Genomic DNA, 52,033 nt, shown 5'->3' on the forward strand with positions numbered 1-52,033 from the left:
AAAACAATTATTTGCAACTTTGTGGAGCTAAAAGGAAATAGTAATGAACAAAAAAATAAATGCAACATGCGACAATTTCAGTTCATAGATTAAAAAAAGTACATTGAAATAAATTAATTAGGCCCCACTCTATTTATTTCACATGACCGGGCAGGGGCTTGGCTTCCCCCACTGGGGAGGCAAGCCCAGCCAATCAGAATAGGTTTTCCCCCAAAAAAGGTCTTTATTACTGACAGAAATACTCCTCAGTTTCATCAGCTGTCCAGGTGGCTGGTCTCAGACGATCCTGCAGGTGAAGAAGCCAGATGTGGAGGTCCTGGGCTGGCGTGGTTACACGTGGTCTGTGGTTGTGAGGCCAGTTGGACGTACTGCCAAATTCTCTATGGCAGAGAAATTAACATTAAATTCACTAGCAACAGCTCTGGTGGAAATTCCTTCAGTCAGCCTGCCAATTGCATGCTCCATCAAAACTTGAGATATCTGTGGCATTGTGTTACGTGACAAAACTGCACATTTTAGAGTGGCCTTTTATATTGCCCAGCACAAGGTGCACCTGTGTAATGATCATGCTGTTTAATCAGCTTCTTGATATGCCACACCTGTCAGGTGGATGGATTATCTTGGCAAATGAGATATGCTCACTAACAAGGATGTAAACAAATTTGGCCACAAAATTTGAGAGAAAAAAGCTTTGTGTGTATGGAACATTTCTGGGATCTTTTATTTCAGCTCACAAAACATGGGACCAACACTTTACATGTTACATTCATATTTTTGTTCAATATCGATGGGCCTGTTCAAAAAGACCATCTACATAATATTGTAGGTGGTCAAAAATGTAGTTAATTGATATATTTCTAGATTCAAGGAATGTACAGATTTGATTTTGGAAACAAAAATTACTCATTTGTCCAAATGTCCTCTCCATAAACGCACGGATATGGCCAACCCTGTAGGGGGTAATTAAATGGCAGTGTCGTTATTCTTTGACTTATTAAGACAGGTTTCAGATTTCAAGTGTCTCCCCTTACACATCTGAGTTGCCACATTCATCTTCATGTCGGTTAAGTTTTATTGCGGCCGCTAGAGGTGGATGCAAAAACTTGTTCCTGGATGGGATGGACTCATTGGATAGACAACAAGCTTCAACACATTTTCCCCAAAACTTTACGCGCGGTGGCAACTAGCGGCAACGGGTGCTATTACTCTATATAGTCTACTGATTTCCAGTTAAAGGGGCTTTTATGTTCCTATTCAATGAAAGCGTTGGGCTTTTATGGGCGTACCTGCATGTTATTGTGTAGGTGCGAGGGAAAGTCACAATTCCACATGTGATGCGCCTATTTTGAAACATGTGACAGTGGGACATTGGATTTAAGCGGAGCACTGGAAAGAACTTCAACAAAAACGTGTTGATTTTTGCCGAAGAGAAGAGACAGCTCCACAGCATACGTTGATGTGAGACTTATAAGAACATCATTGCAGCCATACGTTCTCCTTAAAAGTGTTGTAACATAATAACCTTTATGTTATGCTGGATGTAAAAAAAAAAACATTCAGAAATTGTGATACTTGCATTGAAATGGAGATCATCTTTATACATTAGTAACAACTGTATACTTGTGTAACATCATCATCAAAAACATAATTGTGCAAGATGAGAGCTTTCATTTCTTTGAACCGGGCAACGTTTGGACTTTTCTGGAGCTGCTTGAGTTTTCTATACTGCGCTCATTGTGGTTTAGGCGACAACCATGTGCATTCTAGTTTTATTTACAGGAGATTGCGTAACCATGAACGGAGAGAGATTCAGAGAGAGATTCTCTCTATTTTGGGTTTACCACATCGTCCAAGGCCCTTTTCTCCAGGAAAACAAGCATCTTCAGCACCCCTGTTCATGCTTGACCTGTACAATGCCATGACTACTGAGGAAGAAGAAGGGTTGAGAACACAAGAGGTTACAGGGAAAGGATTCAGCGGGAAGGCTCATGGAAACTCGCGTAAAGGGTACCACGGCTCTCCGCAGGGACACTCTCGTGTTTCGCAACCTTACCGCGCGGCTCCTCTGACGAGCCAAAGCCCTCCACTCACTACATCTTACGACACCAACTTTCTAAACGATGCTGATATGGTTATGAGCTTTGTCAACTTAGGTAAGCGAATTGAATTGAGAAAGGTTTCAAGCTTGCTGATTTGTGCCGTGCGCTCCAACACCCAAAAATGGCAAATATTGCGTTGCATATTGCGGTAATTGATTAACCACAGTATTTTTTAAGCCTTAGAACAATGTCACATGGCCTTCTCACTAATAATCTTTTAATATTTAGATTTGTTTATATATAATAGGCTTATTCTTTTTCTTATATTGTCCATATGTCCTTCAATGCTGGAAACATACTCTTTAAACCATGTTTTTATTTTACATTTAAAAAAAATACCACATAGATTCATACAAATTCTAACTTAAGAACATTGATAAAAATTAACATGAATCTGTGTTTATTTTTCTTGAATTTGATTGAATTCATTAGACGAAAATTATAACCCTAAACCTGTTAAACAAATGTTCCTCCCACAGCAGCATATCCATGGCTATTCATTTTGTTGCAGAAAATGATGATATTCAATTAGATTTCCAATGAATAGAAGTTATAGGCTATTCCTGAATTAGCAGGCACCCATTTCCCCTTTGTCACCTATAGCAGGAGAAGTGTTCCCAAGTTCTCTTCAAGGTCACTGTGCTGTTTGTCATAATGCTGTACTTTTCATCATACTGTTGATGTTTCAAGTCCATTTCGATTTCAATATCAGTTTCTATTTCAGACTTTGAGATGCCTGATATTAATGTCAGACCATATTCACAAGGTAAAACAGTGGTAAAAGCACGAACAACCCATATTTTAAAGACCTTATCCATGCTCTTTGAATAAGGTTTGATCAAACAAGCTGTTTGTATGGACATTCTTCAAATTCTCATCTCTATGGAGATCTTGAAATATTCAACTGCAATTTCATACTAAGTCTTGCTTCCCCTAAAATTCATGACTTTTCTCTTAAACCTTCATATTTGAATAACCTAGGACAATGGTTATTTGACAAGGGGACATCAAAAGCATGCAGCACATGTTAGATATCCAGCACATACATTTTTAATGAATAGATGCTTATCAAAGTACTTCATAAGGCCCACATTGGAGTACTTATATTTTTTGAAATTGTCAAAACGCATTGTAGCCTAAGGAAAGGCGTTCTGGTAAATATGATTAACACTGTTTCTTCAGTAGCGCTGACCTTTATACTCGTAGTTCATACAAACTTATCAGATGACTGTCTGGCCTTGGTTAAATTGGCCTTAATTACGTCCTGTTGTTAAAGAAAGGAAAGCGATCGAATGAGGGCTGCACATTTTCGCCACTTATTCATCGTGGCAGTGGATTTGGGAAGTAAGATGTGAAAGCAGTAGCATTGTTAATTCGTCTTTGTGTCATTTTTCATTAAACATTACATCCCAAAGGAGAGTGAAATGTAATGTATATCGCATTTAATAAGGAATAGTACAACAGCGGCAAAAATAAATAAATAAATACAAAAATACAATAAAGCTTTAGATCCGTTGTTAAGCAGCTAGTGAAATGTTATACTTGTTCACATGTGCCACTATAATAAAACACAAACTACACTTACAGATGTAGGATCTTAATTAAATCACTATTTTGTTGCTGAGAATTTTCCTGCACTGCAGGAAATACAGAGAAGCTTTGTGATTTACAGAAATTCACTGAAAACCCACACTAACACAGGTTATATTAACTGTACTGCACTTTTCATGTAGCCTACTTTTGGCCAGATAATAGCCTAACCACTGATTAAGCAACATTATGGACTAAACAGTTCAAATCCTGTTGCTGCAGGATTGTTTTTGCTGTGACAATATAGGTCAAATGAAGATCCTACAACTATACAGACACATCTACCAACAACTACAGTTACAGAGAACACATTTAACAACAAAGAGGCTTATACGAGATATAGCTCTTATAAGTGCTGTATAGCGAAAGCATGTAAAAGGTATTTGTGTGAATGCTGTTGATGTAAAATCCCTCACCTTGGCCAGTCCCATCTGTTTGCACTTAGAGCTGTATGGCATGTTCACTGTCAGCCTTTTAATGCTCTGTGCTCTCATTCATGGGCCAGTCAGTGGTAAAGTGTTCAATGAGACTATATTACTAGTACAGCTATAGTGGATTTAACTACACTAATGCTACTACTAACGACTATTATAATACTACTACTATGAAAGATTATTAGGCCATTTACGTGAGGTTTTCACAAAATTGCATATTCACTCTTGTCAACATTCATTTTATCTTACTAGGCAAGTCATTAAGAACAAATTCTTATGTACAATGACAGCCTACCCCGGACGACACTGGGCCAATTGTGCGCTGCCCTGTGGAACTCCCAATCACAGGCGGATGTGACGTAGCCTGGATTCGAACCAGGGACTGCAGTGACGCCTAATGCACTGAGATGCAGTGCCTTAGACCACTGCGCCACTCGGGAGACATTATGAAGAGCAATTGTACAAAATCTGTATAATTTGCCTAGTTCCTCTTCCAAATTGTCATCAAAGTTTATTCACTGAAACTGCTACATGTCAAGTAGCCTAAGTGGCCGACCCTATTTAGTGAGTCAAACCACCCTCTGAATTAATCTGCAGCTATCTGACGCTTGAAATACTATATACTCAACCTCACTTCTGCTTCCGATTACTGACAAAAGCTAATCATGGAGCAAGTCCAATCTGTAACAGGACGGCCTGACCCCTGGCCTGTTTGTGTTAAGTAACCACAGACTTTCACTGTAGATAAACTATCAGTGAAATGGACTCACTGGCTGTATGATTTCGCTTGCTGTGCCAGAACACTAACACACCTCAACATCAATGCTTTTCTGCTGCTATTTAGCAAGTGTTGGATGGTTAGCTGTCACTTTGTGTCTTCTTGACTGCATTATGGCATGCCTTTGATTGCAGACAGGGTTCAAAATGAGGTCTGCTCGGTACAGGAAAATTATCAGCAACAAAAGATTGATAATATTAAGATTGTACATTTGTACTATAGTATATGACTGAGAGTTACACTTTTTGTTTGTCAAGTGTAACTCTCAGTCATATACTATAGTACAAATGTACAATCTTAATATTATCAATCTTTTGTTGCTGATAATTTTCCTGTACCGCAGGAAATGCAGATGAGCTTCGTGATTTACATAAATTCGCTATTGCACTTTTCGTGTAGCTTACATATGGCCAGCTAATAGCCTAACCACTGATAAAGCAACATTATGGACTAAATGTTCAAATCATGTTGCTGCAGGATTATTTTGCTGTGACTATCAGTGGAGGCTCCTCAGAGGAGGAAGGGGAGGACCATCCTACTCAGTTTTGCATTGAAGGTCTACAGTAACCTTAACAGAACCCTCTACTGTAACCGGAGGACAGCTATTTTTCTTCTTCCTCTGGGTACATTGACTTCAATATAAAACATAGGAGGCTCATGGTTCTTACCCGCTTTCATAGACTTACACAGTAATTATGATGACTTCATAATTACCTACCAGTGCTCTTGCAGTATGAACTGACATGTTGGCCAACCAATCAAAGAATCAGATCATTTGTCTAGTAGCCTACTGAAAGCATAAACTATAGCTAGCTAGCACTACAGTGCATACAATGTGGTGAGTAGTTAACTCAAAGAGAGAGAAGGTCAATAGTTGAACAGTTTTGAACAAATTCATTTCTTCAAAAACTGAAAGAGAAGCAGCAGAGAGAGAGAGAGAGAGAGAGAGAGAGAGATTTCATGGTATTGTTTTTGTTATTATTTTACCTTTCACTTACTTAGGTAATGCAGCGAATTTAGCCTGCTCAACAACCTGACTCCAACATTGAGGAATGCTAGATAGCTATTTACTGTATGTTAGCTAGCTGGCTAAAGTGTAAATCATAGTCCACATATGCTGAGACGTGATAGTCTGGCGTCCCATTGTGACATAGCTACGCGGCTCCGATATGCGTCCTCTATTCATTTCAACGTATTGACAGTTGGAGAAATAGCTTGAGCTGAGAATGAGAAAAGTATGAAAGCCAAAGGTCCAATATTCTATAACACTGCTGTGAGGCTATGAAACACTGCAACTCTTCCAAGTCAAGGTAAACTTTCAGTTTTATAAATGTATTGCCACCAGGGCCCACTGGTGTAACTGCTAAACTGCTCACTGCGTGATTATATAAATGGATTAGATTGTGGGTTTACTAACGCGTTAGTTCTAGTTTGTTGACTATAATGTTAATATGGTGACAACGATGTAAGCTGTGTAGTGATTAGCGGTTATGGTATGAAGGTTTGGCATTGAGAGTTTTTTGCCCTTGGTCACAGCTATTGTGTTGTGCACTGAAGTCCACAAGCAAATAGAAAAGGTGAGAGGAGGAGAAACATTTTGAAACTATTTGGACTAATGGTTACACCCCAGATGAGCTAGATGCAGGCAAGAGTGTGCAAGGCAGTATTGAATGTGTCACTGTCTGCCATCTTGATTACTCCAATTTGTCTCTCGACCTGTGCACCAATGTTATAAACTTTAATTTGCATGCTAAGTTGTAACAACCTCATGATGGGTATAGGGCAAATTAGAGTATCATCCAATATGCTGTAATAGAAATAAGGCCATGTTCATAAAAAAATAATTGCCCTCCCTAATCTTAAAGGCACGACCACCAGTGGTGACAATATTAGTTAAATGAAGATGCTACACCTGCATTTATAATTTTTGTAAATTGGTAATGTGCACATTTTATATTGTCCTCCTATGAAACACGTTTAAACAAATATATTACACAAAGATAACTTAATATGGGTTTCTTGTATCAAACATAGCCAATATGTTATATAGGAACTACAGGAGATCAATATTAGGTTGGTAAATGAGGTCAAAGCAGTCACTCAATCATGTAAAAAAAAAAAGGCTGTCTGATCTCTTTTTCTCACGCGGAGGGGCAGACGAAAGTAACTTTCAATTATTGAAATCACCCTGTTTTTCATAACTGACAGCCCATTCATCATCGGCAGAGAATGTTGTGCGGCACACAGTGGAGGGCCTGTCTGGAAACTTCTACTTCTACTCAGTTGACTGATTGAATGGACTGGAGAGTGCTTTTGTTGGGAGTCAAAATGTTTGGATTGGCTTTTGGAATGTGAAAAGTTTTGATAAATTCCTTTTTTTTCAGTTAGGTAGGTTACTGCTGTTACCACATTCTGTCGCTTTGCAACACATTTTGGATCTATTGTGTATCAGGGAGGAAGATATCAGTAATAATAATCATTGATCTGCATAAGGTTTATACATTGCCTCTCAGCATGTTATGCAGTTATGCGAGTCCTCTATTTAATCCTCATGGACCATACTGTCTTCTTTTTCAGTGGAGAAAGACCAAGATTTCTCCCATCAGCGAAGACACTACAAGGAGTTCCGTTTTGACTTGACTCAGATCCCGGAGGGGGAGGCGGTGACTGCTGCTGAGTTTCGGATCTACAAAGATGGCAGTCCTCCCCGCTATGAGAACATTACCCTGAAGGTCACCATCCACCAGGTCATCAAGGAATATCAAAACAAGTAAGCTCCAGCTGCTCTTCATTTTAACACCCCAAATCATCCCAATTAAATATGAAGTATATCATTACCTTTTAAATTCCTGTAAAATGGTATATAAATTCAGTTATGGACATTTAAAAACCCAGAAACAGAAACAGATTATATTGACTGCTACCTATGGAATAGGGTGACCTGTATATTTATGATTCTAAAATATTCTTTTTCTAAAACAGTACTATACACTGTGGAGTATCCTTGACATCCAGTTTTATACCTCTTTAGATGGTCACTGTACATTTTGTCTTAATCAAACTATGTTATGAATTGAATTGGCTATTGCATGTAATTGATCATTCTATGGCTTAGAGTGGTGGATTCCTCAATCAAACGCCTATAAGAAAGGAAGTGAAAGCACATCTTATTCTGTTTAACTGAGAGGAACCAGTCATCTAAAATGTCCCCTATTATTGTTTATAGGCATCCTGAATCACTGTACATAAAAGGTGCAGCCATGTGAGTTTACAAACCAGTTGGCCTTGTTCTGCCTTGGCCTTTTTGCCAGTTGGAGAGCCATGATGGTTGCTGATTTGGGTTTTATATTGGATATTTTGAGAATGGAAGAACTGTCTTTATCATATGTCAGATGTAATATCTCAGTGACATGGTTGTAAATGTATTTTCAAATGAATTCATTGATAAATCCAATCAATTAACCATTCAATCAATAATTCAATCAACCTACCAATCAACCAATAAATCAACCAACCAATCGTCTAATCTACCAATGAAGCAATCTTCAAATCTATCAATCATCCAATCTATCAATCAACCAAACTTCCAAACAGATCAATCAATATTTCAGTCTTCCAATCTACCAATCAATCAATCAACCAATCAATCAACCCACCAATCTTCCAATCCACCAAACAACCAATCAAACAATCTTCCAATCTACTAATCTACCAATGAAGCAATCTTCAAATCTATCAATCATCCACTCTATCAATCAACCAAACTTCCAAACAGATCAATCAATATTTCAGTCTTCCAATCTACCAATCAATCAACCAATCAATCAACCCACCAATCTTCCAATCCACCAAACAACCAATCAAACAATCTTCCAATCTACTAATCTACCAATCAACCAGTCAATCAATTAACCAATCTTCCAATCAACCAATCTACTAAACAACCTATAAACCAATCTACCAATCTACCAATCAACCAATCTACCTGTCACGCAATCTTCTAATCGACCAATCACCCCATCTACCAATCACCCAATCTTCCATGGTCTTAGAGTGAACCTAACATTTTATGAAATTGAACACAGCTTAAATTAGCTTTGAATTAGCTTTGAATCTGATACTGGTGCGAAAGGGGATGGCTGCCGTTTTACGGGGTCCTTACCAATTGTGCTATTTTGTGTGTTTTTTCGCATTGTTTGTAACTTTTTTGTACATAATGTTGATGCTACCGTCTCTTATGACCGAAAAGAGCTTCTGGAGTTGAGAAGAGCGATTACTCACCTTGAACTGGACGAAGATTCTTTCTTTAATGAATCTGACGCGAAAGATATAATGTTGCTCCCGGACAAATCCCAAATCCCCGAAATATAGGGGGCGCAGATTAGGGTGCCTTGTGAGAATTCGTCAGCGAGTGGGTAAGCCCCCTCTACTATCTGTTCTATTAGCCAATGTGCAATCACTGGAGAATAAACTGGATGAGCTCCGTTCGAGACTATCCTACCAACGGACATTAAAAACTGTAATATCTTAGGTTTCACCGAGTCGTGGCTGAACGACGACACAGATAAAATACAGTTGGCTGGGTTTTCCATGCATCGGCAGGACAGAACAGCTACGTCCGGTAAAATGAGGGGTGGGGGTGTGTGTCTACTTGTCAATAACAGCTAGTGTGCAATGTCTAATATTAAGATAGTCTTGAGGTATTGCTCGCCTGAGGTAGAGTACCTCATGATAAGCTGTAGACAACACTATCTACCAAGAGAGTTTTCATCTATATTTTTCATAGCCATCTATTTACCACCACAAACCGACGCTGGCACAAAGACTGCACTCAACAAGCTGTATAAGGCCATAAGAAAACAAGAAAATGCTCATCCAAAAGTGGCGCTCCTAGTGTTCGGGACTTTAATACAGACAAACTTAAATCTGTTGTATCTCATTTCTACCAGCATGTCATATGCAACCAGAGGGAAACAAACTCTAGACCACCTTTACTCCACACACAGAGACACGTTCAAAGCTCTCCCTCAACCTCCATTTGGCAAATTTGACCATAATTATACAAGTACCAGTGACTCGATCGATACGGAATTGGTCAGATGACGCAGATGCTATGCAACAGGACTGTTTTGCTGCACAGACTAGAATATGTTCTGGAATTCATCCAATGGCATTGAGGAGTATACCACCTCAGTAAATCAGCTTCATCAATAAGTGTATTGACGACATCATCCCCACAGTGACATATCGTTCATATCCCAACCAGAAGCCATGGATAACCGGCAACATCAGCACCGAGCTAAAGGCTAGAGCTGCCGCTTTGAAGGAGCGGGAGACTAATCTTATAAGAAATCCCGCTATGCCCTCAGATGAACCATCAAACAGGCAAAGTGTCAATACAGGACTAAGATGGAATCCTAGTACACCGGCTCTGATGCTCGTCGGATGTGGCAGGGCTTGCAAACTATTACGGACTACAAAGGGAAACCCAGCCTCGAGCTGCCCAGTGACGGTCTAAATGCCTTTTATGGTCTCTTCGAGGCAAGCAACACTGAAGCATGTATGAGAGCACCAGCTATTCCAGACACTGAGTGATCATACTCTCCATAGCCGGTGTGACGAAGACCTTTAAACAGGTCAACATTCACAAGACCGCGGGGCCAGACGGATTACCAGGACGTGTACTCAGAGCATACGCTGACCAACTGGCAAGTGTCTTCACTGACATTTTCAACTTCTCCCTGACCAAATCTATAATACCTACATGTTTCAAGCAGACCACCATTGTCCCTGTGCCCAAGGAAGCGAAGGTAACCTGCCTAAATGACTACCGCCCTGTAGCACTCAGGTCGGTAGCTATGAAGTGCTTTGAAAGGCTAGTCATGGCTCACATCAACACCATCGTCCCGGAAACCCTAGACCCACTCCAAATCGCATACCGACCCAACAGATCCACAGATGACACAATCTCAATCGCACACAACACTGCCCTTTTCCACCTGGACAAAAGGAACACCTACAGTATGTGAGAATGCTGTTCATTGACTGCAGCTCAGTGTTCAACACCATCATGCCCACAAAGCTCATCACTAAGCTAAGAACCCTGGTACTAAACACCTACCTCTGCAATTGGATCCTGGACTTCCTGATGAGTCGTCCCCAGGTGGTAAGGGTAGGCAAGAACACATCTGCTGACCCTCAACATGGGGACCCCTCAGGGGTGCATGCTTAGTCCCCTCCTGTACTAGCTGTTCACTCACGACTGCACGGCCAAGCACGACTCCAACACCATCATTAAGTTTGCTGACGACACAACAGTGATAGGTAGACCTGATCACCGACAACAATAAGTCAGCCTATAGGGAGGAGGTCAGAGACCTGGCAGTGTGGTGCCATGACAACAAACTGTCCCTCAACGGGAGCAAGACAAAGGAGATAATCATGTACCCCCACACATTGACTCGGTACCGGTACCCCCTGTATATAGCCTCATTGTTGTTATTTCATTGTGTTTATTTTTACATTTTTTACTTTAGTTTATTTAGTAAATATTTTCTTAACTCTATTTTCTTAAAATGGCATTGTTGGTTAAGGGCTTGCAAGTAAGCATTTCACAGTAAGGTTTACACCTGTTGTATTCGACGCATGTGAAAAACAACATTTGATTTGATTTGGATGAATTTGAAAGTTTGGAATTTTTGGCGTGGATGTCTTTAGATCATTATCTAAAGCTGAGCGTCCACCTTTGGGGACATGCTTGTGTCAGCTTACTCCAAGGGAGGCTTTTAAATGACCCTTTAAAACCTGCACGGTTCTGTGAAACACTTGTGTCAGGCAATCAGGCATAAAATAAAGGACATCCTGTTTACACTAGCACATCGCTGAAGTTTAGAGGGTATTTTTTCTTGATTAATCAGCTTGTTCCGAGTAGCTTCAAGAAGGCAATTTGTCTCCTTTGAAATATCAAATCATGACCAGCTGCTTTTCAATTTGACTCCGTAAATCATCCATCCTATAAAAATGTTTTTATATGAAGTATATTATTACCTTGTAAATTCTTGTGAAATGGAATATACATTCAGTCATGGGCATTTAAAAGTCCCTCCACAGAAACAGATTATATTGAATGCCACCTTTGGAATAAGCTGAACTGTATATTTATGATTCATAAATTCCACAATATTATTTTTCTAAAACAGTACTATACACTGTGGAGTATCCTTGACATCCAGTTTTATACCTCTTTAGATGGTCACTGTACATTTTGTCTTAATCAAACTATGTTATGAATTGAATTGGCTATTGCATGTAATTGATCATTCTATGGCTTAGAGTGGTGGATTCCTCAATCAAACGCCTATAAGAAAGGAAGTGAAAGCACATCTTATTCTGTTTAACTGAGAGGAACCAGTCATCTAAAATGTCCCCTATTATTGTTTATAGGCATCCTGAATCACTGTACATAAAAGGTGCAGCCATGTGAGTTTACAAACCAGTTGGCCTTGTTCTGCCTTGGCCTTTTTGCCAGTTGGAGAGCCATGATGGTTGCTGATTTGGGTTTTATATTGGATATTTTGAGAATGGAAGAACTGTCTTTATCATATGTCAGATGTAATATCTCAGTGACATGGTTGTAAATGTATTTTCAAATGAATGGATGAATGAATAAATGCATTAATGAATTAACTAATTAATTAATCAATAAATCCAATCAATCACATTTTTTACTTTTTCTTAACCTTTATTTTAACAGGGTGTCATATTGAGACCAAGTCTCTTTTTCCAAATGAGCCCTGCACAATACAAACACACACATCAATACAAAACACAATACAAATACTAAATTACAAGACATAATCATAAAAAACAAACACAATCTTCCGTTAGAGCATCCCCCACTAATGCTGTACATTCCCTAAAGGACACGAGGCATTCAAGCCTGAGCTTGCCTTGCAACATATTCCACATCTGTAGAGCATAACATCTATGAGCGGCTCTCCCTAAAAGGCAATGCATGGTCAATCTGACGTCTGCAATGGCTTTACAGTGTTTACTGTGATGCGGCTTCCGCAGAAGTCAGAGCATTCATACGTATTGTGCTTTATGAAGCAGAGTTGTTGTGAAGGAAGTTGTTAAGTAAGTGAGTTTGTGTTGATATAGGACCTCCCGCCCCTACCATTCGTCAACCAATCATGTCAATGCGGAGCTATACGGAGCTATACAGAGCCCTCCACATTGTTGCAAAATTTGGGAGGCGCACGGCAATGCGGTACGGAGCTCAATGGCCTCTGCATGCCTCCAGCGGCTCCACAATTGTCTCACACCCTCCATATGGAACCTCCGACCGCATTTGGAGATCAAGCATAAATTGGCCTTAAATCGGAAGCCACCCTTGGAACCTCTAGCACTATCCAATCTTGCGCTCTTAAATCAGTCAATCAATCAACTCCAAGGGAGGCTTTCTCCAAGGGAGGCTTTCAAATGTCCCTTTAAAACCTGCACGATACTGTGAAACACTTGTGTCAGGCAATCAGACAGAAAATAAAGGACATGTTTACACTAGCCCATCTCTAAAGTTTAGAGGGTATTTTCCTTGATTAATCAGCTTGTTTTGAGTATCTTCAAACATTTTATTTGTCTCCTTTGAAATATCAAATCATGGCCTGATACACACATTTAGGCAATAGATGTATATTGCAGAGCATTAAGTGGCACAAAGTAATAAGAAATGCCATGACATGAAGCTTGTCACAAATATATTATCATTAGGAGCTTGACTATACTTTTGTTTTATCTTAACTTTGATTCCAAATGGGGGACACAATCTAGAAGTCTCTGGGAGGATCTAGATGAAGGTTATTTTCTTTTATTAACTAGAAACATCCATATTATACGTCTTCCATGGAAAGAGAGTTTTAGCTGTGGTAAATGCAATCAGTAGCCTACACAGCGTGGTGTGTCATGAAACAATCCAATGAAGATGAAACAAACAACAAAGGAGGCAATAAGGCTGGGTTGACACAGGCAGCCCAATTCTGATCTTTTACCCAATTATGGGCAAAATATCTGATTGTTAAAATGACCAATTATTGGCAAAAGATCTGATTGGACTGCTTGTGTAAACGCAGCTTAATGGACATGGTTACACATACATTCTGGCCCAATCAGGTTTTTCTTTTCATTAATTAAGACGAAACATACATTTTGACTTTATTTGTATTTGGACATGAAAAATATGTTTCAATAAGTTACTGAAACTTTAGAACAAACATACATTTACATTTGCATGTTATGTAAATATGTCAATGTTATGTATGAATTCTACAGTTGACCTTTGCCTGGTCTAAAAGTGTTCTATATTGCTCTCCTTTCAGCTGACTGACTCGATACAGTTTGTGAACCTCATCCTTGTATCTCCAACCCTGTTCTGTCTCATGCTCACCACACCAGGGGCTCACAAATATAGTTATTGGATAAAGCTTTTCCATTAGCAAGTTCACCACTTGTGAAGCCTCAGAAATCCATCAGTTATCAGTCCTCCTGCTCTATGTGTTAACTGTCAGGCGACTTGTTGCATTCCCGTTCAGTTGAAGACATATTTGCTCAATAGGGGATGCCTAGGGGGTTCCCATGGTAACCCTTATGCCTACCTGCTTCTCTTAAAAATGTTCTGGAAGTGGGAAGCAGTGACATAGCTGAACACACAGGGGTCTACTTAAAGCAGGGCCCACATTCACTGGCCAAATATGTGTGCGGGTGATTGAAGGGGAGATATGGCCCTCTTGGGCTTTTCTGGAGGTCCTAGTCAATAAACTCTCCCATCTGAAGCCCTGGGCCCCAGTCATCACGGTCACCTTTATAGCTCACCCAGGTCTGGAGCCATCACACACCACACATTTAGCTTCTCAGCTCCTAACTGTTATTTTTCTGCTGGATAAACTTATTCAGAGTTTCACAGTTCAGCACCTCCTTTCTCTGCTCCTCCCCCAAGAAGCACTCATAAAGATGGCGTTAAACTGCTCAACAGCTCAGACACATAGGACTTTAAATGTGTGGTAGAACAAAGGCACATTTGTTACTTTAATGGTTTTTTTCACTACTTGGAAATTATGGCCTTGAGTATGTGACTGGTTGACTAATATCCTGCTTGTCCATATTTTGTGCGGTTGTGAAAACAGATTAGAGACAATCTGGCCAAAGAGTCATTAGGCATGAATCGGAATTTACAGAATGGTTACATGGAGGAAAATGGAGAGGGTCATGCTTTTTCAATTTCAGTAGGTAGGTTACTTTCTAAATGTAATCGGTTACAGTTGCAAGTTATCTGTCCAATATTGTAATCAGTAACGTAACTTTTAGTATTTTTTAAATATAGTCAGAGGAGGGTTTAGTCTTTTTTAAGTCAGGAGAGGGTTTAGTCTTTTTTAGATCTAGTCAGAGGGTCATGTAATTTGTAATTGATTAAAACATTTTTTTTTTTTACAATTAGTTGCTGATTAGGTTATATATTGATGTGTGCCCGATGCCACCCCTCATCTATGATTCTCTGCTGGGCGTGCAATATTAATTGTGCCTATAGGCTATGTACTGTGGTCTCAATCAGATTGTCCATCTAGGCTGTAGTCTACGAAGTGCACGCTCGGAGAATCACAGAGCAAAGTTACATTTCGAAAATAGCTGCTGTGACGGTGTAATTAAACTAGGCTGCATTACACACTGCAATGGATATTCCAACCCTGTGCCCCGGCATGCTCTGCTCTTTCTGATTAAAAACGTGTTTATGTGCTGCCTAGCCAGTGGCTGTGCTGTGTAGGCTAACGGTGGCAGTTCAGAAGGAGAGTCAAAGGCTTCTTCCGATTTTTGGGGGAGGATTAGGCCTAGTCCAAAAAACACACTTATTGAGCATGGACTAGCCTATAGCCTATGTTCTCATCAGTTTAAGGAGAGTGTGAAGATTAGGAGGAACGGAGATGAACTTTGATAGCTTGCTACTAAAATAGTTGATTTTATAAAAAACAGTATGTTTCCTGCCCATGATGTACACTACTGTTCAAAAGTTTGGGGTCACTTAGAAATGTCCTTGTTTTTTAAAGAAAAAAAAACATTTCTTGTCCATTAAAATAACATCAAATTGATCAGAAATACAGTGTAGACATTGTTAATGTTGTAAGTGACTACTGTACGCGGTGTGCTGCTCCCTTCACAGAACAGCGCAAACTGGCTCTAACCAGAATAGAAAGAGGAGTGGGAGGACCGGGTGCACAACTGAGCAAGAGGCCAAGTACATTAGAGTGTCTAGTTTGAGAAGCAGATGCCTCACAAGTCCTCAACTGGCAGCTTCATTAAATAGTACCTGCAATACACCAGTCTCACCATCAACAGGGAAGAGGCGACTCCGGGATGCTGTGTTCTTTTGCCCATCTTAATCTTTTATTTTTATTGGCCAGTCTGAGATATGGCTTTTTCTTTGCACCTCTGCCTAGAAGGCCAGCATCCCGGGGTCGCCTCTTCACTGTTGACGTTGAGACTGATGTTTTGCGGGTACTATTTAATGAAGCTACCAGTTGAGGACTTGTGAGGCGACTGATTCTCATGTGTCTAATTCTCAGCTAGACATCTTCAAATTAATGGATTTGGCTATTTCAGCCACACCTGTTGCTGACAGGTGTATAAATTCGAGCACACAAGCATGCAATCTCCATAGACAAACATTGGCAGTAGAATGGTCTTACTGAAGAGCTCAGTGACTTTCAACGTGGCACCGCCGTCGGATGCCACCTTTCCAACAAGTCAGTTTGTCAAATTTCTGCCCTGCTAGAGCTGCCCCAGTCAACCGTAAGTGCTGTTACTGTGAAGTGGAAATGTCTAGGAGCAACAAAGGCTCAGCCGCAAAGTGGTAGGCCACACACTCACAGAATGGGGCCGCAGAAAGCTGAATCAAGTAACTCGTAAAAATCGTCTGTCCTCGGTTGCAACAGTCACTACCAAGTTCCAAACTGCCTTTGGAACCAAAGTCAGCACAAGACCTGTTCATTGGAGCTTCATGAATTGGCTTTCAATGCACACAAGCCTAAGATCGCCATGCGTAATGTCAAGTGTGTAAGGGTTGACGCCTCATTAAAATGCAAATCAATTTATAACATTTTTGACATGCGTTTTTCTGGATATTTTTGTTGTTATTCTGTCTCTCACTGTTCAAATAAACCTACCATTAAAATTATAGACTGATCCTTTCTTTATCAGTGGGCAAACATACAAAATCAGCAGGGGATCAAAAACTTTTTCCCCCAACTGTATATCAAAATCAAAAATTGATAACCAAGAAAAGAGATTGAAGTGATGGTGGAGGAAATTGCAGCCAGGAAAAGGTTGCTATTGGTGAGACTTGATAACTGTGTGGTCACTGCAGAGACCAAAATGAAAGAATGGGCGAGAGTGGCCGAGTCTGTCTCTGCCGTCAGGGGTAGGGCAAGGGACAGTGACGCCATAAAAAAGAAGTGGTCCGACATCAAGTTGGCTGCTAAGAAGAAGGGAGCTGAGAGACCATTCATGTGGACCAGCTGGAGGAGAAGGTGTTGTCCATCATAGAGATGGTGGTAGAGGGACTGCGCAACCGGTAAATTAGTTAGCTACATTAGCTAGTTAACGTGTAAAGACATTATAGCCATCATAGCTAACAACGTTAACGTTAGCTAAGTTAGCCATGTTCTTCTTTGCAAATTGGCGAGATAGCACTAGCTATTTAACACTTCTAGAATATTGTATTATATTGTTAATTACTAGCTAGCTAGATAATGTGTGTTTAATTTGTATTCTTGCTGTATTTAAATATCCGTTAGCCAACTGTGTCTGTGGCGCAAGAAAACGTTCGTGGTTACAAAAATATCCATTCATCTCAAGACAAGGGTTTAGCTGTCCTAAAGTTATGTACACTTCCAAGAAGAAATCCCAAAGCATTAATTTCAAGAATCCCATTTCTTCTTAACTTCTTTCTTAGGAAGAAATGTAGGAAAAACCCTAAGAACATTTCCAATAACTTTATTGAGGAGTAGCAATTTTTCTTAACTTTATTCTTATGTCTATAGTTAAGGAAGAAAATGGCTGTTAACTGTTTGGGCTAGGGGGCAGTATTGAGAATTTTGGAAAAAATATGTGCCCATTTTTAACTGCCTCCTACACCAACTCAGAAGCTAGAATATGCATATTATTGTTCAGGTTTGGATAGAAAACACTCTGAATTTTCTAAAACTGTTTGAATGGTGTCTGTGAGTATAACAGAACTCCTATGGCAGGCAAAAACCTGACAAGGTTTCATGCAGGAAGTACCCTGTCTGACAAGGAGTCGTGCGTCTTGCATCTGTTTATTGAAAAGTAAGGATCTTAGCTGTAACGTGACAATTCCCAGGGCTCCGATAGGCTCTCAGAACCCGGGAAATACCTGAAGGTTGACGAGGCAGCCTCAGGCTGAAACACATTATCGCCTTTGGTAAGTGGCCGATCAGAGGACCTTTGAATGAGGCGCGTGCACGATTCGCTCCTGAGGAGAAATTTAATTCGGCTGTTTAGGCTCAATGCATATTCCCGGTCGGAATATTATCGCTTTTCTACGAGATAAATGGCATAAAAATTGGTTTTAAACAGCGGTTGACATGCTTCGAAGTACGGTAATGGAATATTTAGACATTTTTTGTCACGCCAATGCGCCATGCGCGAGACCGTGATGTAGCATTCTGATAGTGTCTAGAACTCACGAACAAAACGTCACTGTTTGGATATAACGATGGATTATTTGGGACCAAACCAACATTTGTTATTGAAGTAGAAGTCCTGGCAGTGTATTCTGACGAAGAACAAGCAAGGTAAGAACATTTTTCTTATAGGAAATGTGATTTTGGTGGAGGCTGACCTGGGTGGGTGTCTAAATAGCTAGCCCTGTGATGCCGGGCTATGTACTTAGATTATTGCAAAATGTGCTTCATCCGAAAAGCTATTTTAAAATCGGACATATCGAGTGCATAGAGGAGTAATGTATCTATAATTCTTAAAATAATTGTTATGCTTTTTGTGAACGTTTATCGTGAGTAATTTAGCAAACTGTTAGTAAATTCCCCGGAAGTTTGCGGGGGTTATGCTTTTTCTGAACGTCACATGCTAATGTAAAAAGCTGTTTTTTGATATAAATATGAACTTGATTGAACAGACATGCATGTATTGTATAACACAATGTCCTAGGTGTGTCATCTGATGAAGATCATAAAAGGTTAGTGCTGCATTTAGCTGTGGTTTGGGTTTATGTGACATGATATGCTAGCTTGAAAAATGGGTGTCTGATTATTTCTGGCTGGGTACTCTGCTGACATAATCTAATGTTTTGCTTTCGCTGTAAAGCCTTTTTGAAATCGGACAGTGTGGTTAGATTAACGAGATTCTTGTCTTTAAATAGCTGTAAAATAGTCATATGTTTGAGAAATTGAAGTAAAAGTATTTCTAACGATTCAAAAATCGCGCCACTGGATTTCAGTGGCTGTTACGTAGGTGGGACGAGTTCGTCCCACATGCGCCAGAGAGGTTAAGAAGAAATGTCTTCTTAAGAGGGTTTTGTGAATCCTGCCCCGTTTTGTTGACCCATCCAGAACACTTTACAATGCCATGTGGCGTGGACGCAAATCCGTAGACGAAATGGCCAAAAGTTCCATTACCGTTTGTAGAAACACGTCAAACGATGTTTACAATCAATCCTTTTGTAACGGCCGTCGTCAGAATTAGACCAAGGTGCAGCAGAGGATGTGTTCATCATTAGAATTTTAATTAAAAAAGAGAACACTTTACAAAAACGAAACAAAAACGACCAGAAACAGTCCTGTCAGGAAACACACTGAACAGAACAACTAGAAACTACATACAACATACAACTCTGCCACGTCCTGACCAAATACTAAACAACTACTCCCTCTGCTGGTCAGGACGTGACACCTTTAGGGTATTTTTTTACGTAAAATTGCGATAATTTTATAACCGGGCTATAGGTATTCGTCATACAAGAAAAATAAAACCACATTTAAGTCACGTGGATGCGCGTCATAAGACACCTGTTCTCAGACTGGCCAGGGATTGAACGAGCCAGAATTTTCTGCCTGGTTACAGATGACGGATGAAAGCAGTTCCTAAAGATTGTTGACAGCCAATGGAAGAGTTAGGAGGTGCAACGTAAATCCTATGTCATTGTAGTTTTTCAAGGGATTCAAAAGAAAACTACATTTCGAATTTCTCCCACTTCCTGACTCAAATTTTCTCAGGTTTTTTGCCTGCCATATGAGTTCTGTTATACTCACAGACACCATTCAAACAGTTTTAGAAACTTCAGAGTGTTTTCTATCCAAATCTACTAATAATATGCATATTATATTTTCTGGGCCAGAGTAGTAACCTGTTTAAATTGGGTACGTTTGTCATCCGGCCGTGAAAATAATGCCCCCTAGCCCCAACAGGTTAAAGGTAGGCCCAAAAATACTGTACATACAAGCAACTGCTGTTATATTGTTATAATAGGGACCTCATATCGCAATCTGACAGACAGCTAGAGGCTAGAGCTGACCTGGCTATGGTAGCTACTAGCTAGTGCAGCTAATTCATTCACCTCAGTCGAGAGAGGATGAAACTTTAGCAAATGTTATATGTCAGTCGCACTAGCTAATAGCTCAGCACTGCGAATAAACACTAGTTTAGCTTTTTTTCTGTTAAGTTAAACAGCAGTTACCTTAACAGCTACATCAGTCAACTAAAGAGTAGCCAGTTTCTGCTCTGCTTGCTTTTACAACTTGGGAAAAAAGTGTAACACACTGACAGCAGCTGCCTCTGTTCAACTCTCTGGTGTTGGTCCAACCAGCTTTCCAGTACCTTTGCCTTTTACACAGCCTGTCCGCCCACTCTGTGGTGTCCGGATGGTCCTAAATCCAGCCTGCTGAACACTCCAAACAGCCTGGCGGACCGCTCTGAGGCGTCCACGTCGTCCTAAAGCACATCGTTGCCGCTTTTGTTATCGTATTGCAATGATAAAACTGGGGGGGAGAGAAATGTAATTTCAGAATGTTAATTATTCCATTAGGTATTATTGTGGAATTGTTAGATATTACTTGTTAGATATTGCTGCACGGTCAGTACTAGAAGCACAAGCATTTCGCTACACTTGCAATAACATCTGCTAAACACATGATTGTGACCAATAAACTTTGATTAGATTTTATTTGAGTTTGAAATGCAATTTCAGAATGTCGGGACGACATGACCCCCCGTCCCCAGTGAAAGTTGCGTGACTGTATTTCAGAAGAATTTTCTTCAAAATATGGGGCTCAAAGGACAGAGCAAATGGATCAATAAATTGAACTAGTAAGATACATGTTTGTCAAATTATGTTTTTGGCTCAGATCTGAGAGAAAAAGATGGAATAAATTGCATCCAGTAGGGATTATTCAATGGTACTTTGTTTCTATAATAATTTCCAATACGGTATGTTAGGGCCTCCTTAACTGTTCTTCTGCTTCCAAGTCTAAACGACACAGAGGAAGCATATTCTCTCTTTGTGTGGCCCCGTGCAAGTTTTAACAACATTAACGTGGATAAACAGGAATTTCATGATTAGTTCCAGAGCTTAAAGAGGAGAGGAAGGCCCATCAATTATATCACCCCTGTGCTAAATCTTTTTTATTCAATAAATCAAACTATTAAACATAATAATGGATGTGCATTGCTTTGCGTGTCAAGTGATCACATGCATACACCTGTTCTTTTTTTAATTGATTTTTCTATGTATTTTTTCCTCAACAGGGATGCAGAGACGTTCTTGTTGGATTCCAAAAAGATCAAGGCCTCTGATGGGGGCTGGCTGGTCTTTGATATCACAGCTACCAGTAACCACTGGGTGCTGAACCCACTGCAGAACATGGGTCTGCAGCTCTCTGTTGAAACTATGGATGGTAATGGAAGCATTACTTTTCTTCAGCCTTTGTTGTTGCTGGGAATTACATATAGAAAAGCAAATGGCAGATAAACTTTGTAGTTACCCCAAAACTGGTCTTCCAAAGTCACACCCAAGTTCTTTGCCATCTTGTAGGTAGACACAGCTGTCCATAGAGGAGAGTTTAGGTCTTTATTGTCAGGGTTTGAGGTTGCGATGTTGATGTTTACCATGAAGAGATACATACTGTACCATATCATAACCTGTATGTCAGATGAGAGAAGGACAGACAGAGCTGTTCGCTTTCTGCATAGCAAAGGTAGGATAAGCCCTGTGAAGAGAAAACAGAGCCCTGTGACTTGTTCGTGGTCTACAGAGAGAACAACAGGGGAGGAGAACTGAGCCCTGGGGAAAGGGGAAAGGGGGATACCTAGTCAGTTGTACAACTGAATACCTTTAACTGAAATGTGTCTTCTGCATTTAACCCAACACCTGTTGCTTGGCTTCATGGGCTCCCAAGTGGCACAGCGGTCTAAGGCACTGCATCTCAGTGCAAGAGGCATAATTGCAGTCCCTGGTTAAAATCCAGGTTGCATCACATCCGGCTGTGATTGGGAGTCCCATGGGGTGGTGCACAATTGGCCCAGTGTAATCTGTGTTTGCCTGGGCAGTCATTGTAAATAAGAATTAGTTCTTAACTGACTTGCCTAGTTAAAATAAAAAGAAATAAATAGTAAGGATAGATCCTCTTCATGTGTTTGTGGTGATCATCCTGAGATGCCCATTCCTCATAGAGGTGGGCTTCAGAGCAGGATCTGATGTTTCAAGTGTCAAATGCAACCGACAGGAACAAGAGGATGACAGCTTATAAAATCGCAGTTTTAGTAGTGAAGAATTTAAGTATGTTCATTTGGGATTTTTTTTCAGAAACAATGTTAATGTTAAAAATATATATATTTTAGTATTATATGCACACTAGAGTAAATTGAGCCATAATCCTTGCATCTATTATTATGCTATTTATATTACATTAACTGATGACATATGTCCATAAATCAATAATAAAGCCTCTTTGTGGTTTGAGATTAATGCAGTCAAGCCAAGTGTAACGGACCTTGCATATGCTCATATCAACAATGCAAGCTTACATGATGCAAGGATTTTTACCCACTTTTGGTTGGTGCAATTAAAGAGTTTCATTCCAAAAAGCTTTATATCCCTTTTCAGAAATGTTCGTAAATTAGCTTTTATTGTTGAAATAAATTATGAAAGATATTGATATGTTTTTCAATATCTAATCAATGACAGACATATATTTGTTTAAAATCTATCACTTGATAGATGTTTTTTTGCTAAATGCTATATATCTGCCTCACTCTCAGGGAAATAAGTTGTACTCCTAGGTTTTAAACACATTTTTTGTACACAAATTTACAAATGATACATTTGTGACATCAACATAATTTAAGAATACATATTCTGTACAGTAATGAGATATGTATGCAGATGCTCTTATCCACAGCAACTTACAGTTAGTGCATTCATCTTAAAATAGCTAGGTAAGACAGCCACATATCACAGTCAAATGTGACCCATTTCAGGAAACTAGGCATATGTTGCGGGTCACTACTTCACAGGAGAGCCGTTTCAACATAAACGTTTTTATCAAAATGCGTTCTTGGCAGAAATGCCTTCTCGAACATGTGAGCTTTCATGTGCCTTAATAACAAACGTGTATGCCATCTGTAAATACAAATACAATTGTTAAATTACGAGCCTAGTTGGTTGAGCCACAGAAAAAGTCAGCAAACTTCCCACTAGCCATGATTGGCTGAGATAATGAGTGGGCTGGACATGCCGAGAGATGAGTTGGGATTGTTCTGCCATATGAACTCAGCAAGAAAAGAAACGTCCTCTCACCTTCAACATAATTTATTTTCAGCAAACTTAACATGTGTAAATATTTGTATGAACATAACAAGATTCAACAACTGAGACATGAACTGAACAAGTTCCACAGACATGTGACTAACAGAAATTGAATAATGTGTCCCTGAACAAAGGCGGGGTCAAACTCAAAAGTAACAGTCAGTATCTGGTGTGACCACCAGCTGCATTAAGTACTGCAGTGCATCTACTCCTCATGGACTGCAACAGATTTGCCAGGTCTTGCTGTGAGATGTTACCCCACTCTTCCACCAAGGAAACTGCAAGTTCCCAGACATTTCTGGGGGGAATGGCCATAGCCCTTACCCTCCGATCCAACAGGTCCCAGACGTGCTCAATGGGATTGAGATCCGGGCTCTTTGCTGGCCATGCAGAACACATTCCTGTCTTGCAGGAAATCACACACAGAACGAGCAGTATGGCTGGTGGCATTGTCATGCTGGAGGGTCATGTCAGGATGAGCTTGCAGGAAGGGTACCACATGAGGGAGGAGGATGTCTTCCCTGTAATGCACAGCGTTGAGATTGCCTGCAATGACAACAAGCTCAGTCCGATGATGCTGTGACACATCGCCCCAGACCATGACGGACCCTCCACCTCCAAATCGATTCCGCTCCAGAGTACAGGCTTCCGTGTAGCACTCATTCCTTCGACGATAAACGTGAATCCGACCATCACCCCAGGTGAGACAAAACCGTGGCTCGTCAGTGAAGAGCACTTTTAGCCAGTCTTGTCTTGTTCAGCGACGGTGGGTTTGTGCCCATAGGCGACGTTGTTGCCGGTGATGTCTGGTGAGGAGCTGCCTTACAACAGGCCTACAAGTCCTCAGTCCAGCCTCACTCAGCCTACTGCGGACAGTCTGAGCACTGATGGAGGGATTGTGCGTTCCTGGTGTAACTCAGGCAGTTGTTGTTGCCATCCTATACCTGTCCCGCAGGTGTGATATTCGGATGTACCGATCCTGTGCAGGTGTTGTTACACGTGATCTGCCACTGCGAGGATGATCAGCTGTCCGTCCTGTCTCCCTGTAGAGCTGTCTTAGGCATCTCACAGTACGGACATTGCAATTTATTGCCCTGGCCACATCTGCAGTCCTCATGCCTCCTTGCAGCATGCCTAAGGCATGTTCACGCAGATGAGCAAGGACCCTGGGCATCTTTCCTTTTTTTTTTTTTTAGAGTCAGTAGAAAGGCCTCTTTAGTGTTCTAAGTTTTCATAACTGTGACCTTAATAGCCTACCGTCTGTAAGCTGTTAGTGTCTTAAAGACTGTTCCACAGCTGCGTGTTCATTAATTGCTTATGGTTCATTGAACAAGCATGGGAAACAATGTTTAAACCCTTTATAATGAAGATCTGTGAAGTTTTTGGATTTTTACAAATTATCTTTGAAAGACAGGGTCCTGAAAAAGGGACGTTTATTTTTTTGCTGAGTTTAGCGCGCTTCTGTCTATTTGAGCTGGTCAATATGTCTAAGTAATGGCTTTTTTAAAGTGTATCGTGTATAAAATCTGCATAAGTGTTGCTCTCCACTTTCTGGAGGACTGAGTTTTGAAATCAGTGGAATATAATAGCTAAGGAGATTGAGAAAACACCTGTCTCCGGATTACACCCTCAAACTAAGGGCAACCATGGCATCCGACAGGAGACGCTTACAACCATGAATAATGTATACGGGTAAGATATTCTAGCTAGCAACATTTTCAGATATTACACATTTTTAATTTTGACAGAAAGAGCCATCAGAATGTTCGGATCAACCCTTTTAATTGGCCAAAGCATCCGGTGTGCACTCTGAAAGCGAAATGCTCTGAATTTACTAACGGACAGTCTGACAACACAGTTGCAGTCACCAATGCTCTGGATAACATAACAGCCTAACCAGCTCTGCTAGGGTGAGTAATGTTCCGTGAGCTGTTCTCTCTCACTTAAGTAGCTAACAAGTTAGCTTGGGTGCTTGACTGCTGCTATTAGTACATTCAGAACAACCCTTAAGAGCTGGGTGGGTCTAAAGCTGAAGAGGGTGTGAACGATGCTGAATGGGTGTAGACAATGAAGGGCTCTCCAATAGTAGAACCAAAACATTTAAAGGCTATTGTCTCAATAGAGAGTTGATCAACTTTCAAAGCAAAATTACTTTCCCATTGTTACTCAACTGTAGTGTATGATGTACCATTTTGTAGAGTCTCTACTTTTATCCAATGTAAAAACCGCAATCTTAAATGTTGCTACATAAGACTGATTTAAGCTGGTCGGTCACAAATATACATGATATGAATATACCATTGTGCTAAGGAGTATTGGTGTCTCTGAGAGGTCTTTGTCCTGGTTTGCTAACTACCTCTCTCAAAGAGTGCAGTGTATAAAATCAGAATATCTGCTGTCTCAACCACTGCCTGTCACCAAGGTATACCCCAAGGCTCGATCCTAGGCCCCATGCTCTTCTCAATTTACATCAACAACATAGCTCAGGTAGTAGGAAGCTCTCTCATCCAATTATATGTAGATGATACAGTCTTATACTCAGCTGGCCCCTCCCCGGATTTTGTGTTAAATGCTCTACAACAAAGCTTTCTTAGTGTCCAAAAAGCGTTATCTGCCCTTGAAACAAAGGTCATGTGGTTTGGTAAAAAGAAAGCCCCTCTCCCCACAGGTGTGATTATTACCTCTGAGGGTTTAGAGCTTGAAGTAGTCACCTCATACAAGTACTTGGGAGTATGGCTAGATGGTACACTGTCCTTTTCTCAGCACATATCAAAACTGCAGGCTAAAGTTAAATCTAGACTTGGTCTCCTCTATCGTAATTGCTCCTCTTTCACCTCTGCTGCCAAACTAACCCTGATTCAGATGACCATCCTACCCATGCTAGATTACTGAGATGTAATTTATAGATCGGCAGGTAAGGGTGCTCTCGAGCGGCTGGATGTTCTTTACCATTCGGCCATCAGATTTGCCACCAATGCTGCTTGTAGGACACATCACTCTGTATACCCGTCGCAAGACCCACTGGTTGATGCTTATTTATAAAACCCTCTTAGGCCTCACTCCCCCCATCTGAGATATCTACTGCAGCCCTCATCCTCCACTTACAACACCCGTTCTGCCAGTCACATTCTGTTAAAGGTCCCCAAAGCACACACATCCCTGGGTCGCTTGTCTTTTCAGTTCGCTGCAGCTAGCGACTGGAACAAGCTGCAACAAACACTCAAGCTGGACAGTTTTATCTCAATCTCTTCATTCAAATATTCAATCATGGACACTCTTACTGACAGTTGTGGCTGCTTTGTGTGATGTATTGTTGTCTCTACCTTCTTTCCCTTTGTGCTGTTGTCTGTGCCCAATAATGTTTGTACCCTATTTTGTGCTGCTACCATGTTGTGCTGCTGCCATGTTGTGCTGCAACCATATTGTTGTCATGTTGTGTTGCTACCATGCTGTGCTGTTATGTGTTGCTGCCATGCTATGTTGTTGTCTTAGGTCTCTCTTTATGTAGTGTTGTGTTGTCTCTCGTCATGTTGTGTGTTTTGTCCTATATTTTTGTTTAATATATGTTTATTTTTAATTCCAGCCCCCATCCCCGCAGGAGGCCTTTTGCCTTTTGGTAGGCCGTCATTGTAAATAAGAATTTGTTCTTAACTGACTTGCCTAGTTAATTAAATGTAAAATAAAAAATTACAGCTAAACAACGTATACGTTTTGTAGCGTTTTACAAAAAAAATATACAGTTGAAGTCAGAAGTTTACATGCACTTAGGTTGGAGTCATTAAAACTCGTTTCTCAACCTCTCCACAAATTTCTTGTTAACAAACTATAGTTTTGGCAAGTCGGTTAGGACATCTACTTTGTGCATGACTGTAAGGCTTGGGTGTCGTGCTGGCGAGGAATCAAATGCAGGAAGCAGCGATACAGGGTAGTGGCTTTAATGAGCACAACGGCTAGAACACACGCCACCCCAAACTGCGATCAAAGCGCACACAAAAACAAAGTGCCCCAAACACAGGGGACAAAACACTGTTGGCGCAAACACAAGCACTAAATGCAAAAATACAAAATCAGCGTGTCACCAAGCACAGCATACAGAGAAACAATCCCGCACAAAGAGCAGGCGGGTCTACTAGCTAATATAGCCCCACTAATCACCCCAACACAGAACAGGTGCAAACAATAACGGAAAAGGGGGAAAACAAAGGGAATCAGTGGCAGCTAGTAGGCCGGTGACGACGACCTCCGAGCGCCACCCGAGCAGGAGGGGGAGCCACCTTCGGTGGGAGTCGTGACAATGACACAAATAATTTTTCCAACAATTGTTTACAGACAGATAAGTTCACTTATAATTCACTGTATCACAATTCCAGTGGATCAGAAGTTTACATACATTAAGTTGACTGTGCCTTTAAACAGCTTGGAAAATTCCAGAAAATTATGTCATGGCTTTAGAAGCTTCTGATAGGCTAATTGACATCATTTGAGTCAATTGGAGGTGTACCTGTGCTGTGGATCTATTTGAAGGCCTACCTTCAAACTCAGTGCCTCTTTGCTTGACATCATGGGAAATTCAAAAGAAATCAGCCAAGACCTCAGAAAAAAAGGTAAACCTCCACAAGTCTGGTTCATCCTTGGGAGCAATTTCCAAATGCCTGAAGGTACCACGTTCATCTGTACAAACAATAGTACGCAAGTATAAACATCATGGGACCACGCAGCCATCATACCGCTCAAGATGAACGTACTTAGGTGTGGAAAGTGCAAATCAATCCCAGAACAACAGCAAAGAACCTTGTGAAGATGCTGGAGGAAACAGGTACAAAAGTATCTATATCCACAGTAAAATGAGTCCTATATCGACATAACCTGAAAGGCCGCTCAGCAAGGAAGAAGCCACTGCTCCAAAACCACCATAAAAAAGTCAGACTACGGTTTGCAACTGCACATGGGGACAAAGATCATACTTTTTGGAGAAATGTCCTCTGGTCTGATGAAACAAAAATTGAACTGTTTGGCCATAATGACCATCGTTATGTTTGGAGGCGAAAGGGGGAGGCTTGCAAGCCGAAGAACACCATCCTAACCATGAAGCAAGGGGGTGGCAGCGTCATTTTGTGGGGGTGCTTTGCTGCAGGACGTACTGGTGCACTTCACAAAATAGATGGCATCATGAGGGAGGAAAATTATGTGGATATATTGAAGTAACATCTCAAGACATCAGTCAGGAAGTTAGAGCTTGGTCGTAAATGGGTCTTCCAAATGGACAATGACCCCAAGCATACTTCCAAAGTTGTGGCGAAATGGCTTAAGGACAACAAAGTCAAGCTATTGGAGTGGCCATCACAAAACCCTGACCTCAATCCCATAGAACATTTGTGGGCAGAACTGAAAAAGTGTACCCCAGCAAGGAGGCCTACAAATCTGATTCAGTTACACCAGCTCTGTCAAGAGAAATGGGCCAAAATTCACCCAACTTATTGTTGGAAGCGTGTGGAAGGCTACCCGAAACGTTTGACCCAAGTTAAACAATTTAAAGGCAATGCTACCAAATACAAATTGAGTGTATGCAAACTTCTGACCCACTGGGAATGTGATGAAAGAAATAAAAGCTGAAATAAATAATTCGCTCTACTATTATTCTGACATTTCACATTCTTAAAATAAAGTGGTGATCCTAACTGACCTAAGACAGGGAATTTTTACTAAGATTAAATGTCAGGAATTGTGAAAAACTGAGTTGAAATGTATTTGGCTAAGGTGTATGTAAACTTCGGACTTCAACTGTAAAATCTATGAATGAAACATCTGAGAACAGTAATATTTTACACACACATGAAAGTATCCATAAGCAATGCTTTCTGATGTAAAAACACAAATGTGAACGATTGGTGGTATTGCCTTTTGGAAATAAACTCTTATGTGGCGCCCCGATCATTGCATTTGATTAGATAGGAATCTAATTATGCTTCTGTTTGTTGCTATTCACATTGCTTGTTGTTTTAAAAGGACGGAGTATCAACATGAAGTCTGCTGGCATTGTTGGTAGGAACGGACCACAATCCAAACAGCCGTTCCTAGTCTCATTCTTCAAGGCCAGTGAGGTATTGCTGCGCTCTGTCAGGGCCGCTGGTGGAAAGAAAAAGAATCACAATCGCAACAAATCAGGTGGTCAACAGCAATCATCTCAGGCACCGAAAAGTGGAGGTGGGCATATTAAACGATCATAATTGTTATGTCTACACTCCAGGATGTTATGTCTACTCAAGCAGCCTCTTGTTGCCAATTAGCCTTGTTTTGGCAGCACACGTGTACTATAGATCCATATAAAACAGATAGATTTTCTAAATAATAAACCTACCTGCTGAATCTTTTACCCTTCCTTCAACTCAGGTTGGTCCATGGATATTAACATGTAACGCTCACCTTATACAAATACTCTAGCTAAAGTACACAAAATGTCCCCAATGACCCTCAATACATGAGTTGAATTTGGCTGTCATTTTATAGAAGTCTATGTGCACTTGCTTCAGCTCCACAGCTGTTTAGAACTGATGTGGTTCAGTGCGTTAGGGACACCCAGTCAACACCCTTTCAGTGGCTGCTTTACTGTAATAACAATAAATGAGTTGGTGCTGCCATTTGCTGTTAACAGTTTGTTAACAATTTATTAATCATTTTCTAGTTTCCTATTGTCCAAAATAATAATAGTGCTCACAGGTGCTCAATAAAATAAAATAAAAGCCTAAGGATGCATGAAAAACCGGTAAACTTTTAGATGAATTGAATGTTTGTTGTTTTCAGATCATAACACCAGTGAACAGAAACAAGCCTGCAAGAAGCATGAACTTTACGTCAGCTTCCGAGACTTAGGATGGCAGGTAGGAAAGATGGAATACCATATGAACCTTAACATGTCTATTCTACACTGTCATAAGCATGTCAGAGCAGAAGGCACATAGGCTGCATTTAGACAGGCAGCCCAATTCAGCCCAATTTTTTTTCTCTCCACTAATTGGTCTTCTGACCAATAACATCAGCACTTTTTCATGGCTGATCTGATTGGTCAAAAGACCAACTAGTAAAAAAAAAATATCAGAATCATAACATGTGTGTTACAAATATGTGTGTGTTTGTAAAAACAACACTTTTAGTTTCAACTCTGTAATTTAGGGTATTCAATGCAGTGCACGAGAAACAGACAGATGACTGACTAAAGAAAACACATCAAGTGTCAATGAAGTGACTTCAATATTCAATGAGGAGCACATTGAGGCTTATTTTGTCTTTTTTAATTCTATTTGAAGGACTGGATTATTGCACCTGAAGGCTATGCTGCTTTTTACTGCGATGGGGAATGTTCTTTTCCACTCAATGCGCATATGAATGCGACAAATCACGCCATTGTGCAAACCCTGGTAAGTGCAAAGCCTCAAAAGTTACTTATTTGAATTCATATTGAATTTCTTTAACAATATGGTGGTAATTAATCCCACACCATATAGATTTTATGAGCTTCTCAAACTGCTGCTTTGATGCTATCTCCTTTCTATACTCAGTCCTTTCTGTTCACTTCCACAGGTCCATCTGATGTTCCCTGACAATGTGCCAAAGCCGTGCTGTGCACCGACCAAGCTGAACGCTATATCTGTGCTTTACTTTGATGACAGCTCAAATGTCATCCTCAAGAAATACAGAAACATGGTCGTCAGGTCATGTGGTTGCCATTAACGGGCAAGCAGCGTTATATTTCAGATATGTGGTACTGCTGAAAAAGTACAATATCGATTTAGATATGTTGGAGGTGTGATGTACAGTATTATGTATATATTAGTTGTATTAACTTATTTATTTCCCCCTATTTTTGTGGTAACACTCAATATTGTACAATGAATATGACTTAGAATATGAAATTAGAGTGCATGTATATTTGACATCACTTGGCACTCTCTCCTATAGGCCATATCAAACATATACATGTACGTTGTTATAGTTGTAGGATTTTGTTGTACATCTTAGCAAAAGGAAACTTCTCGATCCAATATGGATCTATTGGACGTATTGTTATTGGTTACGGTTCAACTAAGTATACACATTTTACCAACATGGTTCTTCGGCTGTCCCCATAGGAGAACCATTTGATGAGACCCTTTTGTTTCCAGGTAGAACCTTTTGGGGTTCCATATCGAAGCCTTTCCACATACGGTTCTACATTGAACCCAAAATGGTGCTTCTATGGGGACGGCGAAAGAACCGTTTTGGAACCCGTTTTCTAAGAGTGTATAGCACTGTTTTTCAAACTGTTACATTAGATTTCATTTTCAAACCATTGTTTTAAACCATTCTAACCACTCAAAAAAGATTTACAAAATGCTGCTACAGTAAAATGAGGTAAAATCTTATGACATAGCAGTGGAAAATTCTTTGCGTAGCTACAGTATCTTACCTAGAAATAGTGTCAATTATTGCATCAACATTGTATTATTAAGGTTTTGTAAGCACATTATAACCTATACTAGCCTATGCAACTTGCAACAATTTATTTGATTTATCCATCAGATGTGTTAAAGCAGAATCCGTATTGATGTCATTGAGTGAGTAAGAGCCTGGCACAACATAAATCACATTAAAGGTATGACGTAAAAGAGCAAAGTAAGTATTTCAAATAGGTCCCCTTGAATAACACTCTGAGTTTTTCCTTCAGGCTTGAAGTTAATCATATTTACACTGTGCACAGGCTTCAGTCTATCATGAAAATGAGTTTGGAAAAACTTGTGGTTGTTTATACGGTATCCTTAGACTTCTGGCTATAAAATATATGTATATATCATGTTTTATATCAAATAAGTTCCGCTGAAAGGTACTTCCTCTATGCCAAAGTATCCCATAGCTACATTCTGTTGAATACATATTTCCAGAGCATTCACTGAAAAAACATGAGGACTGGCCTGCTATATTCTCAGACCCTTGAAATGTCATAGTTCAATAATAGTAGGAATATATGACAATTAGGCAAAAGTTGTGCAGTAGCTCTCTTAAAAAGTACTTTATGGCCAGTATATATTTTCATATTTGACATATTCAATACGTAATGAATGAAACATCGCTAACATGCTGACTAGACCGGCCACGTTGTGTGCGCGAGTGTTGCAAAATAAATGTACACATCATGTACACGTTATTCAATCATTTCATCCAAACTGCTTGCATGTGTCAATGAGCGTTTGCGTAGCCAGACGCTAAAATAGAACTTGGTTCCATTTGAGACGCTTGACGCGCTACAAGTCCTGCCTCTCCCATCTACTCTTTTGTTTTCACGACCATACTAACCCACATGGGTGATTGAAAAATTAACAAGGAGAGATTAATCAAAGAAAACTGACAAAAAAATTATTTTATCTGTGGATTAGTTGTCGGAGTAGAGAACACACAATTTAGTATGACTCAAAATGGGACAAAATTCTACGAAGATCCAGCAGAAAAATAGGACCATTTGCATTTCAGATAAAATAGCAAGCCAATGTTTATCTCCCAGGACAAATTAGCTAGCAACAGCAAGCTAGCTAAATGTCCATGAATGTTTCATGTGTGTTTGAACTTGTCCCCAAATGAATATAGTTGGTTCACAGTTGGTTTTGGTATTTTAACCTGCGTGTCATGAACGCATATGGCGGAGATAAACAAAATCAAAATGCACACGATGGCGCACGCGGATGCACGCTTGGGGCAGGTTTGGTCAAGGAGTGAGAAAATACATTGTTTGCCCAATTGTTGTTATATCACTGTTATTTTTGTATTATTATTGATGTTATATTATTATTGTCATATTGTTATGCTTCATAGTAATTTGAGTAATATATGTTTGGGAAAAATACAGGTTTCTGTATTGTTAGTGTTGTTTAAATATTATTAAATGATCTTTTTGAAAATATTGCTTCCAAATACTTTCAATGTATTATTAACTAAACCAAAACATATTAAAAAGTAAACAGACAATTTACATCCCTTAAAAGATTTTCAGTTTAAACGTGAAAATAACAATTTTCCCCACCCCCAAAGGCTTAAAACACCAATCCCACCTTAAAGAAATTCCATTGACAAACATTCTCTTTTGTTCTCCAGCTGCAGGCTTTCAGGTCTTTTAAATCCAAGTTGTCTTCGTGTATTAGTGTTTGGAATTCTATGGATGTTTTATGCACTGTTGCCGGACTACCGTCTGAGATTTATAAATGTTTGACAAGTATGATATAAACATAGGGGTCCACCCAGGGAGCCTGTACATCTGCTGCGTAGTGACAGACTGCTAGTGTTTAGTTGTTTTGTGAGCTTCAGCAGAGCTCTCTCCTGACTCCTGACAGGGAGGATTACAACATCATATTGTTGCTGTGTGTGGTGATCTATAGTCACTAGGCACCAATAAGGCGTCCCTCCTATTTTGGAGAATATAGAATAAATGTATGGTTTAGACCATACAGTGACCAAATGTTTTAGTGCTACATTATTGTTTAATGCATAGTATATCAGTAGCATCAGGGTTTGAATTACGGTGGTGTGATCACAATGGCTGTTATGCTGTTTTCGTCTTTGCTAGCACTTAATCATGAGCCCCGCCAAGCAGCTGTTGGTAAAGCGCCGTTGTGCATGGGGTTTCCATAGAGAAGTGACCTTTTAAATCAACTAGCTAGGAAATCCACTCTATTAGAACGGCAACTGCCAAGAGGGAGAATATCTAAATGGATTCAGTTTTCTCTGTGACACACAAACACTTTGGAGACACAATTCAGTTCGAGACAGTTCTTCTTACTTTTCTGACCACTGACATTGCCTCATATCCTTCGAGATAAAAAGAGAAGCAATGATATTTGCCATAGTTGCTATTCCAGCTCCCACTTGGCTCAAATGGAATGAAGAACAGATAGTTAACCATTGAGGAAATTGCCCCTTATAACCACTAACACACCAAGAGCAGGATTCAGTCAAACTTCTTGTTTATGCATTATACATAAACAGTAGCGGTGTGTGGGTAAAATCACTGAGGAAGCCTGGCCAGAGAAATAGCCATATTACAACCTATTTGTTGTGATAATTGCGTTGTTTGTTCTATAACCTGTTATGCCTTGCCACTGTGATATATAGGCCTAAGGCCGAGACAATAAGAAGACACAGTGGCAGAATAAATTCAACTACACCTTTGTTTCATCACAAAACCGGAGAGCAACATTCGTCCTGTGAAGTCCACAAAGCATACGAATAGTTACATCACCTACATCATAGTCAAGCTAGTTAATGTTTCCGACATTTTCGGACTACTAAATAACTGATGATTTAGAACCACGGAGTTACCACAATATAGAACATGCTTTTAGTTTTTGTTGTCCTAGGCTACCTGGCTAAAATGCTTGCTCACTAGCCTGACTTCCTTTCATGGGCAATGGTGAGCCAGTTAGTTAACATTAGTCTACTACATCTAGCAGCATATTGAACTCCCATCCTCTCAGGCCATGGGCACAATATGAATTAATGGTTGGATCAGAATCGATGTTATAATCATTGGCCAGTATGGATAATTAAGTCAAAATACGTGTCTCCATCCATGGCTAATTTCACAGTTGAACTCACTCAGGTTAGCTCAATGTTGATTGGCTTTTACTTCTTTTATGTTTTTATCAACAGAGGCCAAATGCTCTCTGGCTTCCTTTGCATTCAATTCTGTGGGCGGCAACAATGTCATACTCTTTTCGACCAGACAGCATCAGATAGATGGGCTACACATACAGAGACAGAGGGGCACTGTTTTGCTTGCTCAGATGCTTTCTCCGGTGAGACACATTCAGTCTCTTGCGAATTGAATCCAAATTATGAAACACAGAGAGACGAAATATACATTATTTTATATATATTTTTTCCGTTCATTTTTGGGGGAAGCCTGGGTTCCCGTGGCATCCATGAATACACGCCACTGTACATAAAGTACTTTTTTTCCGTTTATAGAGTAGCCTAGCAACAGGGAGCCTAGCGGTTAGAGAGGCGAGCAAGCAACCGGAGGGTTGCAAGATTGAATCCCGGGTCTGATGGGAAAAATCTGTCGGGAAGTGAGCTGGCAACCGGAGGGTTGCTGGTATCAAATCATAGATGCCATTGCATGCTGTTGTGCCCTTGAGCAAGGCACTTAAAATCCAACAACAACTGCTCCACGGGGCGCCATAGTAGGGCAGCCCCCTGCGCCAACCTTTCCAACCTGAGTGTGTATGTGTGTCTTTCTTCCATTGGATCTTGCGTGTACAAATAAGGTGATAGTGTACAAATAAAGTGATATTGTGTATGAATAAGGTGATCTTGTGTACAAATAAAGTGATATTGTGTACAGATAAAGTGATCTTGTGTACAAATAAAGTGATCTTGTGTATGAATAAGGTGATCTTGTGTACAAATAAAGTGATCTTGTGTACAAATAAAGTGATCTTGTGTACTATTAAAGTGATCTTGTGTATGAATAAGGTGATCTTGTGTACAAATAAAGTGATCTTGTGTATGCATAAGGTGTGTACAAATAAAGTGATCTTGTGTACAAATAAAGTGATCTTGTGTACAAATAAAGTGATCTTAATCTACTTCTCACACACATTTTATTCTGAAAGCATCTACCTGTGAAATGAGCAGGCTTAAGTCGAATCAGAAGAAGGTTCTATCAACAGGAGCATGCGCTGTCCTAACTAATGCAATATCTCACCATAGCAGCTCATTTATGAAATGAGAGCAGGGACCTGGGATGAATAGCTCTTGCATTCACACCTGGTCTAACAAATCAATCCAAGTAGGGCTTCCTGAAGTCCTTTGGTTGCCCAGGGATGTTCAGTACACTTGGAAAGGTAGATAACCAAAGGGATTAGGTTAAAGATGAATATTTATTTACACAACTGTATTGACCTTCACCAAACACAGGACATGTATTCAGCTATACTTTTTCTTCCCTCAGTCACCCCTTTCTATAGCTTTTTTTTCTCAAATGGCAGAACATTGAGTGACTATATTTCACTTAATTTAAAGCAGTGACCAGTCTGCCCAGATGTTATGTGCGCTCCATCGAAAAAGTGTTGATGTTCAATGAATAGAAGAGGCCACCTGCTAACTTAACTCTTGGCGTGGAGGATGATTTGCATTCCTGTGGCCTGTTGCCTGGCATGATTACTTCTAGCACTTACAATCCCATCTACTGTTTAATATCATGGATTCTTTCCAATCCAGCTACATTTCTCCCTCTCTATAACGTACGGGGCTAGCATGAATAAACTCCTACTTTCAGGAACTCTCAGCAAGTATAGAGGCCTCTTAGCGTAAACCCCCTGACCACATGAAAGGAGTTGCAATACTGAGGGCAGATTGATACACTGCCTCCTTCCCCTTGGGAGGGCCTCCTGCTGAATTACAGCCTACAGTGAGTCAGAGGTGCTCTGAATCCCATCACATCAACAGCCCCTTACTTCTGAGGCACACCACAAAATGGCTGCTCTGAAAACAGCAGTAAAACAACCGATGACAATCCGCTAAAGTTTGTGTAGGGTGTTTTTCTTTCTCTCTCTCTTTTTTCTTTCTTTCTCTCTTTCTTTCATTCTTTATGTCTTTCTTTGCTTGAGTGTTACTAGTTGTTGTACCTTGAACAGATGTATTTTTTATTTTATCAAGTACTATCATGACTCAATCTTCATATTCCTATGGTTTCATAGTCATTCTTAACCTGGACCAGGGAAGGGCAACTTTAATGGGGGTGGGGGCACCAAAAAATCTGAACTCTTCATGAGGGCCCAAGTTTCAAGTTTCAGTATCAATGTCATGTGCACAAGTAAAGTGAAATGCCTTTCTTGCAAGCTACAAATCCAACAATGCAGTAATCAATATCAATGTAGCACTAAAAATAACATAAGGTAGAACAAAAACACGAAATAAATAAAAATTAAAAATAAGAAGAACACGAGAAAGTAAGAAGCTATATACAGGGTCAGGCTTCAGGATATATGATAAACAGAGTAGTTGTTCGTGGGTCTGTGTACCCACATCCATACCCCCACCCCCCAGGTTTTTATATGATATGTGAGTCAAAAAGAAATCTATGGGGGCCCCCCAGCCGGTAATTCGACCATGATAAGAAGCTAGCCGCTAAACTAACTTAGCAATCTAAGAAATGTTAGCTGACATCAGTAGTCATTCTCAGTAGTCATTCTCACCAGAATAAGACCCTCAATGTTGTTTTGAAAGGAGCATCAATATTATCGTGCACTTTCACCACACTGTGAAGCTCATCATAACTTATTTCATCTGTAGCCTAATAAGCTGTATGGTTTCCTGAGTCGTAGTGGGAGGACTACACACCATGTCATCACGTGACTCCAAGTTTACATCGATATGATGGTTATATCAATATTTGCGCATAAAAGTGTTTCCACTGCCATTTCTCACATAATACATAAGTCCCACCATGTCAAACGAACAAATGATCTGTCGGCATTTCTAAAACTGTACTGAAACTTCCTGTTTCCATCACAGGCGTATAGATTTTTTTTTTATACAGTATGACTGTGGATGGAAATGTGGTTACAGACAGTTTTTGTATTATTCTTTATTTATTCAGAGAAAAAACACCTTGAGACCATGGTCTCTTTCCCAAGGGTGCCCTCATCACAACAATACAAAAACCAATACAATTTAAAATATAACAGGAATCAACACGACACACAAAATGTATGAAAAACAGTCACAGTCCTCAGCTACTAGGTCCTCAATTAACACCCTAAACTGTCCGAGCGACACCAGAACATCTAACTGTAATGACTTCTGGAAATTGTTCCAGCGGTGAGGCGCATTAAAACTGAAAGCAGATTTGGTGGAGACCCGAGGAACCTCGGAGTTTTTGATAAAGGATGCAGTGATGAGTATTAAAGCTCTCACCTGTGATAAAGTGAAGGGTGCTATGGAAGATGGCATCCAAAGGTTTAAGAGTAGTGGTTCCTGCATTCTGGTAAATTGTGTCACCATAATCAAGAACTGCCAGGAAAGTGAACTATATGATCTGCTTCCTGCTGTTTAGGGAGAGGCAAGATCTACTTCTAAAAATGAAGCCCACTTAAATCTTAGCTTTTTAACTAACTCATTAGTATGTTTTTTAAATCCTTGCCAAACCAAAAGCACAGATATTTATAGAGACGGGAACCCGATCAATGGGAGAACCATTCAATTAATAAATATGTAGTCCATCTGAAACATTTTCTTGAAAATTAGAGAACAACATATATTTAGTCTTGGCCACATTAAGTGCACATTATTAATAAACCAGGGCTTTCTGTAAAGGTAACAAGGTCAGATTGCAGCTCTAACAACGCCTGTCTACAGATGGGGCAATGGCATACATAACAGTATATATTCTTAAATTCCTTACTTTAGATTTGTGTGTATTTTGTGTATTGTTGTGAAATTGTTAGATATTACTTGTTACATTTTACTGCACTGTTGGAACTAGAAACACAAGCATTTCGCTACACACGCAATAACATCTGCTAAACACGTGTATGTGACCAAGCAAATATGATTTCAATATGGATGAATATTACAACTTTTAACAGAGAGACCAATATTACTTATATAAATATTAAAAAGAACAGGTCCCAATACTGACCCCTGTGGTACACCTTTTGTAACCTTTTGTAACTTAGGTTCCAAAAACCAGTCAGTATCTGGTGTGACCACCATTTGCATTGTGCAGCGCAACACATCTCCTTCGCATAGAGTCGATCAAGCTGTTAATTGTGGCCTGTGGAATGTCGTCCCACTCCTATTCAATGGCTGTGTGAAGTTGCTGGATATTGGTGGGTACTGGAACATGTCGTACACGTCAATCCAGAGCATCGTACATGTTGATCCAGAGCATTACAAACATGCTCAATGACTGAAATATCTGGTGAGTATGCAGGCCATGGAAGAACTGGGACATTTTCAGCTTCCAGGAATTGTGTACAGATCCTTGCGACATGGGGCCATGCATTATCATGATGAAACATGAAGTGATGGCGGCAGATTAATGGAACGACAATGGGCATCAGGATCTCATCACGGTATCAAATTAGCATTGAAAAAATGCAATTGTGTTCATTGTCCGTAGCTTACGCCTGTCCATACCATAACCCCACCGCCACCATGGGGCACTCTGTTCACAATGTTGACATCAGCAAACCACTCGCCCACATGAAACCATACACGTGGTCTGCGGTTGTGAGACTGGGTGGACATACTGCCAAATTCTATAAAACGAAGTTGGAGGCGGCTTATGGTATAGAAATGAACATTGAATTCTCTGGCAACAGCTCTGGTGGACATTCCTGCAGTCAGCATGCCAATTGCACTTTCCCTCAAAACTTGAGACATCTGTGGCATTGTGTTGTGTGACATAACTGTGCAATTTAGAGTGTCCTTTTATAGTCCCTAGCACAAGGTGCACCTGTGTAATGATCATGATGTTTCATCAGCTTCTTGATATGCCACACCTGCCAGGTGGATGGATTATCTTAGCAGAGGAGAAATGCTCACTAACAGGGCTGTAAACACATTTCAGAGAAATAAGCTTTTTGTGCATATAGAACATTTCTGGGATCTTTTATTTCAGCTCATGAAACATGGGACCAACACTTTGCATGTTGCATTTATATTTTTGTTAATGTATTTTTGTTCAGTGTATAATAAAGTGTTTTCAAAAGGGCCCTGCCCAGATGCACATCCCTGACCTAGATTATCCTTATTTAGCATGCCTTTTAAAACAACTCAGCCCATGGATAACAGAATATATTTCAGTTTAATATTATAAATGATTCTGTAATCTTATTCGTGATTTTGAAGATGTCAATCAGCTCCTTTATATTTAATATCTTGTTAGCCACTGCACAGGAGCAACCCTGCACTGCACACTGAGTTCTGATGAAATGTCAGTTTTGTGTTTCAGTGCTCTCAGCAGGGTTACAGTGCTGCTGTAACGATGCCTCACTCCCACATAAGCTAAACACCTCCTTCGCCCACTTCGAGGAAAACAACATCAAGTCACCGGCGCGGGCCCCCTCCGCTCAAGAGGACTGTGTGCTCTTGTTCTCTGTGGCCGACGTGAGTAAGTCATTTAAGCGTGTTAACCCTCGCAGGGCTACCGGCCCAGACGGCATTCCAATTCGATTCCTCAGAGCATGTGCAGACCAGCTGGCTGGAGTGTTTACGGATATATTCAATCTCTCCATATCCCAGTCTGTTGTCCCCCACACTTCCTTCAAAATGTTCACCATTATTCCTGGACCCAAAATAGCAAAGGTAACTGAACTAAATGACTATCGCCCCATAGCACTCACTTCTGTAATCTTGAAGTGCTTTGAGAGGCTAGTTAAGGACCATATCACCTCTACCTTACCCGACAACTTAGACCCCCAACAGATCCACGAACGACACAATCGTCATTGCAAGGCACAGTGCCCATCCCACAGAATGCTGTTCCTCGACTACAGCTCAGCCTTTAACACCACAGTGCTCTCAAAGCTCATCGCTAAGCTCAGGGCCCTGGGTCAGTGGTAAAGGTAGGCCACAACACCTCCGCCACGCTGATCCTCAACATGGGGGCCCCACAGGTGTGCGTGCTCCTCCCCCTCCTGTACTTCCTGTTCACCCATGACTGTGGCGCAACGCACATCTCCAACTCAATCATCAAGTTTGCTGATAGTAGGCCTGATTACCAACAATGACGAGACAGCATAAAGTACAGGGAGGAGGTGAAAGCCCTTGAGGAGTGGTGCCAGGAAAATAAACTCTCCCTCAACATCAACAAAATGAAGGAGCTGATAGTGGACCACATGAGATGACAGAGAGAGCACACCCTCTTCCACATCGACGGGGCCACAATGGAGAGGGTTAAAAGCTTCCAGTTCCTCAGCAACAGCGCCTCTTCAACTGTAATTGCACCGGAAGAAATGGCAGCAGTTTTACGGGAGCCCAACCAATTATGTGTTTTTTTGCGTGTTATTTGTAACTTATTTTGTACATAATGTTTCTGCAACCGTATCTTACGGCAAAAAAAAGAGCTTCTGGATATCAGGACAGCGATGACTCACCTCGGATTAGACAAAGATTTTTTCTATAATAAGCAAGACGCACAGGACATTCTCCAAACACCCGACAGGGCCGACATCCCCGTTATTTGCAAGAGGAAGCGACGCAGGTACAGGGGACAAAGAGCCAGATGCCTGGTGAGGACCCGGAAAAGGCAAGTGGGAAAGCTGCCGTTACCGTCAATACTACTCGCCAACATGCAATCATTAGACAATAAACTAGACAAGGTACGATCCTACCAACGGGACATCAAAAACTGTAATATCCTATGTTTCACGGAATCGTGGCTGAATGACGACATGGATATTCAGCTAGCGGGATATACGCTGCACCGGCAGGATAGAACAGCACACTCCGGTAAGATGAGGAGGGGCGGCTGTGGATATTTGTAAACAACAGCTGGTGCACGAAATCTAAGGAAGTCTCTAGATTTTGCTCGCCTGAAGTAGAGTATATTGTGATAAATTGTAGGCCACACTACTTGCCTAGAGAATTTTCAGCTATACTTTTCATGGCTCTTTATTTACCACCACAGACAGATGCTGGCACTAAGACCACACTCAGTCAGCTGTATAAGGAAATAAGCAAACAGAAAACCACTCACCCAGAGGCGGCGCTCATAGTGGCCAGAGACTTTAATGCAGGGAAACTTAAATAATTCTACCAAATTTCCATCAACATGTTAAATGTGCAACCAGAGGGAAAAAAATTATAGATCACCTGTACTCCACACACAGAGACGCGTACAAAGCTCTCCCTCACCCTCCATTTGGTGGCATTGAGGAGTACACCACATCAGTCACTGGCTTTATCAATAAGTGCATCGAGGACGTTGTTCCCACAGTGACTGTACGTACATACCCCAACCAGAAGCCATGGATTACAGGCAACATTCACACTGAGCTAAAGGGTAGAGCTGCCGCTTTCAAGGTGCGGGACTCTAACCCGGAAGCTTACAGGAAATCCTGCTATGCCCTGCGACGAACCCTCAAACAGGCAAAGCGTCAATACAGAGCTAAGATTGAATCATACTACACCGGCTCCGATGCTCGTCTTATGTGGCAGGGCTTGCAAACTATTAGAGACTAAAAAGGGAAGCACAGCCACAAGCTGCCCAGTGACACGAGCCTACCAGACGAGCTAAATCACTTCTATGCTCGCTTCGAGGCAAGCAACACTGAGGCATGCATGAGAGCATCAGCTGTTCCGGACGACTGTGTGATCATGCTCTCCATAGCCGACGTGAGTAAGACCTTTAAACAGGTCAATATACACAAGGCTGTGGAGCCAGACGGATTACAAGGACGTGTGCTCCGGGCATGTGCTGACCAACTGGCAGGTGTCTTCACTGACATTTTCAACATGTCTCTGATTGAGTCTGTAATACCAACATGTTTCAAGCAGACCACCATAGTCCCTGTGCCCAAGAGCACAAAGGCAACCTGCCTAAATGACTACTTTCATGATGAGCATTAACCACGCTGTGCCTTGGTCTACTCTTTCAGACGGCCGTTACAATTATGTTATTTTAATGAACAAGAAATGGGCTTTCTTTCAAAAACAAGGATATTTCTAAGTGACCCCAAACTTTTGAACGGTAGTGTATATAGCGTATTCTTGTCGGCTCATCCTACAAATGTTGGATCTTAATTTGACCCCTTTCGTCGCAGGAGGAAAATAATTCTGCAGCAGGAGGATTTTAGTGAATATTGAATATTTTAGGAATAACTGCCAGGGGCCAGATCTGAACGGTGTTTGTAGGCTATATTAGACTACAGGTCTACTGGGTGTCAGTTCAAGCAGTGTAGGCTACAGTTGAAGTTGGAAGTTTACATACACCTTAGCCAAATATACTGCTCAAAAAAATAAAGGGAACACTAAAATAACACATCCTAGATCTGAATGAATTAAATAATCTTATTAAATACTTTTTTCTTTACATAATTCAATGTGCTAACAACAAAATCACACAAAAATAATCAATGGAAATCCAATTTATCAACCCATGGAGGTCTGGATTTGGAGTCACACTCAAAATTAAAGTGGAAAATCACACTACAGGCTGATCCAACTTTGATGTAATGTCCTTAAAACAAGTCAAAATGAGGCTCAGTAGTGTGTGTGGCCTCCACGTGCCTGTATGACCTCCCTACAACGCTTGGGCATGCTCCTGGACAGTCTGTGGTGCAACGTGGCGTTGGTGGATGGAGCGAGACATGATGTCCCAGATGTGCTCAATTGGATTCAGGTCTGGGGAACGGGCGGTCCATAGCATCAATGCCTTCCTCTTGCAGGAACTGCTGACACACTCCAGCCACATGAGGTCTAGCATTGTCTTGCATTAGGAGGAACCCAGGGCCAACCGCACCAGCATATGGTGTGCGAGTAAGGAGGCCTACAAACCTGACTCAGTTACACCAGCTCTGTCAGGACGAAGGGGACAAAATTCACCCAACTTATTGTGGGAAGCTTGTGGAAGGCTACCCAAAACGTTTGACCCAAGTTAAACAATTTAAAGGCAATGCTACCAATTACTAATTGAGTGTATGTAAACTTCTGACCCACTGGGAATGTGATGAGAGAAATAAAAGCTGAAATAAATAATTCTCTCTACTATTATTCTGACATTTCACATTCTTTAAATAAAGTGGTGATCCTAACTGACCTAAAACAGGGAATTTTTCTAGGATTAAATGTCAGGAACTGTGAAAAACTGAGTTTAAATGTATTTGGTAAGGTGTATTTAAACTTCCGACTTCATCTGTAGTAACCATCATATCGAACTTAACTTGGAGTCACGCGATGACATGTTGTATAGTCCTCCCCAGGGTTGGGGAGTAATGGATTTCAAGTAATGACAAGTAATTACACAAGCAATTAACGGATTACAAGTAATCCGTTACACGTAAGAGATTACAAAAACTGGTAACTGTAACCCGTTACGTTACAAGCAAAAATATTGTAATCAGATTACAGATACTTTTGAAAAACTAGATGATTACATCGAGGATTACTTTTAAATTGAGAAAAGGTGTTTGCGAAAAGAAAATCTTCGACACTTCTCTGTTTTCTCAATGACATTCAAATCAGCATTGAAAAAAGGCACAAGTTTAAATTTGTTCCACCTGAGCGAGTCTGACCACAAGTCAGAGACCACTATGATGACACACCAAATGTGTTTGATGGATCACGGGAAAAGAGCAGGAATACGCTTTTGTCGGCTACAGTCCAAGCTATGTCTTCCAATGGTGCGACTGCTGTTGGCATCCAAAGATTATCAAACTAGAATAAACGCTTGGAGGTAAGGATGACAGCAGTAGTGTAGTCTACGGCGATATGGATATCACTTATTATTGATATCTACATAGCACATTGATGTGAATTACACTGCTGCTGTCTCATTTAGCTATTTGAGCCTTACGGATTGTGGTTATTGTGGATGGCTGTTCACAAATCTAAATGTGTATTTGAACCCAATAATGGTTGAATTCAAGAAACTTAAACTGCCTATCAATCATTGTTTTTGAAACCATTGGACAGCCAGTGAAAAATGTGCTCTTGCAACAGCTTCATAGTGCGGATCCCAGCCTATGGAATAAAAGTAGGGCTTTTATTACTCAATCTAATTCATGCTGATAATAAAATGCATCCATAGGCCTAATGGACACATGCTCAAACTAGCACACTTTTGATAGACTTAAAGGGGCAATCTGTAGTTGTTACATCCATTTTTGGACTTATAAATTGTATATATTAATGTAAAGATATAATTGAATCGTAGTGCATGTACCCAGATATGTAGTAGAAAGCGATGGGTTAGAAGAAGCATACACAACCAACCTATAAAGTAAAATGTAACATCCATATATGGCCAGCTATGTAAACTTTAACATGAATTCATCCTGCAATAGATGTCGTTCAATTGGTAACATACATTTTTGTCTTCTTCTAATGCCTCTTAAGGGGAAAGTAATCGAAAGTAACTGAATGTAATCAGATTACGTTACTGAGTTTGGGTAATCCAAAAGTTACATTATTGATTACAATTTTGGACAGGTAACTAGTAACTGTAATGGATTACATTTAGAAAGTAACCTACCCAACCCTGGTCCTCCCGCTACAACTCGGGAAAGGATGCAGTTTATTACACCTAGCCGTTTATTATAAGTTATGAATTTCACAGGGTGATGAACGTGCAAGGTGATGAGCTTGATGATCCTTTCCAATAAATATCGAGGGTCTTATTCTGGTGACATGATGATCGATGCTTGGCTGCCGTTTGACAATTAAAAATAATATTGCTCTTCGTTCAAAATAATCTCATCATGTAGGCTATACCAGCACTGTTTCTGCAAGCTGTTGGCTAGAGTGCATGTACCCAGACCAGTGTGGGCACATTCGTTATGTAAAGCAACATTTTTTGTGCCAAAACCATCAGTAGAGTTGAAAATGCGATGGAACCCCATTTAACTTGTATTTTTTATTCAGTACATGGAAATTGAACCGCAAAAGTTTTTTATGTGCACTACGTCATCATGCACAGACTTTTATCTGAAACAAGTTAATTTGATGGGAACACATCTCTGGTCGGAAAATGTGCATATTTTATTTATGCAAATTTTAGAATATTGAAAACCTATCGCCAGTTGGATGGATACCTAGCTACTGACTAGAATGATTTAGTAACTGTGTAGTTATAGTGGCTGCCACAGACCCTAAGGGCAGATCTGAAGTGGCTCCATATCTATATATTTTTAGAGTATATACTTTACATCTACCTCTGTGGCAAAGTTTACTATTTAGTCTACATTTTCAGTTTAGCCACACACCCCTAGCATACATATTTTATATTAAATCATGATAAATTGTGTTTTTCGTCTATAACTAGTTGCTTGATAATGTCCTAAACATTTCAGATGGATTAAAAAAAGGGTTTAGTAATTTCAATTTTTGGCACTTTCAGGGTTAACATTGGTTTCTCAGTGATCTAATTAATATATGTAAATTAATGGCCACAAAACAACAGCCATTGTCAATTCTGTTGCGTAATTCCCATTTCTGATTCCCTTGAGTTAACTACAGGATTTTTTTCTTCTTCTTTGCCTCAGTTTATTTTCAAAGGGTCAGCTTACACTGTGTCCACAAGGCTGGGGAAATTGTATCGAATAAAAATGTTATTCAGTTTATTTTATTCATCGTTCGACATGGTTCTCCCTATAGAGTCATTTACATAGAGAGCTGGGCCAATGCGGTTTCTGCATATTGACGCATTTACATTACATTTCAACAGTTTATGGCAGCCATGTTAGCTCCCATTTAACATTACATTAGGAATATTTAGACAATACTATCTAACTTAATGTCTAGAATTAGAACAACATAAAAACAATTCTAAAAGTTGGCCTAACTCTGTAAATATATGGCTCTGGTTCTCCCTATTTGTCTTCTTTGAGAGGGCTGGGACTTCCATTACAGCTCAATCAGTGTCTCTTAAACAGCACGGCCATCTGGGTCAGATTTGTACATGTTGCTTGGTATGACAAGGCTGCAGCAAGACACAAGAAATGTCTCCTTACGCTGATGTATAGTGTGTATGTGTGCTTATATGCACATTTGTTTCCTGAACTAGAGAAAGTGGGGGTGGTGTGTTGTCTTTCCAGAGTCCCAAAAGACTGCATTTGACCTGATATGTCTTCTCCAATCATTGTAAATTGAAGTACCTGTGCCTTGGCAGGGTTAGCCCTGGGACTTAGACGTTCATCTTCAGACATCCTTTCATGAGAAGCAAGCATTTTCCCAAGGTTAACTTGTGTCTTGTGTTGTAAATTTAGGACAAATTCAAGGTTCCCCTCTATTGTTACAAACATAAATTGAGGATTACATACTGTATATTGGCCCTATGTGAAATACCTACTGTTTGAAGATCAGTGGATAACATTTTTCTATCAATCTTAAACAACAGTTTGCCAGTCATTTATTCTTAAAAATGTCATGCCAAATGATTCCAAATGATGACATATTTTCCAATTATATATTTTCCCGTCCCATTTTATGTTTTAAGTTTTTGTTTTATCATCGCTAACTCTAAATTGAATACCTGAAACTGACAAATGTATCTGTCAGTTTATCGCCTGTATAAAAATGGAAACATGTCCTGTATGGGTTCCTGTTTAGTGTGGTCTCCTTGGCAACTACAGTATTGAAGAGGTAAGGTGCCTTCCTGATTCTGCTGCCATGTAATGAGAGAATATTTGGGGATTTACTTTCAGTTATGGAAAGCTGTTTGTTATGGATTTCATAAAAAATATATACATTATATCTATTTGGGGGGACTAACACAGGAAACATGCCTTGCAAATCTTTAATCAGTAAAGGTGTTATAGATTCCTTTTGGAATCACTCTATGCTGTTATCAGAGGCAGGGTGGTCAGTGCATGTCTCATATTGATGAAACACAACTGTATTTTCTCAAGGCGTCTAATTCAAACAGGCTAGTCTCTGGATAATCTCACTTGTTAATGTATTCCAGTAGGAACAAAGTCAGAGCTCCTGGCCACATCGTGCAAACTTGGGAAGAGAATGTGTGCTTTCTTCTTACTGTACAGGCTGTAGGCCTGTTACAGTAACTCGCAGTCAGCTGTGTCATAAGACTACAGTCAAATAGGGATTTTATGCATGTTTTCCAGGGGAAAATGCAGCTTCAGATGGACAGAACAACATGACTGTTATGTGTTTTCCAGCGGAAAATACCTCAAAAGAAAAAGATATAAGGAAAAAAACGACTAAATCAGCTGTACAGTATTAACCATCTTCTTCTGAAATGGGTTTAAACGAGGTCAGAGATCTCGTATTAATCATACTGATTTATCATCAAGACTCAAAAGCCGATGGCTGGTCTCCTGCCAGAGTCCATCAGAAGACAAACCCACCTGGTTTATATTTCTGTTTTCAGTTCTGGGCCCAAGTGAAATTAAAAAGCACTAATGCCTGTCAGTGGTTACATCCAGAAGTAACATCCTTTCCAAAAGAAGCCTGATGACAAACAGTATTCCAAAAGGATGTGCATTGAAACAGTATTAGTTGTTATAGTCTTTGGATAAAAGAAGAAAGTACAATTTCCTTAGTCAATTTTCATCACTGTCATGGCAGCCAAGACAAATATTGCATCAAAATGTGTCGAGTTGTGTAAGACAGAAAGGTGGAGTAAAATGGATTTGCCAGTTGTTCTAGGCACAGGGAATAATACTGAAGCATTGGATACGAAATACATTGTGCATTGGGTTCCTCCTCAATCAGGTATTTTTGTTTTGTGTAGTTATGCATTAAAACTAACCAAAAAGATTAGTTATGCTCTCTCTACTGTCTTTTCATCCTCTCACAACATCTGAGGAAGACACTTTTGTTTTAGAAAAATAGATACAGAGAGGAATACTACAAAGCAGGATCAATGAGCCAGCTAATTTGCCTAAATATTCTGAAATAACTTTTCATTTTTTAGAAAGTTAATCTTGAAATGGGTATGGTCTAATTGACTCAAACACCAAAAACACATATTTCTGTTAAACTTTCTTACTGAACCAGAATTTTTTTTTTTTTTTCTCAAAGTAAGCTGTCTAGATCATTAATTATCCTATGTAGTATACTTAGAAAGTGAATAGAGATATCAACAGCCGCCATTTAACAAATATTCTCTCATGCTCTTGTAAAAAAATTCTATTAAATATAACTTCTTCCACAAAAGAGATGGGAACCTTTGAGAGATCATCATTTATAACATGAGTAGACCCTTAGATTGCTCTACTGGGCAATTAACCAATCTGCACAATACATCTGAAGCTGCATTAAAACATCTGCCTAGATACATCAATGTCAAACCTGTAGTTAGCTAGTTTTCTATTTAATAGCCCGCCAGCAGTCTTCTCAGGAATCAAATTGACCATGTGGAAATCTTACAGTCAATCCATCATGTTTAAGCAAAAAATAATTCTGATTCCAAGTTTGAATGATTCAACGATGGTAAGCGCTTCTGCGTTCCCACCTGCTGAACAGTACTTTAACAGTCAGTGTGTTGCTGCTGTGGACGTACTGTAGATCTGTCATAGAGGGCATGCCAAGCAGTCAACGGGTCTCAAAGCCAGCTACTGCTTAGTAGCGCGAACATCCAAATCTGTTGAGAAATGTCATACATGACCCTGCACTTGATGGTCCTTTGGGGACAGTGACCCCAATGCACAGGTCAGTGACTTTTGTAACCAAAAACCAAAGGGTGCTAGGCAATGTTACTACTGCAAAGTAATCTTTAACACACATGCTGTCTCTGAGGGGTGCTATGGAAAGTTGGCCACAGCCAGTCGACCTTCCTGAAAACTATAAGGTAACCCGCTGTTTTTATAAAGGCTTTTACGTTTGTAAAAAAAAATAAAAGGTACTATTTTTCTCTCTGTCGTTTACACAGAGTTGAGTTGTGGGGAAAGGTCACAGATCTGTTTCTTTTTATCACATTGTATCTATTCAGCATATCTGATGCCGCCCACATACACATCTCAATCCATCCATTCTGACCAGATTTTGCTGACACAGACCTTTGCAACCAGATAATCACTGGTAAGCTAATTTAGTTCTAACTTTCCATGGTTGAAGAGTACATTTATAAAGCTTTCCTGCTGCCCATAAATAACGTACATTGTTAAAACTTATTCTAGCATTCACAGTTGAAGAATGAACAAGGCTCTTCTGTTGCAACCTTTTAAGCAATTCAATCAAATATATGGTTTAGAATTGAAGACGGGTGGAGGGATGAAAATTGATTTAATCTGGATCCTGTTTTCTGTGTTCCATTTTGTTTTCAATATCTGAGAGTTTAAAACCCTTTCATGTCATGCGAAAAACCTGTTCCCTATAAAGTGTGTTTTTCACATTTGTTTCTTTCTGAAGATAATAAGATATATTCTCAATTACTCACAAGAAACATTTTCCAGGTTAGATGGGTCTTTAAGAGGGAAACTGTTGGCGTTTGCCGTATAATTTTTTATTTTACATATTTTCATTCATTTGTCTTCTGATTGCTCTCCAAGAGTTTCATGTGTAAAATATATTGTGCATATGAGGTCCAAAAGTATTTGGACAGTGACACATTTTTTGACGTTTTGGCTCTGTACACCAGCACTTTGGATATAAAATGATACAATGACTATGAGTTTAAAGTGCCGACTGTCAGCTTTAATTTGAGGGAATCCATATCAGGTGAACCGCTTAGAAATAACAACACTTTTTGTACATAGTCTCCCCATTTTAGAGAACCAAATGTATTTGGATAAATAAATGTATACGTGTTTTAAAGTAGTCAAAAGTTTAGCATTTGGTTCCATATTCCTAGCACGCAATGACTACATCAACTTGTGGCTACAAACTTGTTAGATTCATTTGCAGTTCTTTTTGGTTGCGTTTCAAAATATTTATTGCCCAATAGAAATAAATGGTAAATAATGTATTGCGTCATATTGGAGTAACTTTTAATCAAATAAGAATATAATATATTTTTGAACACTTGTACATGAATGTAGATGCTACCATGATTATGGATAACCCTAAATGAATTGTGAATAATGATGAGTAAGAAAGTTACAGAGGCACAAAGACATTACCCACAAGACATGCTAATCTCTCACAATTCCCAATAAGCATTTTTTCGGGGGTATGGTATTTATGTCTCTGTAACTTTCTCACTGTGGCTAGGCCAGCTAATGACCACGCTGCAGAGCTGCCTCCAGGACAAGATTCATCCCAACAAATGCCAGCCTGCTCTTAATCATGGCGTGAATCATTAAGCTATTTCAAATGTACAAAAGCCCTCTTAATAGCCCTTTTGTATACATTTTCTCGAACATAAACCTTCCTCAATCGCCTGCACTGCGTTGCTTTGAATGAGTAGGGATATTCCCCTAAGGGCCCCCCACCCCCTTTAAAAGTTACCTTCAGCAGCTGGTATTAGTCAAGATGAGCTTCCATTGTTGTCCTTTTAGCTGCATAGCTCTCATAAAAGGGAAACATTAAATGCCCAGTTAGGGACATGCAACTGCCAAAGATTCAGTACCAACTTTTTCAAATTCTACCCTGCAGAGGCCAT

The 52,033-nt window shown here is 40.1% G+C and overlaps 1 protein-coding gene across 1 annotated transcript; it reads left to right on the plus strand.

The window, feature by feature from the left end:
* Positions 1-1,272: 1,272 nt before the first annotated feature.
* On the plus strand, positions 1,273-33,710 carry bmp5 (bone morphogenetic protein 5). Its single transcript, XM_029765362.1, has 7 exons — positions 1,273-2,153; positions 7,479-7,671; positions 21,726-21,874; positions 29,791-29,988; positions 30,586-30,662; positions 31,089-31,199; positions 31,363-33,710. The coding sequence occupies exons 1-7, from the start codon at positions 1,658-1,660 to the stop codon at positions 31,510-31,512; spliced, it is 1,374 nt and encodes a 457-aa protein (XP_029621222.1). The 5' UTR covers positions 1,273-1,657; the 3' UTR covers positions 31,513-33,710.
* The last annotated feature ends 18,323 nt before the right edge of the window (positions 33,711-52,033 follow it).

This window comes from Salmo trutta, chromosome 10, assembly GCF_901001165.1.
Source record: "Salmo trutta chromosome 10, fSalTru1.1, whole genome shotgun sequence".
Lineage (NCBI taxonomy): Eukaryota > Metazoa > Chordata > Actinopteri > Salmoniformes > Salmonidae > Salmo > Salmo trutta.

What these genes read in the sequence shown, in the direction of transcription:
- bmp5 (XM_029765362.1), top strand. Translation starts at nt 1,658, where the DNA reads ATGAGAGCTTTCATTTCTTTGAACCGGGCAACGTTTGGACTTTTCTGG. An exon ending in CTCTGTTGAAACTATGGATG is followed by an intron (nt 21,875 to 29,790) that starts GTAATGGAAGCA and finishes TTGTTTTAAAAG; the next exon opens with GACGGAGTATCAACATGAAG. An exon ending in TCAGGCACCGAAAAGTGGAG is followed by an intron (nt 29,989 to 30,585) that starts GTGGGCATATTA and finishes TGTTGTTTTCAG; the next exon opens with ATCATAACACCAGTGAACAG.